Source organism: Pelodiscus sinensis, chromosome 4 (genome assembly GCF_049634645.1).
Source record: "Pelodiscus sinensis isolate JC-2024 chromosome 4, ASM4963464v1, whole genome shotgun sequence".
Classification (NCBI taxonomy): Eukaryota; Metazoa; Chordata; order Testudines; family Trionychidae; genus Pelodiscus; species Pelodiscus sinensis.
In genome coordinates, this window is record NC_134714.1 from 96,213,452 (window position 1) to 96,285,540 (window position 72,089).

Genomic DNA, 72,089 nt, shown 5'->3' on the forward strand with positions numbered 1-72,089 from the left:
TGCTTTGAAATGTAGCAAGAGCCCCCTGGCCTTTGCTACATTTCAAAGGTGAAAGTGCCGTGCGGCATTCCGCCTTTGAAAATGTACAAGTGCCCCAGTGGGGCTCTTGTGCATTTCAAAGACTGAAACGCCACTTGGAGCCCAGGGCCAGCTGGGGCTCTTGTACATTTCAAAGTGGAAGTGCTCCCATGGAGCCCGGGGTCAGCGAGGCACTTCCCACTAGCCCCAGGCTCCATGCAGTGTTTCAATCTTTGAAATGCACAAGAGCTCCAGTGGGGACTCTTGTACATTTCAAAGTTGGAACGTCACTGCTGTGCCCCTGCCCCCTCCCACAGAGCTGAGGGGAAAGCAAAGTTACTCACATTGGTGCAGTAACTGTCGTTATTCGAGATGTGTCCCTGTGGGTGCTCCACAATAAGTGCTGGGCTTGTCCCAGCACCACAGGACAGAGATGTTCAAAGCCATAGTCAGTTGGACCGCACATGCGCTGGGGGAGGGGGTGGGGGGTGGAGGAGGGGTGTCTCGTGCATGATCCAGTCTTATCCAGTTTCTCAGATCTGCCTCAGAATCTTCAAGAGAATGAAACAGACTCCGAAGCGGGGTAGTGGAGCACCCACGGGGACACACATCTCGAAGAACGACAGTTACTGTACCTAGGTGAGTAACTTTGCTTTCTTGTTCAAGTGATGTCCCTGTGGGTGCTCCACAATAAGTGACTGAGTAGCAGTACCCACCCAAGGAAAGGAGGTAGGAATCGGAGGTCCCTATGTATGTAAGGAAGAAAGTACTGCAGATGCTACAGAAGTATCCAAAAGCCATCTTGTTTGGATAGTGTAGTGCTTAGCAAACGTGTGATAGGATGACCAGGTGGCAGCCCTACATATATCAGAAAGGGGAACACCTTTTAGGAAAGCAATGGAAGTAGCTACTGCCCTCGTAGAGTGGGCTCTAGGGCATTGTGGGAGAGGCACATTTCATATAACAGCACTGGGTTATGCAGGAAACAATGATGTTGGAGATTCTCTGGGATGATAAGGGCTCTCCCTTAGAGCATTCAGCGAGGGAGACTAGTAACCTATCCGTTTTCTTAAATGGTTTAGTAAGCTCCAAGTAAAAGGCCAAGGCCCTACACACGTCTAGTGTGTGGAGGGTTGCCTCACGTGGTAAAGCCTGAGGCTTTGGGTAAAAAGTGGGTAGCACTATTGGCTTGTTGAGGTGAAATTCTGAGCAAACCTTAGGAGTAAAGGCTGGATGGTGTCTTAAGATAACACTACCCTTGTTAAAAATGGTGTAAGGAGGCGATGCCATTAATGCCTCAATCTCACTTGCTCTGTGCGCTGAAGTGATGGCGAAGGGGAAGACCAACTTCATTGTAAGGGTCTGAGGTATGGTGACTAGAGGGTCGAAGGCTGGCATTGTTAGAGTTGCAAGTACCAAGTTCAGGTTCCACAATGGAGTGGGAGCACGCAAAGGAGGGTTTAGGTTTAACAGGCCCTTGAGTAATCTCTTGGTGAAGGGGTGGGTGAATAGCGAAAACCCTTCTATTGGTTGCCAAAATGCAGTTAGTGCCGTGAGATGAACTTTTAGGGATGCTAAGGGTAGCCCACTCTGTTGCACGTGCATCATATAGTCCAGAATGATGGAGATCGGGGCTAATTGAGGGTCCATATGAAGTTCGGAGCACCAGGAAGTAAGTCGTCGCCATTTGGCAAGGTTAGTAACGCATGTATTTTGTTTACTACTGTGTATAAGAACATCCTTGACACAGTCAGAGCACAGGGCCTTGGAGGTGTTTAGCCAACTAGGTACCACGCTGAGAGATGAAGCGTGTGCAGTTGCGGGTGCAGGAAAGAACCTCGCTTCTGAGTTAAGAGGTTCTGGATTAGTGGGAGGTGATATGGTGGGAGTCGTGCGAGTCACAAGAGGAGTGGATACCAATGTTGACGTGCCCACTCAGGTGCTATCAGAATTACTGAGGTTCTCTTGAGTTTGATCTTCTGTAGGACTCTGAAGATAAGAGGGATAGGTAGAAAAGCGTACATGAGGGGACCTCTCCAATTGAGGAGAAAGGCGTCCCCCAAGGAGTGGCGGCCTAGGCCCGCTCTGGAACAATAGCGGTGAAATTTCTTGTTGTTGGTGGTGGCTAATAGGCCTATTTGAGGAGGGCCACAGCGGCAAAAGACAGCGTGGAGGACTACTCGATCTATCTCCCATTCGTGGTCTATTGCAAAGTTCCTGCTGAATGAATCCGCCATCGTGTTGTTGATGCCAGGTAAATAAGACGCCACAATGGTAGTGCCGTTGGCAATGCACCAATTCCATAGTCGGGTTGCTTCTGTACACAGCGATCGGGATCGTGCACCGCCCTGACAATTGATATAATATATGGTCGCTATGTTGTCTGTGAAGACGCCCACTGTGGAGTTGTAGAGGTGTGTGCAAAAATGTCTGCAGGAGTTGGCAACAGCCCTCAGTTCCAGGAGATTTGTATGTAGTAAAGACTCCTGTGGCGACCAACGGCCTTGGATAGAAAGACTGCCCATATGAGCAGCCCAGCCAATAAGGGAGGCATCTGTGGTAATGTGACAACGAAACGGGGTGCCTGACAGTAAATTGTCGTCTACCGTCCACCAGTGGAGAGAAGACCTGACTGTGGACGGGACGGTCACCCACTTGTGTACATTGTGCTTGATAGGATTGTATATTGTGATCAGCCAGTGCTGTAGTGGCTGAAAGTGTAGTCTGGCATGGGGCACGACATATGTCGTGGAGGCCATATGACCCATCAGTTTGAGTACTGTAATAACTTGTACCGAGCACTTGTGCAGGAGTTCATCTAATAGGTCTTGTATTGCTCAAAATCTGATAATGGTAGATATGCCCTTGCTGTAATGGAATTGAGGCAAGTGCCTATAAACTCTAGGTTCTGGGTGGGGATCAGAATGGATTTGTCCTTGTTGACAAGACCTAGGAGAAGGAAAGTTTCGATCGTGATTCGCACCATTTCTGAAGCTTCTGTCGACGAGCATTCTTTTATCAGACAGTCGTCCAAGTAGGAATATATCATGACATCAATGCATCGAAGATGCATGGCCACCGCTGCGAGTGTCTTCATGAACACTCTGGGTGCTGTTGTTTCTGGAGATATTTGTTTAGTTGTCGAAGGACTAATATCAGTCTCCATCCACTGGTTTTTTTCTGTACCAGAAAGTAATGGGAGTAGAATCCTCTCCCTTGGAACTGAGGTGGTACGTTTTCTATTGCCCCTATATGAAGGAGGTGAGTAATTTCAGCACGTAGGAGGCCTTCGTGAGAGGGGTCCCTGAAGGAACAGGGATGGTGGGGTTGTGGGAGAAAGAGAACAGAATGGGATGACATAACCAGAGAGGATTATCTCTAGAACCCACTTTTCGGAGGTGATGTTGGCCCATTGGTTGTAGAAGGGCCTCAAATGATGGTGAAAGATGTGGGTGAGACTTGGAGGGGCTGTGTGCTTGCTCTTGACCAACGTGTCAAACGTGCTGCTTGTTGCCGGGTTGAGTCTACATGCGGTTGTTTAGGTTCCACCATCTCATCAGTCTGTTGCGTTGATTATGATGTTGCTTATGATGTGGCTGATCAAACTGACGTTTTTGAGGTTGCCAGTGTTGTCTGGAATGGAAATAATCGTAGAGTCTCTGAAGTGTATAACGCTTCCTCTTATACGGTGGGGTGTACTTTCCAAGTGATTGTAATGTTGTCCTAATGTCTTTACTAGAATGCAAGACCGAGTCTGTTTTTTCGCCGAACAATGCGTCTTTCTCAAATGGCAAATCTTCAACTTTTGATTGCAGTTTCTTTGGGACTCCTGTGGACTGAAGGAATGAGGCCCTCCGCATGACTACAGCCATGCGGTGGTGCAGGCTGCCGTGTCTGCTACATCCATGGCAATCTGAAGATTGGCTCGAGTGGTGGCATAGCCCTCCTGAAAAGAGAGTTACTCACCCTGTGCAGTAACGTCTGTTCTTCGAGATGTGTGTCCCCGTGGGTGCTCCACTCGAGGTGCTGGGCTCGTCCCGGCGCCACAAACCGGAGGAATTTTCATTAGCAGTAGCCCCCTATCGGACTGCGCATGTGCGACTGCCCCTTCGCGCCTTTCATCTGAGCGCGGTCCGGTCTTGTCAGTTTCCTCCCAACCAGAAGCATCTGAAAGATATAAATAGAAGCTCCGAAGCAGGGAGGAGGGTGGGACGTGGAGCACCCACGGGGACACACATCTCAAAGAACAGATGTTACTGCACAGGGTGAGTAATTCTCTTTTCTTCATCAAGTAGTGTCCCCGAGGGTGCTCCACTCGAGGTGAGTACACAGCAGTGGTCCAACGTTACATGAGTGCTTCAGACTTATCATCCTCGTGCTGTAGACAAGACAGCCTGAGCTACCCTTGAATCAGAGGTAAGTATGTTCGCGAGGGAATAGTGTCTAGAGAATGTGAGGGTAGACGACCAGGTTGCCGCACGGCATATGTCCTGCAATGGTACTCCGTGAAGATAGGCAATGGATGTCGCTATGTCCTGGGTGGAATGAGCACGAAGACTGTTTGGAAGAGATTTGTTGCGCAAGGCATAACATTGTGTGATGCAAGTGACGACCAAGTGGGAAATACGCTGTTCAGAAAGTTGCTTGCCCTTGGAGTGCTCGGCTGTAGAAAGGAAAAGCCGCTGAGACTTCCTAAAGACTCGAGTTCTGTCAAGGTAAAAGGCCAGTGCTCGCCTGACATCTAGAGTGTGTAGACGTGCCTCTTCCAATGAGGAGTGAGCTTCGGGTGGAAAGTCGGCAGGGTTATGGGCTCATTTATGTGGAAAGCAGAGTTGACTTTTGGCAAAAATGCTGGTTGGACACGCAATACTGCCGCATGACTGAAGAATAGCGTGTACAGCAGATCGGCGGAAAGAGCTGCTAATTCACTTACTCAACGCGCTGATGTAATGGCAAGTAGGAACACCGTTTTCATCATGAGCATTCGTAGATCACACTTTGCGAGCGGCTCAAAAGGCGAGTGAGTCAGAGTGTCCAATACTAGAGGCAAGTCCCAAGGCTCTGGTGGGATCCTGTGGGCCGGATACAGATTGCCTAATCCTTTCAGAAACCTTTTGGTGATAGGGTGGGTGAACACTGAATGGCCGTCAACCGGAAGAGAGAAGGCTGAAATTGCCGCTAGATGAACTCTTAGGGAAGAAATAGCCATTCCCGTCGTCTTTAGATGCATCACATAATCTAGGATCTGTTGTATAGACAGCGAATGAGGGTCAAGATCCTTTGCCGAGCACCACGAATGGAAACGACGCCATTTATGGAGATAGGATTTGCGCGTCGTATGCCACCTGCTGTTAATCAACACGCGCCTCACTTCTTGAGAACAGGAGAGTTTGGAAGCTTGGAGCCAGCTAGGAGCCATGCTGTGAGGTGCATGCGGTCGATGGCTGGGTGAAGAATTGTGCCGTGTTGCTGAGATAGCAAATTGAACAGTTCCGGTAGTCGTCGTGGTTTGGCAACTGACATTTTTGACAGCTGTGTTAGCCAGGTCTGTCTGGGCCAGAAAGGTGCTATCAGAATTACTGTTGCGCCGCCTAGTGCTATCTTCTCCAGAACTCTCGGAATGAGTGGAAGAGATGGAAAGGCGTATAGTAATTGGTGACGATCCCAGTCCAGGAGGAAGGCATCCCCCAGAGAGTCTGTGCTGATGCCTGCTCGTGAACAATACTGAGGACATTTCCTGTTGTGTCAAGTGGCGAACAAATCCACCTTGGGGAAGCCCCATAGCAGGAAGAGGTCGCGGAGCACCTCAGGGTGTAATTCCCACTCGTGTTGTGAGAGGAAATGCCTGCTCAGAGTATCGGCGATCACATTGTCCTTGCCAGGAAGGTATGCTGCAGTTATGGTGATGCCTTGTTGAATAGACCAATTCCACAGGCGCACGACCTCTGCGCAAAGAGAGCGGGAACGTGACCCTCCCTGTTTATTGATGTAATACACCGTGCATATGTTGTCGGTGAGAATCTGTATGGAGTGTCCTTGGATGATGGGTAGAAAGTGTTTGCAAGCATTGAAGACTGCTCTCAGCTCGAGAAAATTTATATGCTGTAGAAATTCCTGTTAGCACATTATTGGAGCTGTCCCACCATGCCAAGGAAGTCCGGACCTGACTGGGCAGAGAAACCCCCCTGTTCATACTGTGCACCCGGGGCGTGTATGCGGTGAACAGCCAATGCTGAAGACTGCGCATATGGAGTCTGGCATGCAGAACCACATACGTGGTGGCTGCCATGTGCCCCAATAGCTGTAGACAGCTAAGTATTCGGGACTTGGAAGAAATTGACACTGACTTCACCAGGTCCTGTATGAGTTGAAACCTCTTTACTGGCAAGTATGCCCTCGCGGTGAGGGAGTCGAGTCTTGCTCCGATAAACTCCAGGTTGCGAGTAGGTGTCAGGAAGGATTTCTCAAGGTTGATTATGAGTCCGAGGGCTGTGAACAGAGTGGTAGTTGCAGACACTGCCCTTGTGGCCTCGTCGAGTGTGGAAGCCTTTAGCAGGCAATCGTCCAGGTACGGAAAAATTGTAATATCGTGGCACTGCAGGTAGGCCGCCACTACCGCAAGGATCTTTGAGAAAACCCGTGGGGCCGTCGACAGTCCGAAAGGTAGCACGCGATACTGATAGTGGTAGGATCCCACTATGAACCGAAGGAATCTTCTGTGGGCTGGGTGTATCGTTATATGGAAGTAAGCGTCCTGAAGATCGAGGGACGCGAACCAATCCCCTTTGTCGAGAGCAGGAATGATCGAAGATAACGTGACCATCTTGAATTTTTGCCTTCTCAGATGACGGTTGAGCTGACGTAGGTCCAGGATAGGCCTCCAACCCCCTGATTTTTTTCTGGGTGAGGAAGTAGCGAGAGTAGAATCCTTTCCCCAAAAAGCATATTGGCACCCTTTCCACTGCGCCTAATGTGAGAAGGCGCGACACCTCTTGATGGAGAAGAGGGTTCCCTGAAAAGGGACAGGAAAGGGGGGGAGGGAGGGGGAAGAGAGGTGAAGGGAATGACATATCCTGAAGTTATTACGTCGTAACCCTACCGGTCGGTGGATATGAGAGCCCAACGATGCTGATAAGGCCTGAGACGATGATGGAATACGCCTTTTGTAATGCCTAGAGTCTCTGTTAACGGGGTGCTCCGAAGTCCCTCGATCAACACATCAAACCTGCTGCCGGCCCTGCTGCTTAACAGACATCTTGTTAGGTTGTTGGCGACACTTTTGGGGACATTGTCTTGGCCTCTGTTGATCGTATGGCCTGGTCCGAGGCATCGCATATGAGAATGGTCTTTGCCTGTTGTAGGGTATGTATTTCCTACGTTTGTGGGGGAGCGTGTACATCCCTAGTGTCCTCAAAGTTGTACGTGTATCCTTGCCTGAGTGGAAGACCTGACCAGTTGACTCGGCAAATAGTGACTTGCGATGAAAGGGCAAATCCTCCACCTTGGCCTGCAACTCCTTAGCGACAACGGCCTGGTGTAGCCAAAACGCCCGATGCATGACTATGGCCAAAGCTGTGGATCTAGCAGCTGCATCCACCATGTCGAGGGTGGTCTGTAAGGCTGTTCAGGCAACCGTATAGCCCTCTTGTATCACCGCCTTGAGAATCTGACGCTTGGAATCCGGCAAGTGCTCAAATAGAGAGATCAGTTTCGAATAGTTGTCGAAATCGTGGTTTGCTAGTTGTGCCGCAAAGTTACACATCCTCAGAGAAGAAGTGGAGGAGGAATATACTTTCCTGCCCAAGATATCCAGTCTTTTAGCCTCCTTGTCATTTGAGGAATTTTTGGTTTGAGACGTTCTTGTTCTCTGCTGTGCAGCGTCCACAACAAGGGAGTTAGGCTGTGGATGTGTAAACAGAAACTCCATATCCTTCTGAGTTATGAAGTATTTCTTGTCCAACCACTTATTTGTTGGTAGCCATGAGGCTGGAGTATGCCAGATGTCGTTGGTGTCATCGAAGGGAAAGGCGAGCTTTGACTTCTGGGAAGGTTGTAAATTCTTCAGCAGCCGATGCTGTTTCTGTTGCACATCCGCGGTCTGGATGTCCTGGGATTGCGCAACCCTCTTGAAGAGTTCCTGGAACTGCTTGTGGTCCTCCGTAGGAGACAAGTCCGCAGGGATAACTGCGTCATCTGGCGAGGAAGAGGAACCCTGCGCCAGGGAATCAGGGCTCTGTTGTCTGTGAAGAGGAGTGTGGTCCTGCTTATCCTCCTGATAGTGTGAATCCAAATCCCCAGCCGAGGATGGTGGGACAGCATAAGGGGTAGACTCGTCCGGACCATGTGGAGATTCAGGCCGAGAAGATTGCGGTGACCGCGATCGCGAATACCTTCTGCGGTGAGATGAATGAGAAGAGCACTCGTGATAACATCGGTCATCCCGCCGGCTGTGGCAGGGAGAACGACTGTATCTTCTCACCGTGTCATATCGACGATGACACTCTATACGTCTTGGAGACCTTGGTGAAAGGGATCTCCTATAGTAGCGTGAAGGAGACCGCGAGTAGTGGTCTCGATAGTATCGACGTGGCGGCGAACAACGAGGTGACCTATAGTAGAGTTCCCTGGGGGCCGTGTAACGGTGAACATGACGACGGCAATCAACACGCGACGAGGAAGGTGAATCAGGTCCAGGGGAGAAGGTGATACGGTCCAGTGTCAGTGACGGTGTCCGGACCCTTGCAGATTTTGCTGCGCTTTAGTTGGCCCCAAGGAATTGAAGGCAGGCTGAGGAGGCGCTTGTGGCTGAACAGCAGGCAGCAAAGAAGCCTGTGCCACGTGATCGTCGGCAGAGTGAAGGCTCAGTGCCGCTGGATCAGCCGGGGATGACGTGAGAGCCGGGGGCTGGGCTGGCAGAGACTTCTGCTGCGGTGCCGCATCCGGTGCCGACGTGCCCGGCACCGAGGAGCACGGAACGGCACTCGGAGAAGGAGCTGCAGGTGCCGACACAGCTGGTTCCAGCTGCGCATGCGCAGGAACTCCCAGTGCCGGGGCTTCTCTTGCTGGCTCCGCGATAGCCGTTGAAGCAGTTGTCGGCACCGACCCCGCTCGCAAACCCTTTGTGGGTGCTGAAGCGGAGCTCTTGTGGCGGGCTGCCGTTGGGGCAGAGGAGCTACGGCCCTTGCCCAACTTGTCCGCGGGGAGTCTCGGCGCACAGCCAGAGCTCCCCGGTTTGTCCGAACTGCCACCCGGTGTCCTATGGATCCTGCGGGAGATCTCTTGCCCAGCTTGATCGTTGGGTGCAGAGCGGGGCTCGGAGACTTCTGGAGCTTGGAGAGCCTTATTAAATAAAAGGACCCTCAGTCTCAGCTCCCGATCTCTTCCAGTGCGAGCTGTCAGCTTCGCGCAATGGCTACACTTCGTTGGGACATGAGCGTCCCTAAGACACCTGACACACCGGGAGTGTCCATCGGAGACAGGGATAGCCTCCTGGCACTGAAGTCACTTCTTGAAGCCAGGTGATCCTGGCATCCTTGATTCCCTTTCTCTTTTATTTATTTTCTTTGTCAATTTCAGTCAGGAAGGCACTGACTGACCGCTGAAGGAAAACGGTTTTTTGGGGTTTTTTTTTAAACGGGACTACAACTACTAACACTATAACTGGTAACTATCTATGACTAAACAAGAAAACTAACTCTAACTAAGAGATTTCCCTTTCTCCTCAGAGAGGGGAAGGGAGCCTAATCTAACTCTGACTGCGGCTGCGGACAGTTGGAGAGAAACTGACAAGACCGGACTGCGCTCAGATGAAAGGTACGAAGGGGCAGTCGTGCATGCGCAGTCCAGTAGGGGGCTACTGCTAATGAAAATTCATCTGGTTTGCGGCGCCGGGATGAGCCTAGCACCTCGAGTGGAGCACCCTGGGGGACACTACTCGATGAAGAACCATGAACTTAAGAAGAGGTCTTTTAGATTCTGGAAGGGCCTCCATCAAGGCTGTCACCTTTGCATAGTTATCAAAATTATGATTTGATAAGTGCATGAAGTAGTTGGCTATCCTGAGGAGTAAAGTTGAGGTAGTATATACTTTCCTCCCAAATAAATTGAGTCTTTTTGACTCCTTGTCTGTTGCACTGGTTTTATATTGCGGCACTTCCGCTCGCTGAAGTGCTGCATCAACTACCAGAGAATTGGGCTGAGGGGGAGAAAATAGCAATTCTGACCCTTTTGGAGGCACAAAGTATTTTTTTATCAGCCTGTGTGTTAGTAGGGAGGGCAGAAGCGGGAGTCTGTCATAGATCGTTAGCCACCTCCAAGATAGCCTCATCCAGGTGTACAGCCAATTTAATGGTGTGGGTAGTTCGTAAGTTTTTTAGGAGGCGGTGTTGCTTCTCTTTAATTTCCATGAGTTAGAGAGACACTGCCACTCTCTTAAAAAGATCCTGGAATTGTTTCAAATTGTCTGGTGGGGAGACATCTCCAGGGATGACTGCTTCATCTGGAGAGACACCCTTCAGGAGGCTGGGGTGTCTCCGACGTAGCCCGAGGCTCTTCCTCCTGAACAGCAGGAAGAGGGTAGTGTGGAGATAAGCCTTGATCAGGAAGCGGAGGGGTAGAAAGTGGGGAGTGTCTGCAGGAGGAATAGCCCATCATAGATTGTGGCGGAGATCTGGGCGAGTAACGATAATGGCAGTGATGTGGTGAGTATTCCCTATGATAGTGGTGGTAATCATAGCGATCCCAGTAATAGCAGGATGATCGTGAGGGAGAACGCTTATAATGATGATGTCCAGTGTAACCATGTCGAGAAGACGATCTCCTTGACTGGAGGGATGGAGAGGGGGAGTACAATCTCCTCGGGGGTGGAACTGGAGAGCCAGAGAAGCAATGAGAGTACCCATGAGTATCCCTAGGAGGCATCAGGAATGGAGATGGAAATCTATCAGGAAAGGTATATCTCCTGGAAAGCCATAGTGATCTCCTACTTGATGGCAGAGGAGGTGAGGGAGACAGTGAAAATGCAAGAGGAGGCGAAGCTGGGGACGGACTATGAAGGTGGTGGGTCTTTGCACATGCTTTGGTCAGTGCTGTCCATTCCAGAATGGTGCCGAGCACTGATGTGCTGAGGCTGACTCATGATGACTCCGTGCCGATGTCGGTGCTGATTGGCTCCTCGGTGAGGTCGGTGTGTCACTGAGCTGCACTGGAGTTGGTGCCAGCGGTTCATGAGTCAGTGCCGGTAGTTCTCGGTTCTGCAATTCGGTCGGCGCTGTAAGATCCCGTGCCGAGATCGGTGCCATTTGCTCCCGTGCCGAGGTTGGTGGCTCCTCTGGTGCCGAGCTTGAGTTAGAGGAAGTAGAGGCGGCCTGCAAGGGTGCCAATTGTGCCTGTGGTTCCATCGGCAGAGACGGTGCCGATGACTTTGGTGTCGACGCTGCCAGTCCCGTCATTGGAGAAGTCACAGCCGCGTGGTGGGAAGTGCCCAGCAGGCTTTTAGATGCCTTAGAAACTGAACGGGTACTTGTAGCAGAAGTGCCCGACTTAGACCCCGAAGTAGTTCTGCCATGAGAAATTAAAAGCAGTGATCTACTTGGGGAGGACCTGGGCTTCTTAGGAGGAGCCCTAGTCGGAGAGGAGGCACTCCATTTCTGTGGTTGCTGAACGGACTGAGGTGGAGAGGCTGAACCAGCAGGCTGGAGCGCCTTATCAAAAAGAATCATGCGGAGCCTCATTTCGCGGTCAGGGCGAGCCCTTGTTTTGAACAGCGTACGTATTTTTGCCATGAGTTTTGAACAGTATACCCATTTTTGCCATACATGGCTTTCGCCAAGGCACTAGATACACGCCACATGGCCATCGGAGGCAGGCATGGTGTCGTGGCACAGGGAGCATTTTTTAAAACCGGGGGAACCTAGCATTTTTAATGTCTATGTTGCTCCTTTCCCTTTTCTCTCTTTCTTACTCTCTATTTTTTTTTTCTTTAAGAAATTACAAACTATATATAGGAGCCTATGGCTATAACACGGGAGAGGTAAGGAGAACGAAAACTTAACGGTATATATACTAACAAGAAACTTTTTGTTTTTGTTTTTTTGTTTTTAAATTTGAATGTGAACAAGTCTAGTAAGTATTAGAAGATATAAACTGAGGAATTATAACTGGTTTTATCTCACAAAATGTTCAGAAGGAGGAGAGAAGATACGCTCCCTCTGCAGCCTGAGGCGTTTGAGAGGAACTGGATAAGACCAGATCATGTCGCACAGGACAGCGCAACCGCCGCGAGACGCGGTTCTTTCAAAAACGGGGTGCTTTTTCGAAAGATCCCGTAAAAAAACTCAAAAAATTAGGTTTCAATTTTGAAATAGCACTTTTTCAAAAGAGCGCCATTACGTGATTATGAAGCGTGGGATATTTAAATCATAGCTTCATTTGCACTTTCGAAGTGCTTCATTTACATCCCTCTGCCGACAGTGGGGATGTAGTCTAGACGTAGCCCATGTGAGAGTTTTTGGGACCCATCCTGCACAAGCAAGAATTCTTTACTTCTCACCACCACCCATTCACAGCCAGTTTCCTTCTTTCTCTGCTGGTCCTGAAGTTTCTTAATTCATGTCTCTCCTGTCTTTTGATAAATCTTCCTTTACCTATGTAATGCCCCACACTGTCTTAGGCTCGATGCTTACAGCACTAACATCTGATCTTTACATTCTGCTGTTGGGGAATTTCTCTTCTTCAAAGGCCAGCATCCTGCAAAGAGGTCAGAGAAAACTGGTTCCCTCTATGATGCAGTCACTTCTTCTCTTCGTGTAATGGAAGCCTGGGCAAAATACGCCCATGGGCCGGATCCAGCCCGCCAAGCCCCAAATCCAGCCTGCGGAGGAAGCAGGGAGCCCTGGGCAGGTTCCCTTGCTTGCCCCGCAGCCCTGCATGCCATGCAGAAATGCAGCTGCAAGGCTCCTTTCTGTTTTGAGGGGTGGGGGGAAGTTTTAGGAGCCCCCAGCACATTCCCATTGGCCAGTTTCTGGCAGAAACCAGCCAATGCAAGCTGCTTGTTAGAATAACAGGCAGCAAAGAAGAACTATACCCCCTCTCCTGGGCTCAGTTATTCATGAAGCACATGGCCAGACAAGCAGGGTGGCTGGCTGGGAAACATTTTAAGCTCTGCAGGCAGGCAGGCTAGTTTGGCAGATGACAAGTAAGTCTTTTGGCCACAGCCTGCTTCTGGCACCCCAGCCCTTTCCTGCCCCAATTCTCTGCCCTCTCCCCAACATACCCAAACCTTCTTTCCCCCTCTTACACCCATACCCCCTCCCAGAACTGGCACCCCAATCTCTTGCTCCAGATCACAATCCCCTCCTACCCTAGATCATATCCCAAACCCCTGCGTTCCAGTCCCCTGTCCCAGGTCACAACCGCCTGCTTCATTCCAACTCCCTCCCAGACTCCAGTCTCCCTCCTGCACCCCAGTCCCTTACCCCAAGCTTCCTTCTGCACCCAACCTCCATTCCAGACCCCGCATCTCATTAATACAATGGAGGAATGCGGCCCTTCACCACTTTCCAAAATCTTAGAGTGGCCCCTCATCAAAAATTATTGCCCACCCCTACTATAAGGTCTGTTCAGATGTGGATATTTACCAACTGATCTATTCACAGATAGACATCACCTCCTTGTCTCCTTAACGAAAGATGCATGAGGAAGAACACAGGAAGAGATCGTCATAAGACTACAGGCAGTATAAAAAAATCAAACTGGAATTCATATATTGTACCAAGAAAGATCTCCCAAAATATCACTCCTTATAAAACATATCCTAACAATCCATAGTAACAGTTCAAACCGCTGCATTATCTCTACTGTAATCTGTAGTGCTGTGAAATACTGTCAAATAGATGGCTTCACAATTTTCTCATGACCCAAACCATGACGATTGTGATATTTGAGGAAGACTGACACATGGCTTTATAGAAAAGTAACTAATGCTCTGATCCTACAAACACATACACATATATGCACAACTCTACCCTCTATAAGTAAATAGTTTGAAGAATCAGGACCTCACTGCTGCCTAGACTCCTTGTACAACCTAAGCAGAGAAAAGGCTGTATGAAAGAATGCAAAACACAAACAGCTGGAGGTAGCAAAGTATACAGAAGAAACTAACAGTAACACATAGACAAAGGCATTCTTATAAAAAGGTGGTAAATTAGATCATTTTCTTCCTTTCTTTTGCTTTCAAATCATTTAATAAATCCATTTTCATCTCTAATTTTCTTATTTTTTATCTTACCTTCAATAACATTTTTCAGTTGTTTAGAATAACAAAAATATTAATGAAATGAAACTAGGCACTGGCAAAAAGAAAGAATTTTGAGTAAGCTGTGTTAAAAAAAGAAGAAATACAGCCTGTCTCCAACTTACGAACCAGTTACGGACCAAGCAATTGGTCGTAACTCGGTTTGCTCATAAATCGGACTCCATTGAGTTACACACGACCGTGCTGTTCATAAACGCAGATCGCGTTCATAACTCAGGGTCCACCATTTACTAAATTTTTGGTCGTAACTGCGAATGGTTGTAAGTCGACCGTTCGCAACTTGGGGACCGGCTGTAGTCTCTGATTAAATATGGATCATGAGATATCTGGAGAAACAAGAATTATGTTACTTAAAATCTGAACAGTAACAAGTTAACTAGAGAATCCAGTCCTGTACTACAACATAAGGAACATTAACTAACAGAAAATATTTTGGAACAGAACAACTTATTTAGGAATAGAAAGTGAAGACACATAACCTGCAGTGAAACAAGCTGATACCACTGAACATATACAAAAAATATATCCAAATTGTTTGCCACATGAATCGTCTCATCTGTTCCAAACATGTATTTCAAATAGATATTAAATATGAGAAGACCAGTATCTAAATTTACAATTTGTTAACCTGTGTACTTCAAATTATCTTCCAGATCTTCCACACCTCTGTGCAATTCAATTTTATCACAAATAATAGCACACTGCTGAAGCTGTGGAACTGCAACATTATTTGTTTCGTTAACTTTTTCTGAACAGTAAGTATTGATTTTTGTACATCAGAAGCTCTTATTCGAGGACCATTAAAGACAAAATTATATATTCTAAAATTTGCTCCATCCTATTAATGGCTATTGCCATAGATTTTAACGAACGAGTTAATAAAGGTGATACAAGAGATCTAGAAGTCCGAGACCCAACTGACTGCACATTATCAGAACTGACCATTTCAAATATTGTATCTTACTTACAGATGCATTGTCTATGGTTCTTACCATACCATGGTGCCTTCTGATGCAGGCTCTATCCTTGAATACTCCAATTTATTTTTCTTTTCTATCTCGAAGGTATCTTTTATGGATAGATCAGGCATCACAGAAAAAACAAGCCAGAGACTCACCCTAAAAAACAAACAAAAACTATAATTCTGTCACCTGCTTTAAAAAAGATGACAGGAAAAATGTCCAGGAGCTATCACTACCACGAAATGAATGATGTAATACACTCAGTTTACCAAAGTACTTCCTCATTCCAGAAAAATCCAACCAGAGGAAGAGAACAGTTATAAGAACCCATGATGTCAGGCAGCCCAACAAATTCTCTGTCTCCTTCTCTTCCTGAAGCATCAGATTTCTATCATCATCAGAACTCATGACTATTCTTCAGGTTTTCTGGGCCCAGTTGAAAATATTGGTTGGGAGATTTATTTCAAGTGACTAATTACAGGGCCAGATCCCATTCAGTTCAATGGAGTTAAGCTGATTTACACCAGCTAAAAACATGAACCTTTCTTTATAGTTACTCTTACATTAGCTTTTATCTCTGATATTCTAGATGTCCCTGAAGCCTCTTGGCTTCCCTAGTCACCATATGATCTTTAATCATACAAAGGGTTATTTTTATTCCTACAAATATTAATTAGTAATTTGCATAGACAGTCTTTTATAAGTCTTTTATACTTACTGTAATTTTACTTGGCTGCCCTTTATTTATCTGTATTTCTCCTTTTGGTATTTTTATTTTTAATCTAGAACCCAGTATGATCTATCTCATCCTGCAAGATTTTGCCCAGATTAAATATAAATATTTTCTAGTGGTTATATTGGTATTATGGTAGTGCCCAAAGGCCCCTATCAGTATTGGGACCCACTGTGCAGAATGTTGTACAAACACAGAAAAGAGAAACTTCCTGCCTTGAAGGATTTACAATCTAACTAATGTTATTGTCCTGTTAAACTTTGGCAGTCTAGGGAATTCACTGGAACTAGGAGTAAACTGACTCATACGATACCATCTACAGGTTGTGTTAGTCTTTAAGGTGCTGCTAGACTATTTGTTGTTTTTTAAGGGTTCCAGTTACAGACTAACTCAGCTACCCTTCCGAAACTTTTGACTCAAATATATTAGTGGTAGAATCAGACCCATAGTTTTAAAATTTGTCCCACAACATACTTTTATCGTTGTGCTCATTATTATTCACTTGAATAAGGAGTATCCCAAAACAAGATCTAGAAACACATGAGACTGGATTCTCCACCTCATTATATTGTTTTTTTGTTATTGCAACTCCACTGCACATCAGTAGAATTACACCAGGAAAAAATCTGTGTGATGGAGTAGAGAATCAGCCCCATATTACCTTCAACATTGCTGCCATCTTATAATGAGCTGAAATCTCCACTTTGTGCATGCATACTTATATTTTCTCCTTTTTAGCACTTTGTCATACAGATATTTTTTCCTCACAATCATTTAACTATTTTCTCAGATGGATTATAAAATTGCTTATGCCATTTAAAATCTCAGATTGTCATTTATAATGACTCTATTCCATTACCAGTTTCCTCTAAATTCCTTCTTTCAAGGACTAACTGATTCTTCTCCAAATGAGGTCATGAAGATGATGTCTTTCTAGGAATACACTCCCTCTCTCCATTCCATGTTCAATTCAAGTATGAAGTGAACTGTATTGCAATCCAATGGTAGGACACTGGGTTTAGAAGTCTCAGTAGCATGCAAGTAGGTAAAAAATCTGATGAAAATATATCTCATCCAAGGGAGAACAACTTAGATGAACACATCTCTGCTGTTTAAGAAAAAATGAGGGGTAGATTATGATTACTACAATATATGTGCTGTGATTGCAAAAGTATCAGCATAAGCTCTGAACTGTTAGAAAACCAACCAGGCACAGATCCAATAAAAGAATATTCAAACAAAAGACATATTATCTCAAAGTGCACATTTTTATTTAATTAGAGGTAAAACAGAACGAGCAGTAATAGGTCAATAATAATGACTTATAGCTTCCTTTATGTGGCACATTTACAATAAATGGTAATTTACCATTAAAGAGACATATTAATATATTTTTTCTGGAGAAGAAATCCATTTCCAGCTTTAGGATTTGCATTCAGTTATTCAGCCTCAGATATTATAGACCCCACAACCCCTTTAGCAAATGCAGGAAGAATTAAAGCATAACCATATATGACATCATTCCAGCTGCACTGAAGGCTAAAAATTGTTTCATCCATGCTATTAGAAAAACATTCCACTTTCCAGTCATTAGACTTGCTAAATGGGTTCACCTGTCATACTCTTGGAATCGCTTTAAAAAACAAAGGTCTCTTTAACACATAGGAACTTTGCTTTCATTTTATTCCAGTAGATGAAGTGATACCAATTCTGATTATTACTTTGATTTCTAAAAGGCAGATACATTTACCAGGCTGCATTTAGACTTCCTATTTTTGTTTCAGAGCTAAGTAGATTTCAATGTGAATTTTCTGAATTAATCATCTTTACTCCAAGTACTATAAATTCTGAAAAATTGTTGTTGTTACTCTGAGTCATATTGTGACTTCATTTTTAAGCACAACTTCCTACTAATTTCCAATCCTGTTCCAAAGATGAAGCAATCAATTTCAAATTAACTTAACATTTACTTATTATAACAACCCTAATTATTTAAAACACAAATACAGATTTTTATTAACTAACACTTCTCCCCATCAAGTAAAAATATCACCCAGAGTTTGTGCACTTATTATGGCTATCCTCCTAAATTCAGACTCCTTTTTAAGCTTATACTCTATTAGTGAGAGTTTCTCTGTGTTTAGTTTCTAATGGGATTTAGATATCCAAATGCTTTGGACAGCTTTCAAGTTCTCCCCAGTTCATAAATAACCTAGCTTCTAATAGACTGGTTTGCAATGGACTCAGCTGAACAACATCTTTGCAACTGGATGAAGACTGATTTGCAACACTTTCACCAGAATACAATACATTTTTAAAAATCACAGTCCAGTCTCAGTGGTGTAATTATTTCACAGTGCTTCTCATTCCCCTGATCCATTCACTGGTCTCTTCATAAACAGTCTTCAAAGAATGACTATCAAGTTCCAGAATCTAAGCTAATTTCATAAACCTTTGAAATTAGATTGGATTTAGAAGGACTGTGCTTAGTTCAGATTTATGGCTGGAGTAAATCTGAGATAGTGGAAAGGTAAAGGTTTTCATCTGATTTCATTTAGTAGCAATATGGTCCAGATGGCAGCCAACAGTTTAAAGAGGATAGAGAAATAGTGTATACTGCCATGCAGGATGGTATTGGATAAAACTAAAACATAAATAACTAAGCTATCATTACAAATTTAACCACATCAGTTTTTAAATATAGAGAGAGGAATTTAAAATAACATCTGGAAACTGAAATATTAGATTCTACCAGGGTTAAGTATATCATAATTACTAATTACAGAGAAGATTAGCAAGCTACAGTTCAGGATGTGTATCAGTTTGAATGACCTAATAAAATGGAGAGAACTAATTATTATGTTAAACCTAAGAGCAGCAAACACATGATGAAACATTTGTGAGTATTTAACCAATTCTGGATTGTAAATAACTTAGGAACATGACCTTTCCTCTCCAATCTCCCACAAATAAAAACATAACCCTCATCCCCACATTAAAAAAAATGCAGAAGTAAGGTGGCTGGCAAGAGAAATCTAATCAATATCACTTTTATTCTGAATAGATAAGCATTCAGATAATTATGTTTTCTAAAAAAAAACCCCACTTCTTGATTATTCAAAAGATCGGCATCTTCCAACCTCTCTCCCAAGTCAGATCACTTCACAAAAAGTGTGGGTAAAACAAGCTCCTGAGCAGCACTTTGTAAAACAAAGCATCACCTGAAGTAGATAAAGAATTGTATTCGGTTTTGTGCATCATGTAATAGAAGGACATGTAAAGTGAGGTATGTACTGATTGACTGTGTGAGCCGTATGCTCCCTCTGAATCCAATCAAAGCACTGCTATGGTTCAATTGGCACACCCCACACATTTTAGATACACAAGTGCAGTTAGCAAAACTACCCTATCCCAGGAGACTGTCTTGGTTCTGACAATCTTGCGGCCCACTGAGATGGAGTCCCACTCATGAAGTTCACTCACTAGGATAGGTTGCCCATTGTTGATGTAGAAGATTATGCAATGGTTAACTGCAGTGGGGAGAATTTTGCTTTAGAGGGGACATTCCTGAGTGAAGTCAACTCTGGGGTGAAATACATAACCAATTCTTCTTATCATTTTTTCACATATCCCATTAGCTTTAGTTCCAGACCTTCTATGTTCTAGATAAGGAATCCTAGAAGTTGACAGGCTTACCACAATGTACCATTTTCTTTACATATATTTCTACCAACCTAAGAAAATGTCAGTGAAAACAGTTTAATGTTTTCAAGTTACCCTATACTTAGTTGCTGCCTGCCAGTATCTATTTGCATAACTATACCTGTTAACAGAAAATTCCTAATGCAAACTTCTGCACCCAATGACCTTATATGGTTTTTGGCTGATCCCAGGAGTTGATTCCATAATGTAAAATCAAATGTGTAAATCAATGACATATTGATCCCATGTGTTTAATTTAAAGGGAAAGGGCAACCATTGCCTTCAGCCACCACAGTGAAATTTCAGAAGCTAAGAAACACCACTTATCACATTAAAAAAAATTGCCCTCATATTTTGATCCTTCAAAATGTTAGTGGTGAGCAAAATGGATAGGAGTTTCTTCAAACAATTTGTGTAGGGTACAACAAATGATCTGGATGAGGGGATGGATTGCACCCTCACCAAGTTTGCAGTAACACTAAACTGGGGGGAGAGGAATATACACTCTAGGTTAGGGATAGGTTCCAGAATGACCTAGATAAATTGGAGGATTGGGCCAAAAGAAATTTGACGAGCTTCAACATGAAGTGCAGAGTACTGCACTTAGAACGGAAGAATCCCAAGTACTATGTCAGGCTGGGGACTGACTGGCTAAGTGACAGTTCTGCAGAAAAGGACATGAGGATTATGGTAGATGAGAAGCTGGATGTGAGTCAACAGTGTCCCCGTTCTTGCCAAGAAGTCTAATGGCATATTGGGCTGCATTAGTAGGAGTGTTGCCAGGAGACTGAGGGAAGTGATTATTCCCCTTTATTCGGGGATAAAGGCCACATCTGGAGCATTGCATCCAGTTTTGGGGGGCCCCACTACAGAAAGGATGTGGGAAAATTGGAAAGAATTCAGTGACGAGGAACACAAATGTTTAGGAAGTTGGAGCACATGAGTTATGAAGCGAGGCTGAGGGAACTGGGTTTATTTACTTTTCAGAAGTGAAAAATGAGGGGGTATTTGATAACTGTCTTCAACTACCTGAAAGGGGAGGAGGTTCCAGAGATGATGGAGGCAGGCTATTCTCAGTGGTGGCAGATGATAGAACAAATCATCTGGTTTAAAGTTGCAGTGGGGGAGGTCTAGGTTGGATATTAGTAAAAACTATTTCACTAAGAGGGTGGTGAAGCACTGTAACAGGTTACCTAGGGAGGCGGTGAAATCTCCACCCTTAGAAGTTGTTAAGGCCAGGCATGATAAAGCCCTGACTAAAATGATGTAGTTGGAGTAGTTCCTGCTTGGAGCAGAAGATTAGCGTGGATGAGATCTCTTCCAACCCTAGTAGTCTATAACGAAGCATTTTGAGGTACATGGCATGGAGGCTATCAAATTAAAAGTCACATCACCTATACAATGGGGATGTGAACACATACTCGTGTACACAGTTAACCAATGAACCTGTGCTCATCAGTTAACATGTATGCTTACATACAGCACTCCCTCCCCCCATGCAACAATATGGGAGGGCTGCATGTAAGCCCTTTCAAACCAGCTCCCTGCACATATTGGCTCCCATGGAGCCACCTTCCCCTCGCATTGCTGCCTCTGAGACAGAAGCAGCGCAGAGGGGCAGGCTGCGCCGTAGGAGCCACCTCCCCACATATGTAAACATGTAACCACTGAAAATGTCAGTGGTTACACATTTACATAAATAAACTTGTTTTAACATCCCTAACCTGTACATGACTGTATGACTATTCCTAGCATTCATAGTTTACAAATATCAAAGGAATACTGTGAATAATACTGAATTCTGAGATGTCCTCTTTGGCCAACTCTGCCCTTCTCCATTTAGCAGTAGCAATCTAATACTGTACATAATTATATACAAGACAGGTTTTTCTTCACTGATGTAGCATATTTTCATAAAATTTTGGGATTTTGTTATTAGGACAGCCTTCCAAAATGGCCATGAAAATGTACCAGGCCCAGCAGAAAAATCTGCATTGGTGCAGTGTTGGGAACAACTGCCACAGACAAATATTTACTCTACACACCAAAATATATTCCTCACTCTGGATGAGAGAGTGATCAGAAATTTGCAAGGATGACTTAAGTGCATTTCATAAATTAAAATACACAAATTGTTAAAGAGAGAAGGACCTTAGAACACTTCACAGAAGGGGGAGAGAGGGACAGGTCGGAAGACTGGAGAAAAGTGGTGACACTTTAATTTCATTCCACGCAGGGTAGAACACTGCATTATATTTAACATACTTCACTTACTCATAAACCAAGCAGCTAAGCTGATTAGCCTGCAGTAGCTGAAATTCATCACTGCCTTTTGCTAATTATTCACATGTGTACAATTGCCTGTGCTACTACTGATCCATATGCAGCACACGCTACATCCCTGTCATTTTTAACATGGATTGGAAACTAAATTCACACAGAACTATTATAAGCTCTATTATAACTATTCTAAGACCTTCATTTTAGATCATAAGCCAGGCCTATGAGCATAGGGGCAACTTCTCAGTTCAGCATCTAGCCATAATATTGAAGTAGAGCTGGGCACTTGGGAAATGCACTGAGAGGACAGGATCATTCTTCACAGAGAACTTACAAAGATGCTCCTCAGCTGCAACTGCAGCCTTTAGGCTGAAGTAGTCCCTATGACCTTAATGCAGTGGTCCCCAAACTTTAGAGGCTCCCGGGCGCCTGGGGGTGGGGCCACTCACACGCCAGGCGCCTGGGGGGTGGGGCCACTCATGCGCTGGGCGCCCGGGGGCGGGGCCTCGCATCCTGGGGCACGCCAGGCGCGGGGATGCCCTTGCACCCGGCGCCGGCATGTGCCCCGGGACCGGATCCGGGGCCGCCCAAGCGCCTTGTGCCGTGGGCCCGGGGCTGGCGCCGCGCACCCGAGCACCGCGCACCAGGCGCCGGTGCATGTCGCGCACCTGGGGCCGGCGCCTCCAGTGCGCCGCGCGCCGGGGGTGGGGCCGGCCCAGGTTGTCGGCGGGCGCACACAAATGCCCCGGCGGGTGCCATGGCGCCCTCGGGCACCGCGTTGTGGACCACTGCCTTAATGCATCTTGCTTGTGGAGGTACAGGATTGGGGCAGTAAGGCATCTAGATGCAGTCTTACCGCCTTCTCTGCTATTACCTGATACTCTTGCAGTGATGTGTGAGATGCCAAACTCCTCATCAGGAGAGTGCACTCCCTTTGGAAACCCCCCACAAATTTGGCCCACCCTCCCCAATCAGTTCCTTTGCAGATATGGGGCAAAATGTTCTACATAGGGAGTAAGAAGGCAATTTAAATCCACAGACCATGACCATGCAATGCCTTGTCTCTAGAAAGTGTAATCTTGTAATCAATATACTGTTTAATAAGAAGCCAGCACAGCCCTTGGGAGTTGTGCTCTGAATGTTTAGTTCTGACGATAAGCTTTGATGCTGACCTCTCAGTTTATGAAGCTATGTACAGGCACAGCACTTCACTAATGTTATCTGATGGTCACAATGGCATAGATCTTTGAAAAAAATAACTATTGAAGAGAGTAAGTAAGGTGACGCTTGTTAAAATAGAACATATACAAATACCAGTTGATCTAGATGGTCTCCATTTTAGCATATGAAAGGAATTCGCGGTCTTATTTTCCATACTGCTGACAACAATTTTTGAAAAGTCTTGAGCAACTGATAATGACTGAAAGACTGCAGAAAAGAAAATGTACTGACTTGCAAAATTGGAAAGAAGAGTATTCCCAATCATTTCGACCCTGTAAGTCTAAATTCTAGTTCTAATTAAATAATGGACGTTTTTTAAAAAAAAAATTGGTACGAACATTAGGAACTGAATAGACTAACAGTGTTTATGGAGGTAATATCTTACTAAACTTCACTGTATAGTTAATAGAATACTATTGGAAAGAAACAAAAAACAGGACTATGTAGCACTTTAAAGACTAACAAGATGGTTTATTAGGTGATGAGCTTTCGTGGGCCAGACCCACTTCCTCAGATCAAATAGTGGAAGAAAATTGTCACAACCATATATACCAAAGGATACAATTAAAAAAATGAACACATATGAAAAGGACAAATCAAATTTCAGAACAGAAGGAGGATGGGGGAGGGGAAGGTAAATGTCTGTGAGCTAATGATATTAGAGGTGATAATTGGGGAAGCTATCTTTGTAATGGGTAAGATAATTGATGTCTTTGTTTAAGCTTAGGTGTAAAGTGTCGAATTTAAGCATGAATGACAGTTCAGAGGATTCTCTTTCAAGTGTAGTCTTAAAAGGTCTTTGAAGCAGGATACAGGCAATCAAGTCGTTGAGACAATGTCCTTTCTGGTTGAAATGGCAAGAAACTGTTTTTTCTTTGTGATCCTGTCTAATATCTGTTTTGTGGGCATTGATTCTTTGGCAAAGCGTCTGAGATGTTTGTCCAATGTACATAGCAGACGGACACTTTCGGCATATGATAGCATAAATTATATTTCTGGATGAGCAGGAATATGTATTCTTGATCTTATAACTCACTTGGTTAGGTCCAATAATGGTGTCAGCAGAGTGAGTATGTGGACAAAGCTGGCAACGTGGTTTGTTGCAAGGGAAGGTACCAGGGTTGGCATTAGTGTGGTATGTCCTGTGGTTGTTGGTAAGAATCATCTTGAGGTTAGGTGGTTGTCTATAGGAGACTATGGGTATGTCTACACTACCCTCCTAGTTCGAACTAGGAGGGTAATGTAGGCATACCGCACTTGCAAATGAAGCCCGGGATTTGAATTTCCCGGGCTTCATTTGCATAAGCGGGGAGCCGCCATTTTTAAAACCCCGCTGGTTCGAACCCCGTGCAGCGCGGCTACACGGGGCACGAACTAGGTAGTTCGAACTAGGCTTCCTAGTTTGAACTACCGTTACTCCTCATTTCACGAGGAGTAACGGTAGTTCGAACTAGGAAGCCTAGTTAGAACTACCTAGTTCGTGCCCCGTGTAGCCGCGCTGCACGGGGTTCGAACCAGCGGGGTTTTTAAAATGGCGGCTCCCCGCTTATGCAAATGAAGCCTGGGAAATTCAAATCCCGGGCTTCATTTGCAAGTGCGGTATGCCTACATTACCCCGCTAGTTCGAACTAGCGGGGTAGTGTAGACATACCCTATGGGTCTGTCTCCCAGCGCTTCTTGGAGTATGGTATCCTGTTCCAGTATAGGCTGTAGTTTATTGATAATGTGTTGGACAGGTTTAAGTTGGGGGCTGTAGGTGATGATAAGTGGTGTTCTATTGTTGGTTTTCTTGGGTCTGTCTTGAAGTAGTTGGTTTCTAGGTATTCGTCTGGCTCTTTCAATTTGCTTTTTTATTTCTCCGGGTGGGTAGTTGAGGTTTATAAATGCTTGGTAGAGATCCTGAAGTTTCTGGTCTCTGTCAGTGGGATTAGAGCAGATGCGGTTGTTTCGAAGGGCTTGGCTATAGATGATGGATCATATGGTGTGTTCTGGATGGGAGCTGGAGGCATATTGGTAACTGTATGAGTCAGTGGGTTTTCTGTTGATAGTGGTGTCTAATTTTCCATTGATGATTTGTACTGTGGTGTCCAGGAAATGGATCTCTCGAGTAGAATGGTCCAGGCTGAGATTGATGGTGGGGTGTAGGTTGTTAAAATCTGTGTGGAATGTCTCCAGTGTTTCTATTGGAAAGAAAGTATGCATTAGAGGTAATATATATGGATCTTAGTAAAGCATTTGATACTGGGTCTCTTGGAATCGTACATGAAAAGGTAAATTCAAATTGACTTGGATCCACTGTCCTGTGGATTGAAAACAGGCTGAAAGACTATAAACAAAAGGTAACGATAAGCTCTAATTATCTGGAAACTTCCCCTTCAGGGAGGCTACTGTATAATTCTCCACTATTGTTTTCCTCTTTCTTCCCTAAAGCATCTATTACTGGGCACTACTGAAGAACAGACATTGGACAAGAAGTCTATGTATTATGGCAAAGCCTATATCCCTTTGGCAATACATTAAGTATGGGGGATATTCAACAGGGTACTGGAAGGATGGTTGGCAGGCCTGGTCCCATTTAATATTTTCTTTCACAGTCTGAAGAAGAGAGTGTGAAGAACATGCTAGTTATAGTCACAACTGACAGTGACTGAGGAGGAGCTGTAAATATATGAGAAAAAAATACAGAGGGACCTAGAGAGATTAGAAGCATGTGCATAAAATGAGATTTAGTTTACCAACATAAACTAATACAAGTGGCAAGAAAATCTGAATCACTGATGGATGAAGTAGAACAAGCAATTTTGAAAGCAAATTAGGTATGATAAAAGAGAAAAAGACATGAATTTCACACTGAAAATGAAGTAAAAAGACTAAAGTGATTTTGGGATCCAGACAAAGACATACAAGGGATGTGTCTACACTGCAGAGCTTCACTTAAAATAAACTATGCAATTTGAGTTACCGTCTTTTAGCGAATATAATCTGCAGGTTATATTCGTTTTTACAAACACCCCCGCCCCCTTCTGCGGGGTATACTTGTGTGCGGGGTATACATTTTTTTTTTTTTTTTACAGAAAGTACCAGGAAGGAGCCTGGAGCCCTGTCCCGGGCGGCGGGTGGTCCACGCCGTGGATTGCCGCAACCCCCCTCCTCCACTGCCTCCTTTGCACCCCTCTTGCAACCTACCCGCGCCCTCTCGCAGCACCCCAGCCCCGCTCACTGGTGCACAGGAGCGGGCCAGAGTATGGCGCTTGTTTCTCCTGTGCGATCCAGCCAGGCACCCTCCCCTGCCTGCAGCCACCGCCGCACGCTAGACCCTCTGCGCGTTTGCTTGTTGCTCCTGGGCCGGTGCCTGCCCCACCACCCAAACCATGCCCCAACACAGGAGCAACAAGCAAGCGTACAGCAGGGCCAGCATGTGGCGGCTGCAGGCAGGGTAGGGCACCCGACTGGATCGCGCAGGAGCAACAATCCAGTGCACAGTGGGGCTGGCATGTGGCGGCGGTGGCGGCTGCAGGCATGGGAGGGCGCCCGGCTGGATCACTCCCCGCCCAGAGTCTGGAGGCTGCGCAGGAACCGGGGCAGTGAGTGGCTGGCTACTCTCCCCTCCTCCTCCGCACCGTAAATATACCCCCGCACTGTAAATATATCCCCAGCACAGTCTTGTATACCCCACGGGTTATACTCGTGCGTGGGGTATACAAGATTTTTTTTTTACTGAACCAGCAAAAACCGTGGGGTATATTTGGGTACAGAGTATATTTGGATGCGGGATATATTTGCTAAAATATGGTACGTCAATTGGGTAGCTTATTTCGAAATAGGGAGTGTCTACACAGCACTTATTTTGAAATAGAGCACTCTTCTTCCAACTTCCTTTATTTCTCGTACAATGAGGTTTACAGGAGTTGGAGTAAGAAGTCCTCCAGCTTTCTCATATTTTGACACTATTTCAAAATAACTGCCTTCTGTGTAGACACGGACTAAGTTATTGTGGAATAGTGCTAGTTATTTTGACATAGTGTTGCAGTGTAGACGTATCCCAGGTCACAGGAAAAGAAGGTAATTGTTCCCTCTTCAAAACAGAGCACTGTGGGTTAGGCAACAGAGTGGAAGCTGACACACAACTGGTTCTATTTCCAACCCACTGCATGACCTTAAGCTACTTACCTTACCGCATGTCTATTTCCTCTCCCATCCTTTGTCTATCTTTCCTATTTAGACAGTAAACTATTCAGTGCAGAAATGAATGACAATTCAGTATCTGTCTAGATAGCATTCATTCGAGCCAGAATTGCTGGAATTTGATTGGCCATCACAGCACAACTCAGGAACCACCAGCCTTAAGCTGACTAGCCATCATGCCAAACCAAGCTGCCAACTGTCTGCTGAATGTGTCAAGTGCCTTAAAAGAGAAGGATGTCAGATGACAAGACCATGACAAATGGTGTCAATTCTATCGGAGAAATGCCACTCACCAACACACAGAGCCATCCACAGCCACAGAGTTAGACAAAATTCTGGGCAATATTTGAAGTGACGCTGCAGCTGGCTATGGCAATGTAGCACCAGAGTTTTTGAAGCACCTTGGGACATGTACTTATCAGTTGCTGGTTCAATTCTTCTTCATGAACCAACCATGACTCCTGAAGACACGGCGAACACCACAAGTCATTGCTCTCATGAAAATGGAGAAGGCCTCACAATGTTGCAAGCCATCAACCAATATTTCTGTTATCTGTGCCATTCAAGGTGCTAGAGGATCTCATACTCGAGTGCATCTTCCCAGATGTGGAATCAGCACTCAGCATTGAGCAAGCAGGCTTTCAGAGAGGTTGGAAAGCTAGCAATCAAATGCTAGCTTTGATAACATGAATCAAAAACCGCCTTCAGAAAACTATGAAGATGGGAGTCATATTTCTGGACCTGACAGCAGCATATGACACATTCAGGCACATAGACAAGTCATCAAAAGCACTTTCAGCATGCATAGTCAACACTGTTGACCTCCTCCTCAACAGACATTGCTAAGAGTACATGAAAAAGAAATCAAGAGTCTACCCCAAGACTCTGTGTTAGTACTGACCCTTTTTGTTCTGTACACAACCCACCTCACACATACCCAGTTCCAAAAGTTCATATGTATAGAGGGCATTTGCTAAGGCATCCATGCAGGATCATTACCAGAATCTGAAGATATGCTGGATGCTAAATTCACTAAGATTGCCAAATACTGTAGTCAGTAGCATTTGCAATCAAGTGCGCCGAAGACAATTTTGAGTGTATTTGACAGGTTGAGTCACAGAGGTCCCTGGAGACTGTCACCTGCTGGGATGATCATACCACTGAGCCCACCTACCTGCCCTCTTGTCTTTCTGAGCCAGGAACTCTGATCTTCCCCAGCAAAGGCACAGAGTTGGGCTCACAGCCTACAGCAGAGTAACACAGACAGTGAGAGCCACTCAACTCTGGGAAGCCTCAGTCATAGGGACTTGACACAGTAGTAAGGTGCACAGCCCCAACAAAACCAATCCCCAGATAAATCCATGTAATTCTGCAAGCTCGTAAGTTTGCTCCCTTTATCAATGAAAGAGAAATATGCCCAGCCATTGTTCCCCTGCCCTGGTAATAATTATTTACACTGGGTTTATTAATAAAAGTAATTTTATTACGTATCGAAAGTAGGATTTAAGTGGTTGCAAATGATGACAGATTAAAGTAAGTTACTAAGCAAAATAAAACAAAATAGGCCAACTAAGAAACTTGTTGCATGCAATTTCTTACCCTACCAGTAGTTTAATCATCTTTCTCACATGCTAAGCAATCTCCTAGCTTGGACCCAATTCTTCTCCTTCTTCAGTCTTAGAAGTTTCCAGCAGTCACGCTGGCGGTAAGCAGGGTATATTGTGGGGTGTCACAACTGCTTACTCCTCTATTGTTTGATTTATGTCCACAACAGGAATCCTTTGTGTTCTGTTGCAACCCTTTCAGACTCCTATGTAAAAGCACCACATTCAAAATGGATTCCAGCATCAGATGATCTAGCCACATGTCTTAGCAGCATCAACCCTAGTCCAAGCTTACAAGAAGCACATGATTGTCCACAGATCATTGTCTTGAGCATCAGGCCATTAAGTTCCTTAAATATCACTGATGGCTTTCACTAGCACACCCAGATCAACAAACAGGTTTCTGCTTCATACTTCTAACTTCAAATATAGGAATGATACATGCACACAAATAGAATATACACATTCGGGGATATGTATATTTTGCATAAAGGATATTTGAATTATGCATATTCATATTCAAAACATATTTCCATAAAAATATGTGGGCACAGCATTACAGTGTCTTTCATCTTTACAGTGCCAAAACAGCCCAAGACATAAATACCTTTCTCAGTGTGAGTAGTTTGAGTTGGGAATCCCATATCTAACACAGAGTAACACTAGATCAGTAGTGGGCAATAATTTTAGAAGTGGCCCCGGGTCATGCTGGAAGGGGTGGGGAGGCCAGGACACAGCTGTGCTCCCCCATCCATAGACCCTGATTGGCCTGGGGGCAACAGGGAGTGCATGAAGTCTTTGCTCTCCGTCCCCTGGTATCTAGAGAGAACCATCCGCTGTTCCAGCAGTTCCCTCTAGGCGTGCACCCCTGGCGGCAGGAGGAGACTTTGGGCGCTCGCCCTTCCCCCGGGCCAATCAGGGCTTGGGAGCATGGAAGCACGCAAAGTCTCTTGCCCCCTGACCCCACCCTGCAAGGGGCCCAAGGCATCTAGAATGAACCACCAGCTGTTTTGAACAGCTAGTGGTTTACTCTAGGCACTATGCACCCCTGGTGGGAGGGCAGAGACTTTGCGCACTCCCCCATCTATAGGTCTCGATTGTCCTGGAGGTGGGAGAGCAGCAGGTCAGCCACAGGCCGGATCAACCTGCTTGGCGGGCTGGATCTAGCCCGGGGAGGCTCTCTTGCCCACCCCTGCACTAGATAGAGCTCTCACGTTTTAACCATCTGAGGAAAACAGAGGTCACAAACAAACTAGCCAGCAATTCATGGTGAACAAATGCTCAAACTCTCAGGTCATCCAGCCCTCTGTTACTCTGTAGCAGAATGCTGTGCTCTGGTCTAGCCCCGTTTTATGAATATTTGAGGGGTGTAAACACCAATTTATTTGGGGGGAGGGAAATAAGAAAAAGATAACTCAGGGAAAGTCCCATAGCAAAGACTGGAAACTCTATTGCTTAGTATTTAAAACTACATGGGACAAAAAATTCTAGTATTGTACAGTAAGGAAAATTCTGCATTAAAAGCGAGGCTAGATGATCTAGTAGATCATTTTTATCTACAAGTTCTATGGTCATGACTATTGCTACTAGTAGTCAGCTCATGATACCACTCTTCAGGGCTGCATTCATCCAGAAATCTCAGACATTGCACACAGCTCACCAGCACTTAATATTACATTGAGTCAACTGTGCAACTCCCAGATATTGCATTAATGCTGAAAACAACTTGAACCAACCAAAGAAAGAGCAAATAACAAGCCACGTCCCTGTCTTATTTGCTAACAAAAAACCCTTAGAGTGACTTCTCTCTCTGTTATAAACATTATAATGCCAAACAAGATATGCAAGTCATAGCTATCATATACATACTGAAAAGTAGGCGACACGCCCATTTCATAGCCCCAGGGAACTCTGTAATTCAAGGAGCAATATCAGAAGATCACTTATTTATAGTGACAAACTGGCATCACTGAGGCAAATACTAACGAAGGAATGTCAGAACACTGCCCACAAGGCTCAGGATCTGCTACACATATTATAAGAGAAACCTATGATCTATAGAATCAAAAGCCACAGAAAGATCAGTAAGAATTAAAATGGACAATGTGCCAGAATTCACCTACTACAAACAGAAGGTCACTACAAATCCTCATTAAAGCTGTCACAGTGCTTTGGCCTGATTGACATTTTTTAAACAGTGTGTCATTATCATGAAGGTAACGGATGCAGTTGCCCTGCCACAACCTTTTTCCAGAGCCTTTGCTAAAAGAGGTAGATTTGAAATAAGGTGGAAATCTGAGAAATTGCCTGAGGACAGCAAAAGGCAGCTTAATCAACTGCTCCAGCCTCCAGCAAAGAAGAAACTCTCCCAGATGCCAAAGAAGTGTTAATGATAGATATTATAAAAGGGAGCTGCTGCAGTATATCTTCCAAGCACTGCCACAAAAGCCTTCCTGGCAACAGATCAAGAGAACAGGTTGCAAGTGCAGGGCCACATCTATAATAAAAGACAGTGTGACAGATTAAAAATCCATAAGCTAGACTGAAGTACATAGTTCAGAATCCCAATGACCCAGCTCGAACTGCAGTTGCTGTAAGCCTGGACCTTTAATAGAAAAGCATTTTTGTTATAAGAGTGGAGCTTCTTCCCACTCCTTATCTTGTGTCTCTATTGATGGAAATCCCACCAGCCCCAATGTCTTTTCCAGTGCTGTTTGCACACCATCAATTCCTTAGGAGCCCTCTCCTCCCGTTCTGGCTGTGAAGCTACAGCAGATTTTAATTAAGATAAAAAGCGCAAAAATTCCTTGAGTTAACTTGACCTATGGTGTAGCAGCTGTATTAGTGAAAGAAGGGCATGAAAAGGAATGGACTCTCTTTGGTTGAACAAGCCAAATATTGGGGATTTTTCCTGGCCTTGGAAATGAACTTTAAATGGGCATGGGATAGCCCCCTTTTTATATCAATTACTGTGTTTTACAGTTTTCCTTAAATAAAATAGCTCATTTGAACATCCCCCCCATATTTGTACCTTCTACCTATCTTCTTTAAAACCAGGAGACTCCACTACTGTTTCTTCCCTTTCTTAGAACTCTTTATTGGGCAACGGTTCCATCCTCATAATGAAAATTGTCATGTTGTTTCCCCATACACAAAGAACAATAATATAATCTCAGCCTAAACTGTTATTAATATTGGTTTAAGGAAAACAATAAGAGAGAACAGAAGTCTCCATGAGCCTCTCTTGCATCCCCCTATCCCCTCACTTCACATGTAACACACTGCAATCACTCTGCTTCATCCAAAGGCAGACTTGGAAGATATTTAAATGCAAGTACACAGACAGCACCATCATAACAGGTACAAACTACAGATCTATACAGTTTGATTTGATTTTTCAAGCTTTGACTTTGCTCCAATTTAAGTACAGCTGACCCAGGATAGGGCTTAAAATGGTCCAGTTAACAAAATCATGTAGATGGTATCATGAGCTTTCGTGGGTACAACCCACTTATTCAGATGAATGGAGCATTAAAAGTCCAGATCCAAGAATACATAAGGGAAAAGGGGAGGAGGGGAATGAATTAGTATTCAAGAAGCTGAAAAGAAGAATTTACACATTCTCTAGGTGCCGGTCATCTTGTTTACACCACCCAAGCAGTTCCTGATTTGAAATTATTCTTGGCCAAAAAATACAGAGGATCCTCCAAAGACTTCTGGTGTGAAGAGTCAACAATTTATCGAGGTTGTATTCTGTCATCTGCCAGCATTCTGAGCCATACAATAGTGTTGATAAAACACAGCTATGATAAAACTTCAGTTTGGTATGGATGCTGTACTGTGATGATTTCCGTACATCATTCATACTCATGAACACATTTCTGGCTTTACTGAATCTGCTCTGGAGATCACTTCTGATGCATCCATCTTACCTGATACTACCCAGGTATGTAAAGCTCTCTGTGATAGGTAGGTCGTGGCTACCATCATTATGAAAAGACACTGGAGATGGATAGGGCACATGCTCAAGAAAGATGGAAGCTCCATCACAAAGATTGCTGTGCACTGGACTCCTGAAGGGAAGTGGAAACGAGGATGACTCAAGACAACATGGCACTGGACTGTTGAAGTAGAAATGAAGAGCATGAATTACACTTGGGGCACTATTGAGAGGAGGCCAGAGACAGACAGTAGTGGAGGACCTTTGTTGCTGACCTATATGGCAGTGGGTATAAAGGACAATGATGATGATAAGTACCGGTCCTTAGTTGGTTAAGTCAGGGGTTCTCAAATATTGTGATACCACAACCCCCTAAAATGCTAAATGAATGTGTATGACCCCCCCCCCCCCCCACACACACACACTGCCCTGGGTCGCTTCCTCCCTACTTCTCACCAGACTCCTTGCCCTCCTGGGGTTCCTTCAAGGAGTCTGCGGTCCTCAACGCCCTTCCACCCTGCAGGCTCCTTTCCCCCATCTCCTTCTCCTCTGTGCCTCTTTTCCGCTCCATGTCCCTTTGGTTCCTTCTTTCTCTCCTCTCCTCCGTCGTCCTCTCCTCTCTCGTGTCTCCTCTCCCTCCTCCTCTGACCCCCACGTGCCCTTATTTACCTCCAGGTACTCTGTTCCGACCCAATCCCCCAGCCCACTGCCTCAGAGACCTCGCCCTCTCCAAGCTGGGGACGCGTTCGGTCGCCCGGCAACCATGTCCCAGCCGGCCCCTCACGCGTCCGCTCCAGCGCCGGACTAACTCTCCTGCCACCTTGCCTCTTGCTGCAGCTGAGCCATGCTCCTAGAGTCCCATGGCCCTGGCCACACTGCGCAGTTTGCCGGCGGCTGCCTTCCGCTGACCTGCTGCTCTTTGCGACCGGGAGAGAGGGGTCACAAGTGAAAAACTGAATCCAGCTGCGACCCCCCTCTAAGTTGCGACCCACAGTTTGAGAAACGCTGGGTTAAGTCATTAGGATATGGAGTGTGCTTGAACATAGAAAGCCCCACACTGAAGTACACCATAATCTGTGATCCTGGTAAAATAGCAACCTTTTCAGGTCTCAATACAGAATTAATATTGGAAAAAATTTTTAGCTGATTATTTATTCCTGAAGTTCCAACAGAGCTGGAGCTGATTTAACAAAAAGTAAAGCAAAAGTGAATAGAGACAAAGGAACAGATGTTTACTACTACCCTCTGGGCTGGGTTTCAGAAGTAGGATTAGTATCTTTTGTATAAGTCCAATAAATGTTTGTTCCTGGCTTTGACAACTGGCGGTGGGGAACAGGATAGTACCATTAGGAGAAACTTGTCTTTCACAAAAGTTACTGAATGTTTTTTTCCTTTTTTCCTTCCTAACTTGAAAATCCTCCTTCTGGCAGCAGCTGAAGTTAGAGAAAGTTCTTCTTTAATTTCTGAGCAAACTGACCAAAAAGTGTTGAGTGCTGGTAGCTTGTAAGCCCAGTGATGGTTTTTAAGCATCAGCTGGAGTAATGGGTGTTTTGCAGTGGGTGGTAGACATTGGGCAACCATTTTCAGAGGAGCGGTTATCAACTTTGTTTTCTAACCATCTATTTCAGTCTATACTTTTCAGGTACAAGGCAGACAAGACCAATCAATTTTCTCATGGTTCGTGGGTCCTGCCAGTGGCACATCTGTTCTCGCCCCTCTAAACATTTTCCTTTAGGAGTGCTATCTGTATCATTACAAAACATTTTAAATATTATTGCTCAGTTACTGGAAGCAAACTTTTATGCATATATAATTAATCCTACAGAAGCACCAACAGGGAGGAGGAAATGAGAATCTAATATTAAGGTCAAATCCCGGGGATTGTCCCTGGTGCACCAGCAGCAAGACAAGATGCAATGGTTGTAGTTTAATTAGGTTGCAACATTAACTTAATTCATTTGGGAACTATCCAGCAATAACTTGTACAATGCAGGTCATGATTCCTACCTTAATCATTTCCACCTGGTGGAGGTCTGCTGGCAGCTCCCTTCCACATGCCTTCACATCTGATTCGACTGCATTGTTGGGACTCCATGGCACCTCCTTTGATGTGGGGATGGAGGGAGCTAAGGAAGGTTTATCTCCTCACTAAACCAGACATTAGATGCCCTCCCTGCCCGAAATCTTCTTGCAACTCTGCTTTTATCAGGGAATGGGACCCCCTGTGGAAAGAGTATTTGTGCTGGAAACCTGCCACCTGCTGAAACTATAGTAATTTACACCTAGCCTCTTGACCCACTCATGTGGTATCCTGACCAAGGCAAAACACCTACTCCAGTTCATCCAATCTGGCAAAAGGAAAAAATTCCTTTGCCCACCCAGTTATATACTGTTCTTAGAGATGGGCAGGTGTAAGCGGTTACTCTGGACATGAAAGGAAGCTCCGACTGGAGGGATATGGTATATGCACCTTCCCCTATGTGCATAAGGACCAGTGAGCCCCACCACTGTGCTTATCAGCTCCGGTGATTCCTTACATCCACTAGCCGCCCTCTTCCCCCTCCCCTCCATTTTTAAGGTAGGGGGACCCTTAAAGTAGTCACTATCTTTTTTCCCAGCTAGTCCAGATTAGGGATGTAAGTGACTAATCAACTATCCAATAAGCAAGAGCTTATTGGATAGTCGACACACTAGTTGACTAGTTGTCCCCCCCGCCCTTGCTGCCTCTGTCAGAAAGAGGCAGCAATGTGAGGGAAGAGGTAGGGGTACTGGGAAGAGCCGGCTTAAAATCCGGTTTCCCCCAGCTCCAGCTCCATGGGAGGGGGCAGAGGCGCAGCAGCAGTGTTCCAACTTTGAAATGTACAAGAGTCCCTGCTGGGGCTCTTGTACATTTCAAAGCGGAAGCACCTGCATGGAGCCTGGGGTCATCAGGGAACTACTCATTGGCCCCGGGCTCCATGCAGTGTTTCAATCTCCAGCAGGGACTCCTGTACATTTCAAAGGTGCAACGCATGCTAGTCCTTATCAACTAACTGAATAGTTGATGGAAATTCCATCGACTATTCAATTAGTTAATTAAGTTACATTTAACATCCCTATCCAGACAAAGTCCCCGGCCCTTGTGAGATCAGACGCTGAAGAAGAAACAGTGGGCACCAAGATCACTGATATTTTCCAGGAGACAGCAGGAAGAACAGACACTGAACCTCCTTAAAGTAACAGAACCAGGGGCGTGAGTCACACATACTAATGCTGCAACACAACCATGCACCAAAGATGCAAAGAAGGAAAAGAAAACAATGAATTCTTCTTGAGGCTCTTGCCTGCTTATTATTGAATGAAACAACAAGGTAGCCAGCCACGAGACAGGTTCCATAAACTTATGAAGATGAAATGCAAATAAAGGAATAGATGGCACGTTAGTTCCTGTTATGTGCTGCTCTGCAACACAAAGAGGATGGAGAGTTACCTCTAGCTCTTGTATAGGGAAATTCCTTGGTGGCATGAAGTCAGCACAGCCTTAAGGGACTGTTCTAGCCGATGTGAGTTAGAGCAGACCTGTGCAGATGTGTCTACACTGCAATGCAGGCCCAGGATTAGCAGAATGTCAGTTAGCAGAGCATGGATTTGTTAATCGAGGGTTTGAGCGTCTATCTTCATTAGTAAACCTAGGTTAGGAATTTCTGAAACTTGTGTTCCACGCTGGGGTTCCAGCATCTACATGTGGGCCCAAATCCAACTATCCACTTCCTTTCTCTCAAAACATGGCCTTTGTTCATACAGTGTATTAAAACTTAGCAGTCCACCAAAACTGAGTGTCCAGAGGATGAAGTCTGCCCATGGAATTGAGGAATACAAGAGCACCAGTTCAGAGGGGCTGCATCTACACTGCAAAACAACAGGACCTGAATCATGGGTCCCATCTTGACTCAAGCTCTGATCCTCCATTCTGAGGGGGTCTTGGGGCTCTGGTGTTAAGCCCTGTGGTATAGCATGATGTGTTGTAGATGGAAGCAACGGGGTTAGGGTTAGCTTGATCCTAAGTCTGAACTCTGGGCTAATATTGCAGTGTATTTACGGACTTGTGCACTGGGAATCAATTCCTAAGCTGGAGTTACAAATGAGTGTAGATCCTCAAGCTGTAGGCTAACAAACCCAGCATCTGCTCACTTGAGTTCTACCAACCCTGGACTTGTGCTGCAGTGCAGATGTGCTGTCAGCGTTCAAACATGTGCTGGGGGTTGCTTCAGCCTCTGGCTGCCCCCAGGATTGGTAGATAGGAAATATCTTCCTGGATCAGACCTGTGGTCCACGTGCTTCAGAGCAGATGCAAGAAATCCTACAGAAGAAAGTTGTGGGATAACCTATCTCTAAGGAAAGTTTCTACCCAATCTCCAATAGAGACTGATTGATGCCCTGAAGCGTTCTTTCCAAATCTTTTAAAATATATATTACATTCTATTTTATATTTCTATATAGCCTTATTATTGATATAAACATTTAATCCTTTTTCATATCCAGCTCAGATCTTAAGTTCCATGGTACCTTGAAGTAATGAGTTCATAAGCTATCACGCGTATTATATTCAAACTGTTTCTTTTTATTAATTTACAATTTTTGCCACCTATTAACTTCACTGAATGTCCTCCTTCCTGTGTTATGAACAATGAGATCAGAGGCTCTTAATCTACCTTCTGTTCCATTATTTCTCCACTGACTTACCTCTAGTAGTAATCATTAACACTTGTGCAAAGAGAGTACAAAGAGTGTAGAATGATACTACTCGTATAAGCAAGTGGAAAACATTAATTTGATGGTGTTTTATGCCAATATCTGTGTAAAGGCAGTAAATCAAGCCCAGTATAATTTGACCTGGAAATAAAACATAGGACAATGTCATTTCTTGCCATATTAGTGCTCCATCCTGCCTACATATCTACTACTTACCGCAAACAACCTATAAAGTTATGTTTCCCTTTCACTTGTAAAATCTGTTATGGAGTACGGCTGGCACAGAACTGCTGCCATGCTCCACCCCAGAAACGGCTACATCTGTTAGCGCCTGGGGATTTTAAGGTTTTTAGTAACAGACATTTTGATGTTAGATCATTAATAATACATTAGCACAAGTTTTAACTACTACTTCACAATCTGTGTTCTCCCATAGACTTGAAACACGTGGGCTGACTGCAATGATGGCAAGTGGAATCTGGACACAAAGCATACAGGAGATCTGTGTGAACTCATTTTTCTGAAATGGAGATGCAGGCCCCTTGTGTGGAACCTAGCAATTTGAAACCCTGTCACAGTTATAATGTCATCACAGTCTAAAAATACAGTCAAGCCTGTTTTTCAGTTCAGCTTGTCTGGTCATGAAAAATATTCAATTTGCAGATGGGATAGGTATATCTTAAAAAAAAAAAAAGAAAGATCTGGGTACCACCAAGCTCTTTTATGGCAGCCAAATCTCATGCAGTTTATGTGCTATGCAAAATTTCCTGCTTCCAGTTTCAGGTCAATTATTCTTCAGCTAAGCAATAATTAGCACAATACATGGAGGAGAATGGTTATATTAATTCTTTAGGAGTTTAGAGGAAAGAAAGATTAGTATAATGTCTCCTCTTGCTTGAAGCTGGAATTATACAAGGCTTCTTCCAACTGCATCACTTGGTAAACAGGGACTACAGTAATGGAGCAAAATGAAAAATGTAAGTATGCACAGATATCTCACTTCATCTACTTGCCCCAAGGATGAATTGAACCCTATCAGAGTACTCATAGTGGCAGGGACTCTATAATTTGATCCTACTTGATAGATGTCTCAGTATAAACTTAGCCAAATATTCAGCAGGAGATATCATTTTGTTCCAGTTCCTTTTTCCTGACAGTCTATTGGGTGCTATCTGCAATCATGGACCCTTTCAAAACTGGCTGAATTAAACATTATAAATAATGTATCCAACAAATTCAGTCCATTATCTGTCTGTGATTCATTTGACAGCTGACCCTGGTGTCTGAGGATACATTTATTATTCTTGAGTGTTTGCTGACTAGTTTGGACAATCTATTTTCAGCCCATGTGTTGTTCAAAACTGTTCCCTTCAATTATGCACTGTTTGTGGTATTAGTCACATAAGTCACATGGTATTGTTTCCACTCTGATTGGTTACGTAGAATGTTTTAAATGCTACACTAACGAATACTCTTGTTTGCATGTGAATGCGGTGAGTGGTCGCGATTAAGCAAACCGCCCCCTTCCCTTGGGTTTGCTAGGACTGTGCAGAACTCTGGTCTGCCCCCTTGCTTACCTGGGAAGTTGTCAATAAATTTAGACCAAGTACCAATTTGTGTTTTAATTAGTGAAGACAACTTTATTGATGTTGCCACTTAATGAATAACAAAGTTAAAAGATCACAGTTAAGAATTAAAGGAAAATGAATAAAAAAGGAAAAATACAAAAAGCAAATTGTTTCTGCTAGCATGATTACAAGGATACTTAGTGACGTCAGCTAACTCGTTATCTAGTTTTATAATTACTTCTAGATTAAATTTTTTTTTAAAGAACTGCAACTATGAGGATCCTCGATCTTATAGCTTATCAAGATTATTTTGTTTTTCTTGATTTGATTTTTGACACTCTTTGTCAGATTTTTTGACTCTTTTTGTTAGATATTTTAGAGTCTTTTGTTAAGTTTTTTGACTCACCCGATCAGGAGTAGCAGCATCTCTCTACTGGCCAGATAGAGGACAATGAATGCTGTTACGATGCCTGCCTCTGTATGGACCTCCTGCCTCTTGTCGTCAGAGAGGAGCACGTGAGTTCAGTTTCCAGAATGACTTGTAGATGATGAGGCACCCGCAGTCGTTACTGCAGGGTATTTATGTCCTGATCTCTCATTGTCTATTCAGTTCTTTGAGATGCAAATAATTTTTCTCTCTTAAAAGGCTAGCAAATTAGCTGAGGATCTTGTAATTAAGATGCAAGGAATTTTTTCTACTTGCACCAAATTTGGTTTGTTACTCAAGAGCTAGAGACTAAGGTGAGGATTTTTACTCTTACAAATTTTACTGCTTATCCTAACTTATCATGTTTCCTAACACATTTCTTAATCCACTCCTTCTTAACAGCAAAAAGACAATTCATGTAGTCTGTGGTTAGGCTACTTCCTCTTAAACATAGCTGTCTGTGCTTTTGCTATAGAATTAATTTTAAAGAGCTGCTAAGCATACATGACAGTGAATATTGGGATTCATACAAAGATCAACCATTCCTTGAATATGGATAGAAGCAAAACCCAAACTCAAAAATATCAAAGCAAGTTCAAGCTTTTGGTCTTTATTTGCCAGGCATTAAATAATCTGCACCCAGCATACCAAAGATCACTAAAGGTAAATAACTCCACTCCTCACGTACAACAGCACTTTCTACCATTAGGGCAAAGCTTCTCTGCAAAGGAGATGAAGCTTACTCGGAAGTCACTCTCAGGCCAAGTCTACATTAGACCTGGAAGTAGGGATGTCAACGAATAGTTAACTAAACAATTAAGCGATAAGCCTAGGCTTACTGATTAATCTAGTAGACTACGTGCATTCCCCCTCCCTTGCTGCTTCTGTATCAGAGGCAGCGGGGGAGGGGAAGCAGGCACCTGTGCTAGAGGAGCCATCTTAAAAGCTGGTTCCCCCCAGCACTGGCTCCGCAGTGCCATCTCTGTGGGAGCAGGGGGGAGAGGAAGGTCCTAGCTCACTGCAGGCAGCCCTGGGGAAGCTGGTACTGGATGCCCATCTGCCACACGGGCGTGGGGAGGGCATGGGTGGGACTCAAACCCACAATTGCTGCACTGTGCTGAGCGCTGCATGACTTCATCTTCCACTGGCTTATAGATATCTAAGAACACTCAGCAATTTTCAGATTTCACTCTTACTATAGCATTTATGTAGGTCTCCTCAATGGCATTCTGTATTAATAAGGGACAGTGTTTCTGTAACTCACATGATCTTCATTTCTCCACTGTTCAAGCCTCCTCTGTCAGCCACAGAGATTCAAAGACCCTGACCAGGTATAAAAGGACAAATGAAAGCAGTGGTGAGAGATCCTGCACGGAGAATTCTCAGGCTGCATTATGCACCTGGCTACATTCAACACATTACTGAATAGCATCTGCAAGTGTAGCAAAAGCCCCAAAAGGGTTCTGACTCAACACCAGCTGCCCAGAGGTAGGTGGAAGTGTGAGAAGCCTGGAGTCAAAGGATTGTATACATGTCAATAGAGTGCGTGGCTGGCATAGTTCCAAATCTGGGGTGTTGAATTGGCTCGGTAGCCCGCTCTGCCACTCTTAGGGCTAAAGGGATGTACCATTATGAATCCATCTCTGAGATGGATTATCTTTTACAAATCAAACAATACCTTTCACAGCTGCACAAAACCCACTTCTGGCTGTAGTGCAGCAGCCAGCCGCTGTGGTGGGGGCTGAGTTATTAAATAAAATCTTCTCAGGGCCTTTTCTTTGAAAGGCATACATGATATGGGCCAAAATTAATTTCCCCAACCAACAAGTTTAGCAAGAATAGATCAGCCAGGTACAGAATCTATAGAACATTTGACAAGGACAGAATCCTTGGAGAGATGTGAAATCTTTGAACAGAGACTGTTTTTATCCCCTTCTCCAATTAATATTAACACTCAGCACAAGTGTGGGATAGAAACAAGTGGGTCACCCAGCACATCGGCAGAGTAAATAAATATCATTTTACATGTTGTGATACAGTCAAAGTCAGTGCATTTGAATTCAACTCAAATCTGCTACACTAGTGCTGAGCAGCCTGCAAATACATTGGGCTTTTTTTTTTTTGGCTTGGGCTTAAAAGTAAATATAAAATGAAGCCATATACAGTTTTTACTCTTTCACACTTTGAACTGCTCTAGCAAAGCAAAGAAAAAAGGCCTCCAAAGTGGATAGGGTGACTTATTTCACTTATGTGGAGCCAGAAGAATTACATTTACTTCAGCTTTAAATGTACTGGCCATTTGAAAAATTTAACACTGGTTTCTCTCCCTTCTATTAATAGAGACCATTAATAAGTAACATTTGCAGGTTCTTTGCAGCCATCACAATCTCTGCAATCTGCAAACCTCAATATTCGTGGACAGGCTGAACTATACAAGACCTCACAAAAAAATACCTGGGTCAGATCCTCATCCAGTCCAAAAGAGAATAACTGCACTGACTGTAATGAAGCTACACCGATTTACATCAGCTTAGGACCTAGCAATTAGTTTTAAAATGGCTTTACTTTTATAAGAAGCACTTCTAGAGCACCTTCCAATACTAGGATCTTAGTCTATTTTAAACTTGAGACTCACAACACACATGTAAAATGGGAAAGTATTATCCTCATTTTACAGATGAGACAAAGAGAAATTCTATGTAATTGGCAGACTAGAGAATAGAAACAAGGTGATCTGATTCTTAGCCTTGTGTCTTCTCCTATGTCCATCTTACCTCCTACTTTAGAATATATTAGAACTGGGTTTAAAGCATACAGGGCCACATTCTCAGCAGCTATAAATCAACAAGCTACTTTAAAATCCATGGTGTTATTTTCATTTACATAATCTGGTCCAGAGTTTTTATTTGCATGACTAACTATTATATGTATCAGAAATAAGCAAAGAACAAATACATTCTGTGGTATGCAAAACACCAGAAACTTTGGTTACCCCTGAGGCTTGCAAAAAGCAAATAATGTAATGCAGCACGTTATTTAAGCTAATTATTTTTAACCTGTTCCCCCACACAAAAGCAGGGAAGTTAAGTTCATTGGAATAATGGGGGGGGGAGGTGTACCTGATGTCCTAATAGCAATGTTGTCCCTGGCTGACCGATTTTTAAAGGAGTCATACAGAGTGATGACATCACTTATTCTGGTTATCAGCTTTATGTCTGACAGGCAGAGAATGAGAGGGGTACCTCACACTTAAGACTGTCCTCCTTAATGCTGAATAAAACAGTGATCTGGAAAAGGCTCCTGCCCTAGCAATGGAGAACAAGAAAGCCTCCTCCCTGGAGATTATGAAACTTCACCCTGTCAGGGTGTCAGGACCACCCTTCCCCCCCACACACACACTTCCTGTGATGAGGTGATATTATTCCCATAAACCAGCGGTTCCCAACCTTTTCCAGATGGGGACCCATTTTGACAATTCAGGAAGACTTGGTGATCCAAGGCAATTCAAAAACGGAGGGAGGAGGCCAGAGCCACCTGGAGACACACTTGGCGATCCTTTTGAAATGTAATGGTGACCCATATTTGGGTCCTGACCCATAGGTTGGGAAACCCTGCCATAAGCCTAACACCCCTGCTCTATTTTCTTAAGTACTAAAAGAATGTCAGGAGGCAGGGCACAAGCCACTTGGAAGGAAGCTCCCTCTTCTACAGTGCATTAATACAGGCAGTCCCCGGGTTACGTACAAGATAGGGACTGTAGGTTTGTTCTTAAGTTGAATCTGTATGTAAGTCAGAACTGGCGTCCAGATTCAGCCGCTGCTGAAACTGACCGCCAGTTCTGACTTACATACAGATTCAACTTAAGAACCCCAAGTCAGCTGCTGCTGAAACTGATCAGAAGCTGATTCCAGGAAGCCCGGGGCAGAGCAACTGTGCCTCGGGCTTCCTGTAGTCAGCGCTGGTCAGTTTCAGCAACGGCTGACTTGGGGACGTCTGGGGCAGAGCAGCTGGGGTGCTGCTGGGTTGCTCCAGTAGCACTGCTCCTCGGCGCTTCTGGACCAACCCAGCAGCACCCCAGCTGCTCTGCCCCAGGAGTCCTGATTCAGCCGCTGCTGAAACTGACCAGCAGCGGCTGAATCAGGACGCCTGGGGCAGAGCAGCTGGGGTGCTGCCGGGTTGGTCCAGTAGTGCCCAGAGCGGCGCTGCGGGACCAACCGGCAGCCCCAGCTGCTCTGCCCCAGGGTCCACAACAAAAGCCTGGTCTGCTGGGGGGGGCACACTAGCTGCGCCCCCCCCCAGCAGACCAGGGACACAGGGAGCAAAGTGGCAGCGGGGGGTGCCTCGCCTCTGAGGCTTTGCTCTGGCGCGGGACCGCTTTGCTCCCGGTGCCCCTGGTCTGCTGGGGACCGTCTCCAGCAGACCAGGGGCACCGCGAGCAAACCCGCAGCAGCGGCGGGGTCCCCCGCTTCTGAGGCTTTGCTCCGGCAAAGCCTCAGAAGCGCGGGACCCTGCTGCTGCTGCGGGTTTGCTCGCGGTGCCCCTGGTCTGCTGGAGACGGTCCCCAGCAGACCAGGGGCACCGGGAGCAGCTTTCTCGCCCCGGAGGTCGAGGTGGCTGACCGCTGCCTGTGAGCTCCGGGGCGAAAAAGCCCCATTCGTAAGTGCGGATCTGACATAAGTCGGATCCGCGTAAGTCGGGGACTGCCTGTATAGTCAATTTCCACGTTCACAATCTTCATTCCAAATTCATCAACAACCTACAACCATTATTTGGAGTAAATGCTAGACAATGAAATTGCAGTTTTCACTGTATGCAAAGGAATTAACAATCTACTATGTAAAAGAAATCAAAGTCACAGAGGCACAGCAACCATGTACTGAGATGTGAATAATCATATTATCCCTTTGGTATAAACAGGAGAGAATAGGCATTAAACTATAAAATGTTTACTTCATTAGCATCCCATTTAAGTAGCTACTTGCCTGCTACGTACACTATGTTCTCTGTACTTTCACAGCACTGGGAGGTGCTAGTTAAACTCTCAAGTAAATTATGTGCTTCTTTGGTCTGGACACAGATGGAACATACTTTAGCTCTGTATCCAGATGCTTGTTTATGCATCTGATAAAATCTAGATATATCTCACAGTGACTTCAAAATTTAACTACTAGGGTAGGCAAAGTCTACATGCAAACTGAAAACAAAGACAACTTTAAAGGCTGAATAGTCTGCCTAAATATGCAGAGAGCATGAGCAAAACTCTTCCTTTGGATCAACATCTAAATCTTTATCCCAATATTCTACTTTCCCTACAGGCATGAAACTGTCAGTAAGCAATGCAAGATTTAAAGGGAACTATACAAGTGTACTGCTCAATCACATAAATTAGGATGCTTGTAATGCTCATAAACTCTTCAATCAGGAGAAGCTGAAAACCACATCAACAGTGCAAGTGTGAAAGTGTGATTGTGTGTTTAGCCATCAACTTGGAAAGGGATTAAAAAGAAAAAAAGAAAATTTATCCCCACGAGCATGTGACTGCTTTACCAGATTCCAGCAGCACAAGCTCATCTCTGCAATGAGATGCCCCATATAAATCACTTGGGCTGTAAATCAAACAACAACTATGCATTTTAATCTAAGTACCCATAAAGTTATCCAGGGAGAATAAATAAAAAGTTACTTAAAATATTCATGTCCACAAGCAGCCAGGCTACATCTAGACTGGCATGATTTTCTGGAAATGCTTTTAATGGAAAACTTTTCCGTTAAAAGCATTTTCGGAAAAGAGCATCTAGATTGGCACGGACACTTTTCCGCAAAAGCACTTTTTGCGGAAAAGCGTCCGTGCCAATCTAGACGCGCTTTTGCACAAAACAAATCTGAGCTGTCTACACTGGCCCTTTTGCGCAAAAGTTTTGCACAAAAGGACTTTTGCCTGAACGGGAGCAGCATAGTATTTCCGCAAGAACACTGACACTCTTACATGAGATCGTCAGTGCTTTTGCGGAAATTCAAGCGGCCAGTGTAGACAGCTGGCAAGTTTTTCTGGAAAAGTGGCTGATTTTCCGGAAAAACTGGCCAGTCTAAACACAGCCCCAGTGTATAATGATCAGAACACTTTTGGGGAGCTCTTGATGTGATGGAAGAACTGCTCTTGGAAGAAAGTTAGACCCCATCTACTACTGAAAAAACGTACTCCTTAGCCAGTCACCAGATTGCGCCTCCAGTAGAAAACTGGCTAGGATGTCTCCCCATATTGTTCTGAGGGAAGGGGAGCCACCTCCATGGAGCAGACCAAGGGTATGTCTACACTGCAACACTATTTCAAAATCACTTGCGCTATCCTGAAATAACTTAGTCTGCGTCTACGCAGCAGGCGGTTATTTCGAAAGCCAAAATATGGGCAAGCGGGAGGACTTCTTACTCTGACTCCTGTCACCCTCATTGTAGAAGGAGTAAGGGAAGTTGGAAGAAGAGTGCTCTATAGCAAAATAAGTGCTGTGTCCACACTCCCAATTTCGAAATAAGCTAAGCAATTGAGGTAGGGCAGTTGAGGTAGGTCAATTTGTGCAGCTTATTCCGAGTTGAGTCCTGCCGTGTAGACGCACCCCAAGTGTGCCGCTCAGAGAGTTTGCAGGACCCCCCGCTACGGGAAACCCAGGGCCACCTGAGTGAGGACTCCTGCCCTCACAGCAGCTCTGTCCCGCAGCGCATCCCCGCGCCCTGCCTCGCTCGTCACCAGCCAACCGGCTCGGAGCCAGAGCGCACAGGCCCTGGCCGCGTGGCACCTGACGTCGGCCGGTGCGGAAGGCGACTGGCGCCAGAGAAGAAACGTTTGTTGGGGAAACGGGGTGGGGGGGGGGGGGGGAGTCCAACCGCCCGGCCCAGGGGGCGGGAGACACAGCCCCTGCCCTCGGAGCGCTCAATGGGCGTGACACGCGCCCTGAGCTAAGCCTGCCCCGCGCCGGCTTCCACTAGAGATGGCTGCGGGGAAACATCCCTGCCAGCGAAGCCAAGAGGCCGGGGCCTTCCCCGCCCAGAGGTGCCCCCGGTTAAATGGTCCCGCACGTCCCTACCGCCATGACCGCTCCTCCCTCAGCCCCCCCCTGCGGGGCCCGCCGCACACCTGGACTCCTGCGGCTGCGGGCAAGGGGCCGGGCTTCCTTGAAGCCGCTGGCTCCGCCGTGACTTCGGCGAGCAGCCCCTTCCCCGGGCGCAGCGGCCCCCGGCGGCCAAGGGACTGCAACTGCAGCATCCTCGCTGCCCGAGCGCTCCGCGGGGCCGCCTCTGTCAGCCAAGTACTCGGCAGGAGCCTGCGCTGCCTGCCTGGCCCCGCCCTCCCCGGGAAACGGCTCCTCGGGCTGGACAAGCCCCTTTGCCTTCCTCTTGCCAAGCGCGTCTTCGCTTTGCCCCCCTCAACACGCGGGACACCCCCCACACACTTTTGCCCCTGCCCCAAACTTGGAAGTGGTGGTGGAATCCCATAGCCCTCCTCCGTGCGCCAAAGCGGGGGAGGTTTAGCGCTAAGCATCTCAGCCAAAGGGGGGGGGGGTGTAACACTGTCCTGTAATGGGCCAGAGGAGGGTGGAACGGTGTCCTGTAATGGGCCAGAGGGGGTTGTATGGCATCTTGGTAATGGGCCAGCACATGCTAGGATAGTGTCTTGGTAACGGGGCAGTAGAGCCGGGTATGTAGTGCTGGTAATGGGCCAGCAAGTGCTAGTATGGTGTCCTGGTAATGGGCCGGAGGGGGCCAGTATGGTGTCTTGGGAATGGTCCAGCATGGGCAGGTATGGTGTCCTGGTAACATGCCAGCATTGGCACATATTTTATCCTAGTTATGAGCCAAAGGGAGCAGGTATGAGATAACATGATCTTGGTAACTAATTGATCATTCATTATCAGTGGGAAATAGGTCAATGGAGGGATGATAGGAGTTACTATAGAGAACTTTCTGTGTGTCTGGCTGGTGAGTCTTGCCCACATGCTCAGGGTTTAGCTGGTCGCCATATTTGGGGTCGGGAAGGAATTTTCCTCCAGGGTAGATTGGCAGAGGCCCTGGAGGTTTTTCGCCTTCCTCTGTAGCATGGGGCACAGATCACAGCTGGAGGATTCTCTGCATCTTGGGGCCTTCAAAGTATTTGAAGGCTTCAATATCTGAGACATAGATGAGAGGATTATTCTAAGAGGGGTGGGTGAGATTCTGTGGCCTGCACTGTGCAGGGGGTCAGACTAGATGATCATAATGGTCCCTTCTGACCTTAAAGTCTATGAGTCTATGAGTCATCCAGCTTTGCCTTTACTTCCACTTCTCCCAGCTCTTTCTCTTCCAGCTTTCGGAATCCGGTTCCGAATAACTTAAAAGATTATTGAATGTAGCAGAATTTAGCTGGTAGACATTTAGGGCATACATGAACTAAGACTCCACCTAGTGTTGCGACTGAGACTTTAAATAAATCTATGCTCTTCTTTAGGATATATTGAATCCTCCTGGCAGAGAAGACAAAGGGTTGGAAAGCAAAGTGAAATTTTTTAACTCTGACAGCTATGGGAAACCCAGACTAGCCCATCTGTATCAGTCAAGGACCCAATGCCTGTCAGAACTTTTCATTGTCTGGCATGCATTGATTCAGCATTTCTAAAATCACGTTTTATTATTACTTTTTAAAAATTTTAATGAAAAGCAAAGCTTAGTTTTAAAAAATTGTAGTTTTTAGTTTGTAAAAAAAAAATATTTTACAGACTGAACTAAGCTCCAAAACTGCCCTGCATACATTCTGAGCCACATTTCCTTTTGTAGCATTATGAGAGTGTGAAAGGCGGGGCCAGAATTTGACCAGTGCATAATGAGGTTTTTTGAATATTTCATATGGTCTGGGGGTTTCCAAAACTAAATTAATTAACTTCTTCCCTTGTATTTTAACCTTACAGATTTTAAGGAGATTCTGTTAGACAAGCAAAATGTATTTTCCAAGCTAAAGGGAAGTCTGTGCTATGTATTAGAACAAATCCTAACTAGCTAAGTTAGCAGCAGTGGATACATACTATAGGATGCTGTATTTATATCTTCATTATAATTTCTTCTTTCTCTTTATAATCTCTGGTTTTCACTCTTCATGCATATTAGTTGATATACATGGAAATAATGGGCTGAACAAAAAGAAGAACTGATTAAAAAACTTGTGACTGTAAACTCTAGCTAATGATTTTGTGTCGATCAGTTTGGAAAATAATTCAACTAACTTCTAATTTGAGGAGCAGGGAAACCACTAAATGAATACATAATTTCATGTATAAACATCCCCTCCTCTACCAATACAATATTTACAAAAACCAAAGAAATACTACAAAACAGATCTATTTTTAGATTTTGCAATAACCACAGTAAGGATTCAACAGTGCTACACAAAAAATGACCACAATTGTAATGTATCAAAATATCATGCCAATGCAAGAATAGCTATTCATTCACTAATACATATTTTGCTCACATGAGAAAGGCCATTTCCTCTTATGGATTCCAATATAACTGCACACATAAAAAAGAAATATTTGTTTGAGTAAGTATCAAATGAGGTGTTTTGTTATCTTTCATTAATCAAGGAGCAAATATTATGCATGGTTTGTCATACTACAAAATGTATGTGTTATAAAATAAAACACAAAATGTAAGTTATCGAATAACAAAGAACCTAGCATTTAAACTGTGGTTCAGGAAAGAACTTGTGTAACTTGACTCCTACACAATTTAAGCATGTACTTAAGTTTTTTTCCTTAGTAAGATTGGTTCCCTGAATTTGAACCTTAATTGCTTTCAGTTCACTGATGTGAATAAATTAGAAAATAATTTTTAAACTAAGGGTCGACTTATGCTCTTGCTTATACATGTAAGATTCCCAATAATATCAATGGGTTTTCTTTGTACCTGCATTTTGGGGCATACTTTGGATCTCAATATTTACCCAACATCTCATTTAGGGCCAACTGAAATGCATTTTAAATTCTGTTATCTTCTATAGAATTATATCTATTACATTTGCCTGGAGGATACTTATAAACAAAATCTTGTCATGAATACTGTACAAATTGTCAGATGTGCATAGCCTTGAAATGAGAAATGGGGAAAATATTGGAAGGAGGAATATATGAATAAAAGAGAATATATCCCTTTCTCAAATCCAAAGTCATATTCCTCTTCATCCTTTATAGATAATATATTTCCTGATTTTAAGCTCGGAAGTTTTGCAAAAGGAAAACACTTCAGGAAATATTTTACCTGAAAGATTCACTAGTCCTTTAGGTAAACAAGATTGCATTACATTGTGGAAAGTCTTTGTACTAAAATCATCCTCTTTCAGTAAATGTTTAAATCCAAACAAATTAAAAACAGTGGGCCTGACGTTGCTTTCAATTACACTAGAATAACTCCATGAACTTTAATGGGGTTATGCTGGTGTATGAGAAAAGTCAGGATTTAGCTCAGTATCCACTGCACCATGGAACACTGTAGGCATGGTGTTTAGCATTTTTCTGTAGAAAACATTTTCTCTGTAAGTGCCTTTATAATGAGATTTTTATGTTAGGAATCCAAATGACTTTACAAGTACTTCTTATTTGTTCCCCTTTGATTGATTTTACTAGTATATCCTCTATATTTTAACCACAATCTAAACTAATGAAATAAAATAATGAAAACATGACATTTCTAACCTATTGATTTATGTCTCTTTAAATCACACTAAATAACACAATCAGAAGAGCTATAATCTCTAGGCAAGTCTTTTTCATACTCAGGCTTGATACAGCTTTCCTATCCTAAAAATTACTCAGCCAGAATGCACTAAAAATGTCTTATATAGAAGCAATGAGGCTATTCTTCATTTACTGAGGTGCAAGTCTGTTTTTCAAAATTAGTTTATACCAACCAAGATGGTGAGCAGGTTTCAATTCTGCCATCAGTGTAAGTGTGGAAGAATCAAAACTCCATTGTTTTCATGGTGGAAACATGCAGAAAAATTTGCTTTAAAAATGAATTTAATACTTTTGAAAGTGATTATTGAAACCAGAATCTAGGATGGATTGGCTATCACTGGTTAAACTTCTTGACACACAGCTTTGCCAAAGCACCTTCCCTTTCTTCTACTCCTGGAGGTTTTTTAAGTAGAGACTGATATTTAAGCAATTTTATGAAATTATGTAACTAAATTCTTTTTTATTCGAAATCTTTAAAAGATGTTTACCCAGTTCTCCAGAGATGAAAAGCTAATATACTATCCTACTGCAGCATCTAAACACCTGAAACAATTTCATGTGCCTGTGTTTTAATTATACTCCTAATCAGAGATGTTTACAAGAAGTATTTGGGTTGGAATATGGATTAGACACATGGTTCAAAACTCTGGTTCTTTTGTCAGTGACAAAAATTCCACTGATTTCAGTGAAGCCAAGATTTCACCCACAGTATAGTTCAAGATTTGGGTTCAAGGTTAGGGTTTGGATACAATGACTTGTATCCTCGTGTGACTGTCAGAGTCTGAGATTTCCACCACCTGAGGAAGAAATAAAAATGTAAGTAATTTTGCAGGATTCTGATAAAATCTAAACTAGAAAATAGGCTCCTAACCATGGGCGCCATTGGAGGGACGGGGGAGGCTAGACGACAGCAGCCCCCCCTCTTGATTTCCTACTGTAGCAGGATACTATCTCCTGTCTCCCCTCTCTAGCTGGGAATGAGAGGAACACAGGTAGTTTTATTTACTCCTCTCCAGTGTTCCCTGTAAGCTGCATGGCTGCGCAGCTGTTTTCTGAGTCCTACTCAGAGATTCAGAGCTCCTGCCCAAGCAGAGAGCTCAGTAGACCGGCAGGGCATGGGGCATATGGCTAAGCAGCAGCTAAACAAGCTAGCTGCATGTTTGAATTGAGTTCCCAGAGCTAGAGCAGGTAAGCAGGGGTAGAGATAATGAGAGAGTAATGAGATGGTGGAGTCAGAGTGGAATCGAGTTGAGTTTAGTTGAACAGAATTGAATTTGAAGAGTCCTGTCTGCGTAACGCGAGAGAGGCAGAAACCCAGCATTGTCAACTCTTGGGGCCGGGAAGGGGAGGTAAGGAGCTGACTGCATGGGATTGGTGGAGGAAAGTTTACAGAGGTGTTAATGGCTTAAGGTAATAAAGAAAAAGAATCTTTTAACAGAATTTTTTTGGAGTGTTGTAGATATCTAAAACTCTGATCTTAATGATTCTTCTAAATTCTGTGTTACTAATTAATACATGGTAAATTGTATTGCATTAAGGCCAGATCTTGCTATCTGGTAGAGTTCTGTCTCTTATGAGTCAGAAGTAGCAAGCTAGTTTTGTGATGCTAGTTTTGTAGGATGAAGCCTTATTGCAAGCTCTTAGAAATGTGCATCTGTCTACAAACCCTGAAGCCATGTGTCATGGGCAGTTGGTGCAGTGGGAGCTGGGAGAGGCATGCCCTCTGCCCCCACCTACAGCACTGTCCCCTTCGCTGAGGACCTGCCCCCACCACAAAGAGGGGAGGAGGAGGAGCAGCAGCGCCCCCCACTACAGCGAGGGGAGGAGTGTGTGCACGTGCCCCAGCATCTCCAGAGCAGCGGCAAGGGAGGCAGCAGCAGCCTTAGCCTGCCCAAGCCTCCCCAGCCAGGGAGCAGCGAGGAGGGAGGAGGCCTCCAGAACACAGATATCTTACATAGCAGCCTGAATGCTTACCAAAAATTATAAAAGTAAATCATTTGCAACACCATACCAGTTAGAATGCCACACACATAGCTAAATTTTGCTCTCATAATTACTTGTGAATCCCCCCCCCCCTTTTTTTGGCAGAGAAACGCATATAACTCATGTACTGAACCAGGCTTTACTTAGTTTTGGAAATGTGGCTTTGGCATGGAAATGTGAGAATCTGCAATCATGGAAAGAAAACACTAGTATGACAGCCAGCCTCCCTGCCCCCGGAAGCAGCAGAAAAGGAGGTGGCGGCATGGCCTGAGCTGCCCCAGACCATGGGGAGGGCAGGCACTGGGGGCAGCAACACTCCGCCCCCAGAACGTTTACATCAGGGCTGTGTCTAGACTGCCCAGTTTTTCCGGAAAATCAGCCGCTTTTCCGGAAAAACTTGCCAGCTGTCTACACTGGCCTCTTGAATTTCCGCAAAAGCACTGACTTCCTACTGTAAGAAATCAGTGCTTCTTGCAGAAATACTATTCTGCTCCCGTTCAGGCAAAAGTCCCTTTTGCGCAAATCTTTTGTGCTAAAGGGCCAGTGTAGACAGCTCAGATTTGTTTTTCGCAAAAAAGCTCCGGTCGCGAAAATGGCGATCGGGGCTTTTTTGCGGAAAAGCGCGTCTAGATTGGCACGGACGTTTTTCTGCAAAAAGTGCTTTTGCGGAAAAGCGTCCGTGCCAATCTAGATGCTCTGTTCTGAAAATGCTTTTAACGGAAAACTTTTCTGTTAAAAGCATTTCCGGAAAATCATGCCAATCTAGACGCAGCCCAGGTGTTCTGGGGGCAGAGTATATCAGGGCCAGGCTGGCAGTTTGGGAAGGCACAGCCTTCACCGGCCTAAGCTACCGGACTCCCATGCCAAGTGTTAACCTGACGCCCATGCCATGTGTTTATTTGTTCTGGGGCTTCTACTCTTTCTGTTGGTGAGAACACACAAGGGGAAAGTTTCAAACCAGGAGAACTTTTATCTGTTGTATCTGTTTTAGTTTTTATCTGTTTTTATAGCATAGATCCTAAAAATTCCCCAGAGAAACTGTATAAGCCTTACTGAATGCCTCGTACTCTCCTTTCTAGTGTCAGTAAATATTGTATTAGTTATGCTCTCCTTGCAAATATTATTTCTAGTGGAATCATAAATCTGTTTAGCATCTTAAAGCTGAGCTATGTATTGATGATATGCATTTTGGTGTGTTTACTAGCTTGAGCTGTTAGAAAGGATGATGATACATGTACTCCAAGGGTATTCTTAATTTTCTTTTTTATTTGATTTCATATTAAATATCGTACACAGTGCTCCTTGTTAACTATTCCTTCTGTTAATATATTTTCATATATGCGGATTGTTTAAAATATATAGACTGTTTAAAATATATATATACTTTTTGTTTGTATTGGTGGTGCACATCCATACATTACCTCAATGTTGGTGTTTCACATAACAAATTTCAACCAGCCCAAGGAAAGAAAATGTTAAGAGGGAACACTGCTCTTCTTCCCTCCTCCAATTTGCCCACTGAAGTGAAAGAAATGCAGGTTCATCAAGCAGAACAAAAGGACAGTCTGGTGGGTGGAGGGTGCAGGAGCAGGCTTGAGTTTCGGGGTCTTAAGATCCACAATAGGAGATGGACGTTTATGTGTCTTGGTAATTTTAGCCTGTGAATGTGAAGCATCACAACATCTGGATATCAATAAGGCCAATGACAATTTTGCCAAGATGAGCCCACGGTGTTATCCATTGCTTTAGTTTATATCTGGAATGTTGTTTGTTTTACAGTAATTTATTTACTTTTAAACATTCTTGGAAGACACTACCTCATTCCTCTCTTCACAATTTGGACCATAAGACATTTAAAAATAACAGTAATTGCAAGGCTAAGCAGATTTTATTTATGTCTACTGAACACAGTGTACAAACTATCAAACTTGTATTAAGGTTCTAAAACTGACACCTGAAGATTTGTGATTAGAACAAACAGCAAAATATTTCCAAATTTAAAAATTAACTTAAAATATGGCTTTAATTGGTATTTGTTATATATTTTGTTCTTTATATAACAATTAGAAATGCTGTTCCTGTCAGTTAATTTCTGATCACCTGAAAAAAACCTAGGAATTTTCAGATGCCTAAGTAGCCTCTGGAATGGAATCATGGTTTAAGCCCCTCCCCGCCCAAACCTGAAATGGCGCCGCTGCTCCTAAGTGAAAATAAAGATGAAGGGGCAAATTTGATCCCCCAGACTTTGATGAGATTTGCAGTAAAGTTTCAGTTTTGGCCTAATTCTAATAAGAGTTTTTACCTTTGCATATGCTGTCTTTCAAATATGAAGCTGGATCATAGTTACACTTTCATGGGCTTAAAGTGTGAAAGAATAAAGCCACCTAGGGTACATCTACACAGCAACATTATTTCACAATAACTAGTGTTATTTTGAAATAACTTAGTCCGCATCTACACAGTAAGCAGTTACTTCAAAATAATGTCGAAATACTGTCAAGCTGGAGGACTTCTTACTCCAACTCCTGTAACATTTATTGTACAAGGAATAAAGGAAGTTGGAGGAAGAGTGCTGTATTTCAAAATAAGTGCTGTGTAGATGCTCCCAATTTTGAAATAAGCTACCTACCCTATGTGAACACAGATATCTTACATAGCAGCCTGAATGCTTACTAAAAATTATAAAAGTAAATCATTTGCACCATCATACCAGTTAGAATGCAACACACATGGCTAAATTTTGCTCTCATAATTACTTGTGAATCTCTCCCTCCCCCCTCTTCTTTTTTGGCAGAGAAACACATATAACCCACGTACTGAATCAGGCTTTACTTAGTTTTGGAAATGTGGCTTTGGCATGGAAATGTAAGAAGCTGCAATCATGGAAAGAAAACACTAGTGTGCTAGCAGAGGGTTAATAGATGCAGAAGGGTCCTGAATACTGGCCCTAAAACAGATGCTTTAACAGCAGAGATGATCTGGAGGGAAGAGAGAGAAGTCTAAAGAGGAACCTGAAAAAAAGAACCTTGAATACCTGGAAGAGAGCATAAGAAACCTAATCCTGGGAAACAGCCAACCAAATTGATTAAAAGTCTGAGTGATATATATTTGATTTTTATGAGAAGGTTTACAGTAATAGTATAGTTGCCTTTGTAACATCAGCTGAAGCTCTGCCCCTATATCTGTAATTAGAAAGGTTTTTTTTATGCATGATGATGGACAATTTTTATAAGACTACTGAATTTTATTTTGCAACTATCTAAGCAGAATACTTTTAAATCCTTATCACACATCCCTGATGAACTTTAATCTTTAGTTAACTTAGTACAAGAAAGACAATAATGTGTTGAAATAGGAGCAGAGTTATCTCAGTGAACGCTAGTAACATTGTCATCTGTTATATAGTACAAAAGTAGTAGAAATTACACTTGCTCAGACAGAAATACACAGCAAACTAATCCATATTTATCAAGCCTGACCGATGATCATCACTGAAAAAGATCTAGACATCTACAGTAAGGATGTATCTAAACAGCACCCTAAAACTCAAAATAAGATACACAATTTGAGCTATGCAAATTGCGTATCTTATTTCAAATCTATTTCGAAATAGTTTATACAGCGCCAAAGTTTGAAATAATGCACTATTTCGAGCCATCGCTTATCCCTCGTGCAAAGAGGTTTACCAGGATGGTGAAATAGCATGCCTGTTATTTCAAAAAATATTTTGAAATAATGGGCAGCTTGTGTAGACATGGGGTAGCTATTTCGGGATATCTTTGGTATCCCCAAATAGTCGTGCAGTGTAGTGTATCCTCAGTGTCTGCCTATGTAGTTACTGTGATCTGCATACCACAAATCTGTCTTAATCTCCACCTGTCTCATAGCTAGATCCTCTACTCCCAAAAGGCCAAAGCAGTAGTTTGTTGGCTTTAGCTGAAAAGGACAGTATAAAGCTACAATAAATGACTATACAACAGCAAGGAATATTAATATAGGTTGTTACCCAATATCCACAGAAGTCAATGGAAAGTCTAACATTGACTTCAGTTAATGTTGTAGCGTGCTCTTAATTAAGTTTCTGTCTTCTGGTAATAACAATTTCCCACTGTTTGCTGAGTAATTAATTTTCTCTTTGGTGTACAATGTGCCTGCTTCAGGTGAAGGGTTTTGTGTGTGTAAGTTCAACATTAGCCACTTTTCCACCTAATAAAGATTTTCTTCCCAAAATAACGAGTCTTTTGTGCATTCAAAATGTGTCTGCAGAAACACAACAAGCAAATCTGATCGCATAGCTCATACAGTAGCACATTCAAAGAACTTGGGATGCCTGTGAAGATTATGGTGTGTAAAATGTTATGCCAGCCACTTTTTTTCCTGCTGTTCATTTCTGCAAGGAACCAATACAGAAGCTTCAGAACACAGTTTATTTTTGTATCATTCCTAATAAAAAATAGACTTTAGAACACTACAAATAGGTATCTTTAGAAACAAGTTTAATTTTGATTCTTAATCAATTAAATGTAAATTACTTCACCTATATTTCTATGCTAAATCTATTTTTCCTACTGAGGACTGCTCTCCAAATTACATATATGTATTTTAGAATAGATACCTGCAACTATTTCCTTCAAACACAAGAACATCACAGACAGCCTTTGCAAGAACAGTTTTTGAAAATTCATTCTAATTATCCAGTCCCTCAACATTGTGGATTAATTCTGAAAGCCACAATACTTAATTATTTATTTAGATCTGGAGCACATATTACCATGCACTTTCAGAAAGCAGTTACTGCACATGCATGCAGAAGCAGGTAACTGATTTCCCCAGATCTGTGCATTGATACAAGAGGCCAGCATGATGTCATCCGAATGCAGTGTTTCTGAAATGCATTTTATGTCACACACCAAATTAATTGTGCAGAAGAGGACACCAGTGGATTCCAGTCAACATGAAAGAAATAACGATAATTTGCTGATGACATTTTTCACCATTCTTCTGCAGTAATTTGTTTACTCACAGCCAGAGCAATTCCTCCCTTCTGGGAAAAAATAAAAGAGAAATTCAGTAAAACTTGTAATTAAATTAAAAGATTTTTTGAATGGGTATATTAAATATGATAATGTGTTTAAAATTTATAGAGGCAGTCTCTTTAAGGTCTAATGTGAGTTATGAAATCTAATTTTGTTTTCATAGCTCTGTGATAAAATTTTATCAATGTTATAAAAAGAGTCCTTACTAAGAATGACCGGAAATCTGAACTACCTGGTCATGCAATAAAAACACATTCTTCTACTGCAAAGTGTCAGACAAGCAAGGTTTAGCTGAAAATTGATCAATAAGTCTTCCTTTTACACTTGAGTGCATTCACTTTTTCTTCATAGTATAATAGGTTTTTTAATGTTTTTTCCATTAACATCAGACTTTACTGTTAGCAAGAAAAAGGCAGACATAAAAAAAGAGACAGAAACAGTCAGGAAAAACTTTAGTGATCTTTAATGATATGGTGCTATAACTTAAAAATGGCTTTTGTTGTTCTTAAAAAAAAGTGTCAACTTAAAAACCATGGGCTTCTTCCTACAGTGCAAACTGACAGTAAAAATCAGCTTGAGCTGCGATCTTGGGGTTTTCCTTATGTTGGGAAATCGCTTACTCTTGGTCTACACTAGGGGATACATTCAAATTAAGATATGCAACTTCAGCTACGTTAATCGCGTAGTGTGCATTGAAGTATCTTAACTCGAATTTTGGCACTGTCCACGCTGCGGGAAGTTGAAGGGAGCACACTCTCTCTTCAACTTCCCTTGCTCCTCGTAGAAGCAGAACTACTGGCATCTCAATTTGAATTAGCATGTCTTCACTAGACACACTAATTCAAGTTCCAGAAGATCAACTGCAGCTGCTTCGATCTTATCTGTAGAGGGGATCTGGCCTTAGTGGCCTAGAGTCTGAGAGTGTGTGCTAAGCTGTATTTCTTATATTGGATGCAGGAGACTATTCCGTGTTTCTAAAACTGAATGGGCTTTTAGTTAAAGAATTATTTACAAATATTCTGCAATTGCAGCTAGAATTTTAGCTCTATATACATAGACTGGTCTTCTGCACTATCCCCCCCTGAAACCTGTGTAAGTTCCTTCACATTCAATGCAGGTTGTATCTAGTTGGACCACTAATTTTTTTGTTAGTGGGGCAGAGACAGCAAAACAAAAAAATTGCTGATAAAAAGCTGCTTGATTTTGAGAACTGTTAACTAATGTTCACAAATTTAATTTTTTCTCTAAATTTCTCTTTTTTGACACTGAACACTACCATTTCCAAATGATGAAGAGTCCCATAAATTTCCTGGGCTTAGTCTTACTGTCTGTGAGTTTGGCCCTATGACAATGAACTGGTATGTGGGGTATTTTCTGTTCTTTTTTAACATTATTGTAAGTAGGAGTTAATCTAGGATTTTTGAGGACAAGAACTTAATTGCTCTTCGTGGTTTGCCTATATGTGACATCACTAGTCAAAAAAGCAACAGCCCATGGTGCTTACAGACAGATGTCAAATGAATCAAAATGGTGACATAAACTTTAATCCCTGATATATGAAACAGGAAATGTATATACTAAGGGACTGATTCATTATTATGAAACATTCAGCTCTATCTTGGGAGGGTCACTGTAATTTGTTTGGTTTGTCTGGCTAGGCGAAAGTGTGTGCTAATTTGTAAATAGCTCTTCCATTGGCTATTCCCAAATGTGTGCCAGAGATGAACCGCTGACCCTTTTGATTTTAATTTCCTTCTATTATAGGCCTACCTTTTCCCTACACTTTTCATAGTTTAATGCAGAAAAATGAAAGGTTTGCCTTTCTCCTGCATATTCAATTGAAGTATTTTGTTTATTAAAATTCATAATCTCATATTAGTATGATTTTTTAAAAGCTTTGCTTCAACATTTTTCAATACAATAGTTTACCTGTGACTAGAAGAATGCATGTACTTATCATGGGAAGAGTTTTATGGCTTTCAGGAATAGAGATGGAATGCTCAGTCTATATCAACACCAAACATAATGCACTCTTCCTTAGCATTTGTGCGTTAGTTTTTGTATTTCTTACAAGGGCCAACATTTTTAAAAGGTACTTGTTGAATAACATTATTTTTTAAGAAACAAAATACCTTTATGAATTTAGCTCTTTCAGGAGAAGAAACAAACAAACAAACAAAAAAAAAAGATTCATAAGCACATATTTATTGTGTGAGCTGGGAAATAGAAGGGGTTTGAAGAGTCAGATCCCTCACCATACTACAGCATATTTGCATCACCAAAGTGATTATAAATCTGCCTTAAATGTGCAGCAGGCACACAAATCTTGAATCTAATTCGTTCCTCTCTGTCTGGCATACAACTTGCAGTGGTCACAAGGAGGTATAGCTTGTGATCCCTGGCCAGTGTGATTGTCCATATGAACCTTTACAAGCCAGTGCAAGTTAAGCATACCTCTGGGGTTTCTTTAAATTGCACTCAGTGCTGAACTGGCTCCTGGAAGTCCAGGAGGATAAAGGAAACACCATGAGACTCTAAACAACTTTTGCCCCTCACCTCAGGTGTGCCAACCAGCTTAGTATCGGGAACAGAGCAGTTCCTTTAGAATAAGTCTGCTTTAAAAGACACACATAGAAATAATAAGAAAAGAGGAAAGGAAAAGAAAGAGGCCCATTCTAAGGGAAAGTGGCTTGTGTTGTCTATCACTCTGGATGGAGAAATATACATATTTCCATTAAATCCATATAGAATGCTAATTCAAGTTGACTTTAACATGCTACAGAAACTATGTAGATTGCATGACCTCTTGAAAAGGCAGATTTTTATCACCAGTTGAAGGCAGTTGTATGAAAATTGGAGAAAACCCTACTGGGACTATCTTGATGTGTTTTAATCCTAATTGCAAAGTATATGCATTTAACGCAAAACAAAGTGGCATAGCTACTTTTTTCAGTTCTGCTTCTTCTGGGGAGATGGTAATTTTACAGTACAGGCAGTCCCCAGGTTACGTACAAGATAGGGACTATAGGTTTGTTCTTAAGTTGAATTTGCATGTAAGTCGGAACTGGCTCCAGATTCAGCCGCTGCTGAAACTGATCAGCGGCTGACTACAGGAAGCCTTAGGCAGAGTTGCTCTGCCCCCGGCTTCCTGGAATCAGCCGCTGATCAGTTTCAACAGCGGCTGAATCTGGACTCCTGGGACAGAACAGCTGGGGCACTGCTGGGTAGGTCCCCACAGGACCAACCCGGTAGCACCCCAGCTGCTCTACCCCAGGCGTCCTGCAACAAAAGCCTGGTCTGCTGCGGGGGGGGGGGGGGGGGGGCACTAGCTGTGCCCCCTCCTCCCCCAGCAGACCAGGGAGACCCGAGCAAAGCCGTGGAGGCGCGGAGGTCCCGCCGCCTCTGCGGCTTTGCTCCTGTCTCCCTGCTGTGCTGGGGAGTCCCCCCCCAGCACAGCAGGGAGACCCAAGCAAAGCCGCACAGGCGGCGGGACCCCGCTGCCCGGGCGGCGGGGTCCCCCGCCTCTGCCTCTTTGCTCCTGTAGGGAGACAGGAGCAAAGCCGCAGAGGCGGGGGACCCCGCCGCCTGTGCGGCTTTGCTCGGGTCTCCCTGCTGTGCTGGGGGGGTCTCCCCAGCACAGCAGGGAGACAGGAGCAAAGCTGCAGAGGCGGGGGACCCCACCGCCTGTGCAGCTTTGCTCCGGGGCAAAGGAGCAAAGCTGCACAGGCAGCGGGGTCCGCCGCCTGTGCAGCTTTGCTCGGGTCTCCCTGCTGTGCTAGGGAGTCCCCCCCAGCACACCAGGGAGACCCGGAGCAGCTTTTCTCGCCCCGGCAGACGCGGTGGTGGGACTGCTGCGCTCTGGGCGGTCCCGCCGCCCGTGAGCTCCGGGGCGAGAAAAGCCCCGTTCGTAAGTGCGGATCCGACGTAAGTCGGATCTGCGTAAGTCGGGGACTGCCTGTACATTCATAAGGGGATTATAATTTTAAAGTTATCTTAATTTTAGAAAGGCTAAATGATCCTCCAAAACTGCAGAGAGGCTTCCTCTTTACTTTCTTCATTCTTCATTATCCTAAACAAGGACTTTTCTCTCAGACCTCTTTCCCTTCCCTCACTTTCCTCCTGTCTTTCCCCTTCCACCAATGGGCTACTGGGCTACTGAATTTTGCTTTCAGTTTATTTAAGCTTATAAATTTGTACAGATGTAAGAGAGTGCCACATTTGGCCCCTCTCATTTTTTTCCATAGGTAGGTCCTTTTGGCCCGTTTGACCAAGATTCCTGAATTCTGACTAAGCTAAACTATCATATCAGGAAACAACCTCTCTTTACCCATAATCTTGTAGGAGGTGTACTTGTTTGTGGATTCAGAAAAAATGGATCTCCTAAGAAACACAGAAACTAGGGCACAAATGCTAAGAATGAGTACAGTATATTTGGTGTTTATGTAGAGCATCCCATAAAGTTCTAATAGTTATGAAACCAGAGAGAAGACTCATAGACAGCAAAAGGTTGTTATTCAGTAGTTACAGGTAATAATTACTGATCTACTAAGTTTATCAAATTGGTCCTAAATAGAAACAAGCTATTTCTAATAAAATAAGAATACCCACAAAATTTCACTCAAAACACAAAGTGAGGATAAATATCTTTGAGGTTCTAAGAAGTCTATTTTATTTTTACGTTAAAAACAATTATGTGCCTTGTTACTACTTTGTTTTGGTCAAAGGGTTTAAGATATATTTAATATAGCCAAAAACGACTAGGGTGCTAGGTAATAGGATACAGAGATTTTAACAACAGGGGTTTGGGTCCAAACTGACTAAAATAAAAGCGATTAAGCTCACCAGATGAGGATTTGGTGACCTATATGAAATTAGTTATTTATCTCATTCCAGTTACTCAATGGCAGTAACTATATATAAAAAAATACCATCAACACAATTATTATTAAACAGCATTCTTGTTAGCCTTAGCAGAGATTCATGAATTGAATTGGCAAGTAGCCTGAACTAATCCCTTCCCGGCCTCCTCTTTCTCCATTTTGTTTATTAAGACCCTGATTCAAAACCCACTAAAATTACCAAAAAGACTCCCAAAACTTTGGATTGTAAACTTGTTAGGAAACAGACTGTTCTCTCACTGCAACTACATACAATGCAGTTTCTATGTCACCCAAGGAACAACTCCTTCAAGTCAGTAATAATTATATTTTAAGATTTAGGTTGGAAACACATGGTCCTTCTATTTCATCCTATAGAATTTGGGAGTTTGGACTGAATTGTGTGGTACTGTATGCAGCATCACAGACAGAAATAAAGTATGTTAGTTTTAGCTGTACCAAATCTGGGTACACTTAATAGAGCTAGTCAAAATTTAATGTCATATTTTTGATATTCCTCTGAACATTTCAAAGATTTTCATCAAAATGTTTCATATTTTTTGATCAGCTCAGATATCTAATATTTGCACCAGCATTCATTACTAGCGCAAAATTGATACTATATCTTTGGTACCACATCTTCTTGGTGTTTTGTTCTACTCTCTGACTGCAGTTGCTGCTTCTATCATTTATAGTTGTTCAGTAGTCCTGTGCTCTGCTGAGCTAGAATTACAGCCAATGGCGCCTCCTAGTCATTACTGTTGGGAACTGATGTCTCAGAAATGACTGACTCATCCCAGGAAGAGACAAGTGATTTAGTGGGACCATCAGCAATTTATATAAATAAATAATGTACATGAAAACAGTAACAATGTGAGGAAGGACATAGAGTAGAAGAGGAAGAATAATAAGTCACGTAAAAAGAAGGGAGGTGGAAATGTGAAAAGAAAGAGCTAGTCAAATAAAAGGCATATTTAAACTCTTCATTTCTAACATTTACTTCAAATGCAGTGCTGTCCGGTTAAATCAACATTACATAGTATAATGTTCAGCATTTTCTCTATGTACCAATGACAGTTGGAAGCAGTTAAGAGGCTAAACTTTATTCATTATTTCTTAAGTAATTTAATTCTACAATCATCTTTCAAAAGATTTTTATCGAGTCTTTGAAAGAAAAGATAAGTAAAAATTCTGACGACTTTTTAATGCTTTACCCTTTTTCTTGTAGGTGTGGTCACTCTAGCTTTTTCATTTTTCGATCTTTGAAGAAGAATCTATATATGTCTTTTAAATCTTTTCCGGTCACCTAATACAGTATTTTGACCAATTTCAGAGCTTAATAATGATGAACAAAGGAAAGATTATTGCTGAAAGGGATAGGATCAAATTCTATTTCTTTCTTAAAGAAACAACTTGGAACCAATTTTCCTTTTTGCCAAAGGTTTCTTTCTTGTATTTTTAATGCAACACCAATGGAATGCTAACAATATCAACTATGTTAACACACTACTGTTTTTTGTAATGTTTACCAGTTTTGCTTGAGCTGTTGCACCAATTATTCATACCATAGTTGTATACCTTCTGGTCAACAGCCATCAACACTAGAGATATACAAATGACTGACACCCCAAAACCACAACCCACCCTTCCGCAGAGAAAACTGAATAAAACTTGAGCATGTCTGAGATACATTCAGTCTAAGGCAGGAGAGTAGCTCATTCCCTGTTTGTAAAGTGGTCACCAATTTTGTTCAGTCAATGTGAAGCCCCATTGTTGTTTTCCTTTTTCCTAATTGCATAATAGACATAGCCATTACAGCCCCATTTCACCTTCTTCATAACACTATTATCAGCTCATGCCACTTGTTGGTAACACACTTACACCTTGATTTGACAAAGCACTTAAGCACATGCTTAAGTTCCAGTTAAGTCATGCTCATTAGCTGGGACTACTTACAAACTCATGCTTAAGTGCTTTCCTGTATAAATGCTTCAGTCAGCATAGGGCAAATCACCCCATTTCTCCGAGCCAAAATACCAGAAGCGGGTGCTAGGGAGTTTAAGGTGTGTGTGTGTGGGGGGGGAAAAGGTTTGAAATAATCGGCCTCCAAGCACTGATGTATTGGAAGTAGACGCGGCATTGATACTACTGAAGCTCTACAACTTTGGTGCTGCTTTGCCTTATCTTCATGGGATGCTACAGATGTTGATGGACTTGCCAGTTATTGTACTTCCCTCATCCCTACTCACCTCTATACCTCTCCATCAAACTTTGCTTTGAGGAAGATGCTAAAAACAGCTCTAGCACTGAAGGCTATGCATAAGCTCAGGACATTTTTCCTGCCCAGTGCTTACAGAGAACTGACTCTGCTGCTCCTGCGGCCTTCCACAGCTATTGGAAAAGAGGGAAGATTTCTCCCAGTGCACCCTATGTGATGCCCTTCCGGAATTCAGAAAAGAGCAACTAGTAGCAAAGACTCAGCCAAAAATATATAAAACATTTGTCAGTGGCTTAGTTAATTACATTGAACGCTCTATCCACAGGCTGCTGGGTAGCCTTTGCTGGCTTCAACTTAAAATGTCTAAATAGCTTACCTAGTTGTTGAGATGGTAATGAGCACTGTTAGTAAGAGCCAGAAGTGAACCAGGAGTTTTGGCCTAAATTAGAAAATTATAGTCACCATTAATATGTTGGGAAGTTATTAAGCGCTTTCATATTCTCAATCAAGGCATTGTCCATAACATGTAAAATCATTAGAAACCACAAATTAACTAATATTTCAAGTAAAATATACATTTACAGATTAAAAAAGGAATGTTTTCATAACCAAAAGATATTCCTTCTGTGTAACGATATATACTGATGTGTTACTTTTAGAAAAGATTTAAGGAATAGACTAATCCCCCTTATAAATAATCACATCGACTCTATAAATTCACATTGGGGGAACAATGACTCTTTAAACTATGAGTAACTTTTGCACCCATTTACAGTACTGTACTGTAAATAAGGATTAACACTATTGATGTCAATGGAATTACAGAATTACAACCATGTAAAATAAGGTAAGAATTAGGTTCTTTAAGTAAGAATTAAGTAAGATAAGAATTAGGTTCCAGATTTTTTTCTATTTTTATACACACGAATGAGGACATTTTAATTAATTGTAAAGCTGAGACAGACATATATGATACATGAAAAAGTTAGAGAAATATTTATAGATCACTTGGCTTCAAATCTTCAGGTTGAACACTGAACAGTAGGCAGGGTGTTTCTTTTTACCTTGAAAACACCTTGCAAGTGAACACTTCGGGGCTACCAAGTCCTCATGTTAATTATGGATAAGAAAACTGTTTAGACAAGTAAAGCATGAGATATGCAGGCAAACAAGGTGCTCTTGAGGATATACTGTACAGTCTGGTCACTGGTCTGTCACTGCTCATTTATACTGGTTCATCTTAATGTTTCTGTAGCAGCAGGAAATATACTTTTCAGAGAAAACTGTAAGGTTCAGAGATGTTGATACCATCCTAGCTTAATAATAAAATGGTTCTTGTTCATACAAAAATATTGAAATCTGATTTGCAGTCAATGTGGAGATGATTTAAACTGATAAAAACAAAACCCAGACACTACCAGGTTTATTAAAAATGTGGAGGGCTAGAATATATCTGACATAATCATATAGTCAGGTAGCAATATGGGAGCCAATTATTACTAGATGGACCACCTAAGTGTCAAACAAATGGAACATTTCCCTAATTAAAAATAGCAAACATTTGGAAGAACGATTTACAATTTCTTTACAATTTACAATTGACAAGCACTGACAACAGTGACTATGAACTGCTGTAACTAACTTTGGGTGAGTCTGCTCATTTATTAAAGTCATTTATTCAAAGTGATTTTACATTATCCTTTTGGCTAATTTGTGTATTCTGCTTAGATTATATTGTTTAAAGTGACAAATATTAAATTTCACCATATGATCTTGGGGACATTGTAGAGCTGGGCACAAAACTTACCTATTTAAAAAAAAAACACATTACAGCCAGGCCCTAAGATACAACCAGATTTGCTCAATCCCACAGACAGAGACAAACACCTACAGGATCACTATCAAGCATTCTTAAAACTTAAATACCCACCCAGGGAAGTGAAGAAACAGATTGACAGAGCCAGACGAGTAACCAGGCATCGGCTTCTTCCGATAGGCCCAACACACAAAATAACAGAACCCCACTAGTCACTACCTACAGCCCCTAATGTAAACCCCTCCAGCTCATCATTATCAATCTACAGCCTATACTGGAAAATGATTCCTCACTCTCACAGGCCGTGGGCGACAGGCCAATTCACACCTACAGACAATCCCCTCACATGAAACAAACTCTTTCCAGAAACCACACATCACACCTCAAACATACTCACCCAGGAACCCACCGCTGCAATCAACTCCAGCGTCAACTATGTCCACACATCTACACAAGCAACATCATCACAGGACCAAACCACATAAGCCACCCTAACAGATGCTCATACAACTGCACATCCACTAACATGATCTGTGCCATCAAGTGCCAGCAAAGCTCCTCTGCCGTATGTACTGGTCACACTGGACAGTCTCTATGACAAAGAATCAATGGACACAAATCAGATATTTGAATGGTAACATACAGAAACCTGTTGGGGAACATTTTAACTTGCCCAGGCACTCATTAATGGATTTAAAGGTGATTATTCTATTACAAAGTAATTTCAGGAATCAACCGGAACTGGCCTTCATATACAGATTTGAAACTATCATTCATGGCTTGAATAAAGACATGAACTGGATGGACCGTTACATTCAACACCCAAATGACATCAAAAGCTAAGTATCGGACACTTATAGCCTACTCTATTAGCCTCATTTAGCATGGATATTTTAACTGAGGATTTTTTCCCTCCCCCTTTTCCCTTCTTTTTCTGCTTTGTGTTTGAACCTCTGTGGCTCTTGCACCATATTTGTCATCTGAAGAAGTGGGTTGTGCTCACTAAAGTTCAATATACTATATATATTTTTGGTTAGTCTCTAAGGGTATGTCTACACTACAGCACTAATTCGAACTAACTTAATTCGAATTAGTTAATTCGAACTAAGCTAATTCGAATTAGTGCATCTAGACCTAAAAACTAGTTCGAATTAGCATTTTGCTAATTCGAACTAGCATGTCCACACTGAGTGGACCCTGAACTGAGGTTAAGGATGGCCGGAAGCAGTGCCGGCAGGGCATCAGAGTAGGACTTAGCAGAGTGGAGCTGCTGTCTCAGGTTAGTCGAGGGCTGTGCTTAAAGGGACCCGACTCCCACCCCGGACAGACAGTTCTCAGGGGTTCTCCTCTTGCAAAGCAGTCCTGGCTTGGAGTACCCTGAGTGCCCACACTCGGCACATCACAGCACTCGGCCATCAGCCCGGCTACACTTGCCTCAGGCTGCCATCCGGGGGGGGGGGTCAATTGGGTGGCTGCAGGAAAGCTTCCACCCCGAGGAGCCCGCAGAGCCACGCCAGTCCTCCCCATTGGGGGCTCATACCCCATTCCTCCCTCACCCCCTTCCACTTACCCCTCCCTAGCCCCCCTTGCTGATTTACAAAATAAAGGACACGTGTGTTCATTGAACAAAACTCGGGGAGACTGGGAAAAGGAGGTGGGAGAGGGGAAGAGAGAGGGTGGGAGAGGGTAGGGCAACTAAAATGATCAGGGGTTTGGAACAGGTCCCATATGAAGAGAGGCTAAGGAGACTGGGACTTTTCAGCTTAGAAAAGAGGAGACTGAGGGGGGATATGATAGAGGTCTATAAAAGTACGAGTGGTATGGAGAGGGTGCATAAAGAAAAGTTCTTCATTAGTTCCCATAATAGAAGGACTAGAGGACACTAAATGAAATGAATGTTCAGAAAGTTCTTCTTCACAAAGCAAATAGTCAACCTGTGGAACTCCTTGCTGCAGGAGTTAGTGAAGGATAGAACTAGAACAGAGTTTAAAGAGAAGTGAGATAAAGACATGGAGGTTGGGTTCATGGAGTGCTATTAGCCAGGGGGTAGAAATGGTGTCCCTGGCCTCTGTTTGTGGGAGGCTGGAGATGGATGGAACGAGACAAATGGCTTGGTCATTGTTTCGGTCCATCCCCTCCAGGATCCCTAGTGTGGGCCATTGTCGGCAGACAGGCTACTGGGCTAGATGGACCTTTGGTCTGACCCAGTACGGCCATTGTAAGCTCAGGGCTCAGGGTCGGGGGTCTCAGTGGACCACCCTGATTTTCATGCACACCTGCTCCTGGGTGGCCAGGCTGGCAGCTATCCTGCCCTCGACGGCCACTTTCCTGTGCCTAGTGCGGAGGTCGTGGATGAGGTCCACAATGTCCGCACTAGACCAGGCGGCCGCCCGCCTCTTGCAGACCTGGGCAGGCTCCCGGGAATTGCCAGCCTGGTCTTGGGAAGAGGCAGAGGGCTGGGTGGCAGCGGGTGGCTGGCTCGAGCTGTGCCAGGTGCAGGGTCTGCTGGCTGGGTGCTGGGAGGCTTGCACCTGGCATGGGCACCGTAGCCAGCCCGTGCCCCTTTAAGGGCTCCGGGGCCGGGAGGGGGGCAGAAGAGTTTCCCTGGTGGTGCCCAGAGTGGCCACCAGGGAAAGCTGGGGAGTTCTAGCCTCCCACTAGTTCGAATTAAGTGGCTACACAGCCCTTAATTCAAACTAGTTAATTCGAACTAGGCATTAGTCCTCGTAGAATGAGGTTTGCCTAGTTGGAATTAAACGCACCGCTAGTTCGAATTAAGTTCGAACTAGCGGTTTGCATGTGTAGCGCCTATCAAAGTTAATTTGAACTAACGTCTGTTAGTTCGAATTAACTTTGTAGTGTAGACTTACCTTCAGGTGTTATAGGGACATTGTTGTTTTTTATTTTTTTATTTACAGACTAATACGGCTACCCTGCTGAGACTTCCCTATTTTTGTTTCATTAATATTGACAATTAATTGATGATTCCTTTAAGGTTCTGCAAATTTAACTCAAAATAATGTTTTACCGAGGTTTTACTACAGCAAAACAGGTATTCCCATGAGTTGTATTTTCTGCAGAAAATGACTTTTCTTTTCATAGAAAACAGAAAATAAAATCTGAGGTGAATCAACATATGGGTGTTTTCAGCATAGACTGGATTTTCTTTCTGAAAATAAGAGAGGAGAGCAATGAAGAACTATTGCTAATGATGTTTTGACTGGCCCAAGAGCACTATTCTTAATTGATTAGGATCCTGTATTATCACATTTCAGGGTAAAAAAAAAAATTATAAAGACAAGAATTAGCCCAGTAAAATTCAAATTCTTATGCAGTTGCAATTTCATATCTGGTTTTGAGAATTCAGCTGCCAAATCCCTCTATACATTTATTTAAATTGTTTCTTTGATTCCTTTTTCTCTGATTGAAGGAAAAACAGCCTGCATCCAATTATAATTAAAATATTAAAAGCTGCTATGGAAAAGCAGTTAGTAGCTAACCATAGGCCTTATGATCTCTCCCGGTATAAATAATGTCAGGGGAATCCTTAATTATGCTCAGCATAGTCAGTCTTATGAACTTCCCACTAAAGGCCATATGTGAGTACTTAGAACTGGGTGTGATAGGGAAAATTAATGCGGCGTTCAGCTGAAGTGGGCTCTTTCATTTTCATGGAGCTGAATCAGTGTTATTGAGGTTAGTCACACAGAAACTACTTGGCAAAACTCTAGTAAAATGGGGTTTTGGCTGATTTCAGGCCCTGGAAGAAATGATCAGGACAAGTGTTCTTTGTAATGTTTTGTGCTCTTGAGAGGAATGAATTTTCTTATGTCCACCCACATGAAGGGGATATACGACACATTACGATCATATCCGTGCACATAACAACATTTGTGTGATGGGAATGGGATCAATTGATTCTGGGGAGGGGGGCAACTCAGGCTGTGGCAAAGAATGTGAAGGAGTGTGCAGGAGTGTGAAGGCTGTGGCTGGGCAGGTAGGCTCTAGGGTGGGGCTAGGCATAAGAGGTTTGGTGCGTGTGGGGGTGCGGGCTCCAGATTTGGGGAGGGGCTTAGCGATGGAGGTTAGTGTGCAGGAGGGGTACAAGTTCTAGGCTGGGATTTAGGGTGCAGGAGGGGTACAGGCTCTGGGGTGGGGATATGAAGCTGGGGATGAGGGCTTTGGGGTACAGCAGGGTGCTCAGGGAGGGAGGCTCAAGGTAGGGCAAGAGGTTGTGGCTTGAGCTTACCTGGGCAGCTCCCTGCTGGGGATGACAAGGAGGAGTCCCTTTGTCCCAGCCATGGCAGCTCTGTACTGGGGCCGGCAGGAAGGGGCACCCCTGCCATCTCCTGCAGCTTTGGGGATTGGGGAGAGATACCTCTCCTCACTGCAGCCCTGAGTCACTGTGTGGGGCTTAACAGAAAGCTGCTCAGCCACACAGCTTAGGGAGAACTTAGGTCAGGACTATATTTGTAAAGGTAACATTTGACATATAATCACCCCAATAATTTTTATGGGAACTATTAGTTTTCAAGAAGTGGAAAAGTAGAAAACAATTCTTTAATAAGAGAAGGGATTTCTCACTATTAGTGACACTAAATCGATTTTATGATGAAAAGTCATTGCAATGTACTAAATTTCATTGATATTATTTACACTTTCATTAATGAATTCCTACTTGAAAGGGTGGAATAAGATCCTCCGGAAAAGAGCTTATTTTCCAGAGGATCGCGTCCAGACTGGCGCTTTTTTCCAGCTTATCCTCAAGCCGGAAAAAAGCGGCAGCCATGTTAATGGAAATGCCGCGGGGGATATTTAAATCCCCCGCGGATTTGCCTATTCCAAAGTGCTACATTTGCATCCCTATTACGGAATAGGGGCCAATGTAGACACAGCCTATGTGCCATAATGATAAAGTGGCTTTAAAGAATGTATTTATAACTGTACAGCATTTACAGCCTTAGTGAAACATGATTACATGTTTGTACAATACAACCTGTCCTTTAAGTTTCTCAGAAGGAGAGACAACAATATTTGTCGCATCTGGACCTTGCTGCTTTCGGATTCTGGCATAAATAGCTCTAACTTCCACCTGATGCTTGATGGCTGTGAAAAACATTTTAGAAAACAAATTATTAAAATTCTACTTTCAAAAATGTATTACAAAGATGTAGAAAACAGCTAGGGTTGATACTTATGATACTTGAAGCTTGTATCCAGCCCAGCCACATACACTACTCCATATATAAAAGGCATCAGTACATGAGAAAGTAAAGATACTAATGATACATTTAAAGCAAATTAGTGGGATTCTGGACCATAAATACCACTACAAGAGCCTTAGAGGAAAGGATTCAAAAATTTCCTGGACAAGATTTTGGAGACAAGGATGATTAGACTAAAGCAAGTGACCAACCAAACTTCATTCCCTGCTGAGGTTCCAGATATTTGATCAGTATGTTTTCTAGTTTTCAGCATTCACGTCCTCAGTGTCTTATGTTAGGCTGTTGCTTTGAAACTGTGATGGGACTTTGCCAATATCACGATTACTCTTACAGGAAGGAAGAGGCACAGCAGAGCTTCAGGGCAGGTTAGAGCTGCATTAAGATGTTTCCAAATCTCAGAGGGGTATCTGGGTTTGTCTCTGCAAAAATGACAAGGAGTCCTGTGGGACCTTAAAGACTAAGAGTATGTCTACATTGCGGAGCTATTTCAGG

At 43.5% G+C, this 72,089-nt stretch overlaps 1 protein-coding gene and 1 long non-coding RNA gene across 9 annotated transcripts in view; both read right to left on the reverse strand.

Moving 5' to 3' along the window:
- Positions 1-15,326: 15,326 nt before the first annotated feature.
- LOC142829003 (uncharacterized) lies at positions 15,327-47,055 on the reverse strand. Of its 2 annotated transcripts, none has more exons than XR_012903217.1 (3): positions 46,818-47,055; positions 40,953-41,011; positions 15,327-15,453 (listed from the first exon to the last, which is right to left on the reverse strand). It is a non-coding gene; the product is annotated as an uncharacterized LOC142829003 (long non-coding RNA). The 2 variants fall into 2 exon arrangements; XR_012903218.1 differs by lacking the exon at positions 15,327-15,453 and adding an exon at positions 25,096-25,413.
- Positions 47,056-56,844: 9,789 nt separating this feature from the next.
- Positions 56,845-72,089, reverse strand: part of DCDC1 (doublecortin domain containing 1) — a 604,418-nt gene continuing 589,173 nt past the window's right edge. For all 7 annotated transcript variants that reach the window (XM_075927782.1, XM_075927784.1, XM_075927785.1 and 4 more), the window contains 3 exons: positions 71,369-71,478; positions 64,933-64,995; positions 56,845-57,469 (listed from right to left, as the gene is read on the reverse strand). In XM_075927782.1, the coding sequence (XP_075783897.1) occupies positions 64,933-64,995; positions 71,369-71,478 (173 nt within the window). In that variant the 3' untranslated portion in view covers positions 56,845-57,469. The remainder of the gene's footprint in view (positions 57,470-64,932; positions 64,996-71,368; positions 71,479-72,089) is intronic.